The sequence below is a fragment of the Hyaena hyaena genome, unplaced genomic scaffold (genome assembly GCF_003009895.1).
Source record: "Hyaena hyaena isolate Hyena2069 unplaced genomic scaffold, ASM300989v1 scaffold_1385, whole genome shotgun sequence".
Classification (NCBI taxonomy): Eukaryota; Metazoa; Chordata; class Mammalia; order Carnivora; family Hyaenidae; genus Hyaena; species Hyaena hyaena.
The window spans coordinates 305,808-356,568 of NW_024082011.1; the positions used below are offsets into that span (position 1 = coordinate 305,808).

The 50,761-nt window shown below is 40.4% G+C and overlaps 1 protein-coding gene across 1 annotated transcript; it reads left to right on the plus strand.

Moving 5' to 3' along the window:
- The first annotated feature begins 7,784 nt into the window (after positions 1-7,784).
- LOC120225369 (nuclear envelope pore membrane protein POM 121C-like) lies at positions 7,785-31,884 on the plus strand. The gene is made up of 3 exons (XM_039223582.1): positions 7,785-7,813; positions 8,166-9,505; positions 31,725-31,884. The coding sequence occupies exons 2-3, from the start codon at positions 8,289-8,291 to the stop codon at positions 31,726-31,728; spliced, it is 1,221 nt and encodes a 406-aa protein (XP_039079513.1). The 5' UTR covers positions 7,785-7,813; positions 8,166-8,288; the 3' UTR covers positions 31,729-31,884.
- The last annotated feature ends 18,877 nt before the right edge of the window (positions 31,885-50,761 follow it).

Consider the following 50,761-nt stretch of genomic DNA (forward strand, 5'->3'; position numbering starts at 1 on the left):
ACTGAGTGTTATGTGGAAACTAATTTGACAATAAACTATTTGTAAAATAAATAAATAAATAAATATATATATTGAAAAAAAAATAAAGGAACTATTTTTCACAAAAAAAAAAATCACTGGCACGTATAGGCGGATTAGGAGGAACTTAACTGAGGACCATGGGGGAGAAGAAGAGGGGAAATGGTGGGGGAAAGGGAGAGAGGCAAACCATGAGAGACTCTTGAATGCTGAGAAACAAACTGAGGACTGATGGATGTGAGGGTGAGGGGGGAGATGGGCATGGAGGAGGGCACTTGTGGGGATGAGCACTGGGTGTTATATGGAAACCAATTTGACAGCAAACTATTTGTAAAAAAAAAATAAAAGTAAAAAATAAAATAAAATCACATTTTCAAAATGGAAAAAAAATCACTGGATCTTGAGAAATTTAACAGAAGAGCATGGGGGAAGGGGAGAAGGAAAAAATTACAAACAGAGAGGGAGGAAGGCAAACCATAAGAGACTCTTAAATACAGAGAACAAACTGAGAGTGGATGGGATGGTAGGGGAGAGGGTAAAATGGGTGATGGGCATGGAGGAGGGCACTTGTTGGGATGAGCACTGGGTGTTATGTAAGCGATGAACCATGGGAATCTACCCCAAAAACCAAGAGCACAGTGTACACACTGTATGTTAGCCAATTGGACAATAAATTATAATAAAATAAATACATAAATATTAAAAATGAAAAAAATCACTGCCGTTTGCAATGATGTGCATGGAACTAGAGAGTATTATACTAAGTGAAATAAGTCAATCAGAGAAAGACAAATACCGTGTATGATTTCAACTCATGTGTGGAATTTAAGGAGTGCAGTTATGACGAGCACAGGGTAATGTATGGAAGTGTTGAATCACTACATTGTACTCCTGAAACTAACATTACACTGTATGATAGTTCAGAATCATAAAAAAAAAATCCAGAAACATAAGAAAAAATCACTGGCCCAATAATTTTTTTTTTAATTTAGAAAGATCGTATTATTTTCAAAAACTGTGCACAAAGAGAAGCCTTACGAAGAATGATTTTAGCATTCAATTTCAAATTCACATAATTCATAGCGTACCTATGGAGAGATGAGCTGCACTACTTTGAGGAAGAGCTGTGTAGACAATGTGAGTCAAGAGGGTCCATCTTTCTCCTTTCCACCCATGCCTGGGTGCTTGTGTCCAGAGAAGAAAACCCCTCTTTAAGGTAAATGACTGATCCAGTTATATTTACTGTGTGCTGACTGGCTAGCCCCCATGCTAAGTACTCCATGCATTGATTTATTTGTTTATTCATTCAATAGTGTCACCTTGCACTCTTACCATGTGACAGGAATTCAGGATATAGGGGTGAATGAGTAGGAGTTCCTTGCTCCTTTACACTCTATTGGCCTCACCAGAACTCTGTGAGGTAGGTACTATATTCATCTTCACTTTTCCTGCTGGAAACTGACTTGCCCCATAGCATTACTCTGTCACTAGTTTGGACCTGCCCCTGCCATCTATGGTCCCAAGCAGAGGCCATCTCTTGGGGGATGCATCATGCAGTCAGGAAGGACCACAGAGGTGAGGAGCACTGCCTGGCAGGCCAGATCTCCACACACCTCCACTATCTGTGTATTTTCTACTTACTTGCTCACATGACAGCGACCCATTAGTCCTGTATAAGGAGCTCTTGGAGACACATGTATGGATGACCTATCAGGGCTACTGAGTGGGAACTTTTAAGTTAGAAGGGCCTTGAGAGGTGATAGCTTGTCCTCAGACCTTGCCCAGCACCCTCTGCACGGGGCCTCTACTTTGGCTTGCTTCCTTTCAGTGATAGGGGCCCAGCCCTTGTAAAGCAGCTGGTGAAACAAGCCAAGCTTCTCTTTATATTTGAAGAAAAACACAGAAGACCCATGAAGAAATGAATCTTCCACTCATGAAATTAAGACTTACTTATTTCTTTGAGAAAAATGCAAAATACTTAAAAATACAGAAGTTGAGTAACGTCCTCAGGCCCTTAGAACTGTCCAGCTCTGTCACCTAGGACCTCTTTTCTTTTCTTTTTTTTTTCAAATAGTTTATTGTCAAGTTAGTTTCCATATAACTACCCAGTGCTCATCCCCACAAGTGCCCTCCACCATGCCCATCATTCCCCTCTCCCCCCTCCCATCAGTCCTCAGTTTGTTCTCAGCATTCAAAAGTCTCTCATGGTTTGCCTCTCTCCCTCTCCCCCACTATTTCTCCCCTTCTTTTCCCCCACGGGTCCTCCGTTAAGTTCCTCCTAATCCTCCTATACATGCAAACATATGGTATCTGTCCTTCTCTGCCTGACTTATTTCACTCAGCATGACACCCTCAAGTTCCATCCATGTTGCTACACATGGCCAGATTTCATTCTTTCTCATTGCCATGTAGTATTCCATCGTATAGATACACCACATCTTCTTGACCTAGGACCTCTTTGAAAGTTGCATGTGAGCTAGGTCTGTTTCTGGGCTCTCTCTTCTCTCTCTATTCTATTGGCCTATTCATCTATCTCTGTGCCAAACCATCCTCACCGTTACGGCATAATCAGGAATAATCAGGAATAAATCCTGATGTCTAGTATAGCAAATCACATCCCTTTAGTTTTTTTTTGAAGGTGCCTTGGTGATTCCAAATAATTTTTTTAAGTATAGATTGTATTATTATATAGGTCTGGTTAGGCCAACAGATGATGAAGTTTTTGCCATTGAAAAGATCACAGGAGGAGGGAACACCCTGACACACTAAGGGACCACACAGGGAAGCACAGGGTCAGCAGATTTAGGATTGGCTAGTTTGAATAACTTCAGTGGGCTCTGGGCTTGGGGGCTGCCCCTTAACCGACTGAGCCACCCAGGTGCCCCTTAGGGGCTGCCCCCAGGGGCTTTCCCTTAGATATCTCATACCTGGCTCTGGGTGAGATTAGGGCAGGTGGCAGAGTGTGAAAACCAAGGAGGTGGTTAGGGGTGTGGTCTGGATTATGTGGTTTGCGTATGAAGGATGCCCTCTCTCTCCTAGGAGTTATTTACTGTCTCTAGGAATTGGCTGACCCTGGGAGGGGGAGTCCCCCTGGAGTCCACAAGGCTCCAGGCCTCAAAATATCAGAACCCAGAAAATAAAAGACACCATTAACACTGTATCCATTTAAAGCTTTATTCTCAAATTTAGTTACAATACAATTTTGCAATATGCAGTTTTATAAATGTCATCTAGTGGGTAGATGGGTGTATCAACTACCCTAATCATGATACACAATTTCATCATTTGCCCAAATTCCTTTATGCTGTCCCACAGCCCTAACCCCTGGCAACCACTAATGTAGTTTGCCTTTTTCAGAATATTGTACAATGCAATCATGCAAGAAGTAGGTAGGACTTTGAAGTGGCTTCTTTTACTTAGCATAAGGCTTTGAGATTCATCTAAGTTACTGTGAGATACACAAAGAAACAGGAACACGTGACCTATAATAGGAAAAAAGGTAGGTGATAGAAACTGCCTTTACAGGGCCCAGATGTTCAAATTAGTAAACAGATTTCAAAACAGTTAGTATAAATATGTCTAAAGAACTAATGAAAACCATATTTAAACAATTAAAGAAAAATTATGACAATAATTCATCAGTTGGAGACTATCATTAAAGAGGTAAGGATTATTGAAAAACAAATGAAAATTCTGGAGTGAAAAAATAAAATGACTGATGTGAAAACTTTCTAGAGGTACTCAACAGAAGATTTGAGCTGACAGGAAGAAGAATCAATACTCTTAAAGACAGAGGAATAGAAATTATACAATCTGAAGAACAAAAATTAAAATGGTGAAGAAAAAGAAACAGAGCCTCAGGGTCTTGTGGGACACAGCTAAGCATAATGAGAGTACCAGAAGGAGAAAAAGATTGAAGGACAGAAAACAAAACAAAACTAAACTAAACTAAACAAAAAAGCCCTCAAGTAATATTGGCCAAAATGTCCCAAATTTGATGAAAAATAACCCATACACTCAAGAAGCTCAATGAACTCCATGTTGGATATAGTCAGTCATCTACACTGTCCCCATCATAGTCAAATTGTTGAAAGCTAAAGATGGTTGGAAAGTTTTCTAAGCAACAAGATAAAGGTAACCTATCACAAACAACAGAGGACACAATATGTGATAATATATTCAATGTGATGAAACCTCTCAACTTAAGAATCTTATACTGAGCAAAAATATTTTTCAAAAATGAAGATGAAATAAAGGCATTCCCAGATAAACAAAAATGAAGAAAATTAACTGTTAGCAGACCTGCATTACCAGAAATACTTCAGCAAGTTTTTTTTCCAGTGTGAAAATAAGCAACACCAGACAGTAAATGAAGAAGGAACAAATATCAATAAAAGCAATTACATAGGTAATTATAATACAGCATAATGATATTTTCCCTTTCTTATGTTATTTAAAAATAAGTGCATAAGACAATGATTATAAAATTGTATTGTTTTTTAGCATATAAAAGAACATGTATATTATATATATATCAATAATAGTACAAAGGGGGAGGTAGAGATGAAGCTATAGATTTTTTTTCTTTTCAAATTTTTATTTAAATTCATTAGTTAGCATACAGTGCAATATTGGCTTCATGAGTAGAATTCAGTGATCCATCACTTACATATAATACTCAGTGCTCATCAAAACAGGTACCCTCTTTTTTTTTTTTTAATGATTATTTACTTTTGAGAGAGAGAGACAGACAGAGTGTGAGCAGGGGAGGGGCAGAGAAGGGAGACACAATCCAAAGCAGGCTCCGGGCTCCACGCTGTTAGCACAGAGCCCGACACAGGGCTCCGACCACAAACTGTGAGATAAGAGCCAAAGTCAGACGCTTAACCGACTGAGCCACCCGTCACCCCAAAAAGTTCCCTTTTAACTACCCATCACCTGGGGCATCTGGGTGGCTTAGTCAGTTAAATGTCCAACTCATGATCTCACAGTTCATGAGTTTGAGCCCTGAATTGGGCTCCGCACTCCTGCCTGGGATTTTCTCTCTCTGCCACCCCCCACTCCCAGGGTGTGCTTGCACTCTCTCTCTCAAAAATAAATAAACTGAAAAAAGTACCTATCCCCCATCTAGCCCAACCCCCACCTCCCTCCATCAACCCTCAGTTTGCTCTATCTTTAAGTCTCTTACGGCTTGCTTCCCTCTTTTTTCTTCCTCCACTCCCATATGTTCATCTGTTTTGTTTCTTTTTTTTTTTTTTAATGTTTTATTTATTTCTGAGAGAGAGAGAGACAATGTGAGCAGGGGAGGATCAGAGAGAGAGGGAGGCACAGAATCCGAAACAGGCTCCAGGATCTGAGCTAGCTGTCAGCACAGAGCCCGACGCGGGGCTCGAACCCACAAACTGTGAGATCATGACCTGAGCCGAAGTCGGACGCCTAACCAACTGAGCTACCCAGGTGCCCCTCATCTGTTTTGTTTCTTAAATCCCATATATGAGTGAAATCATATGGTATTTGTCTTTATTTTATTGACTTATTTTGTTTAGCATAGTACTCTCTAGCTCTATCCATGTTGTTGCAAATGGCAAGGTTTCATTCTTTCTGATGACTGAATAATGTTCCAATGTGTGTGTGTGTGTGTGTGTGTGTGTGTGTGTGAGTGTGTGTGTGTCATGACTACTTTGAAAAACTACGTGGTCTAATAAAAGGACTTGGGTCATTCACTAAGTGATAAGAATAGAAATGCAGGCAAAAAAAATTTAAAGAACAACAACCACAAAGAAGCGGGGGTAATTATTAGAACATCAAAACCTTTGAAGTAGTCTAAATATTTTGAAGTGTTCACCATCATATTAACTTCAGTCAGAATGTTTGTAAGGGAGCTGACTTCTGAGTTCCACCTTGCATTGCCAGGCTATCTCTCTTATCCCACAGGCACAGACCTACTGGAAAAGAAAGACACAAGGGCCTATATGATCTGTTAAGATGCAGAAAACAGAGATTAGGGTGATGGCAAAGCATGACCTTGAAAACAGGGATCAAATTTTAGTCCCGGGATGATACTGCTCCTGGGTGTCCAAAATGATATCAAGTTGCTACCTCTAAGTTCTGATTTTTTTAATCTTCTTTAAAAGTTTTTTAATGGTTTACTTATTTCTGAGAGAGAGAGAGAAAGACAGCGTGAGCAGGGGAGGGTCAGAGAGAGAGGGAGACACAGAATCTGAAGCAGGCTCCAGGAGCTCAGAGCCTGACCATGAGGCTTGAACCCATGGATCACAAGATCATGTCCTGATCTGAAGTTGGACGCTTAACTGATGAGCCACCCAGGCACCCCTAGATTTTATTATTTTTTATGACTGAAAAATATTTCATTATGTATCGATATCTGTTTTTCTTATCCAGTCATCCATTGGTGAAGACTTATGTTGTTTCCATATCTTGGCTATTGAAAATAATTCTTTGGAGGACATGGGGGTCTATATATCTTTTCAAATTAGTGTTCTTGTCCAAGAATTGGAATTGCTGGATCCTATGGCAGTTCTATTTTTAATTTTTGGAGGAACCTCCCTACTGTTTTCCACAGTGAATGCACCAATTTATGTTTCCAGGAACAGTTTCCCTTTTCTCCACATCCTCACTAACACTTAGTGTTTCTTGTCTTTTTGATTCTAACCATTCTAACAAGTGTGAGGTGCTATCTCATTGTACTTCTGATTTGCATTTCCCTGATGTTGAGTGACCTTAAATATGTTTTTATGTACCTGTTGGCTATCTGTATGTCTTTGGAAAAATGTCTATTCAGATCTTCTGCTCATTTTTTAATTGGATTTTTTTTTGGCTATTGAGCTGTATGAGTTCTTTAAATATTTCAGATATTAACTATCAGGTAGATGGTTTGCAAATATTTCCTCCCATTCAGTTTGTTGCCTTTTCTTTTTGTTGATGTTTTCTTTGCTGTGCAAAAACCTTTTAGTTTGATATAGTCCCATCTATTTGCTTTTGCTGTCAAATCCAAAAAAAATCATTGCCAAGACCAATGTCAAGGAGCTTACCACCTATGCTTTCTCCTAGGAGTTTTAAGGGTTAAGGTTTTCAACCCATTTTTGAGATAATTTTTGTGGTCCAGTTTCATTCTTTTGCATGCCTATACAGCTTTCTCAACACCATTTACTGAAGAGACTGCCCTTTGCTCATTGTATATTCTTGACTCCTTTGTCATAAATTAATTGACCATATATGCATGGGATTATTTATGGGCTCTCTATTCTGTTCTTTGATTTGTCTGTTTTTATGCCAATATCATACTGTTTTGATTACTATATCCTTGTAATAATATAGCTTGAAATCAGGGAGTATGATGCCTCCAGTTTTGTTCTTTCTCAGGATTGCTTTGGCCATTTGGGTTTTGTAAGTTCTGATTTTTAAAACAATTATTTTAATGTTTATTTATTCTTGAGAGACAAAGCATGAGTGGGGGAAGGGCAGAGAGAGAGAAAGGGAGACGATACAAAGCGAGCTTCGGGCTCTGAGCTGTCAGCACAGAGCCCAACACTGTGCTCAAACCCAGGAACTGTGAGATCATGACCTGAGCCACTCAGGTGCCCCTTCAAGTTCTGATCTTATAAAATGTTTCTAGAATCTTTACTTTCCAGGAAAGAGGAGGGAGACACAAGGAGTACCAAGAAAGTCAGGTCCCAGGGAAAGGGAAGCAGTAGGTTAGGGTCTCCACTCTGGCATCCCACACCTACCTAGTTCCCTCCTGGGATCTTCCTGCCTCCTGAACATTCAGGTGATGGTACGTACCATCCCTCAGGATCTAGGAACGACGGATTCTGAGTGGTTTGACCCCTGGGTATGCAGGGGCAAGAGGAACCACAGGTGGACCCCGGTGTTGTCTCTGAGTCTCCCGACTGGAGTGGGCATTCCTGAGCCTGGAGCCATTCTTGGGTTCTGGGAACCATGGTGTTGCACCTTCCGCACAAAGGAGCTGGGACCTGGCTGGGTGAAGGGTGCTGCGCCCGCAATGAGCTGGTCTACCTCGTGCCAGCACCTTCGATGGGAAGCAGGGGCTGGGAAGTGCCCTAAGTGCGTGCGTCCTTCCCTCGTGCAGTGCTCACGTGCCCCTTTCTTTGCTCACACGTTCCAAGGTCACGTCATAGGCGGCACATCCAACAGTGCACGCTTTGCCCGGGGCCCCTTTGGCAGCTAACGGAAACTTCTCTGAGCTACTGACTCTATTTGAAGCACCCGACCTTGCAGAACTGCTCCTCATGGGCAGTTACCTGAGCTGGCCCCGCCCTCGGCCGCTGGCCCCTTCTCTGCGGGGTGAGGACCCGCCAGAGACACTTGAGAGCCTGAGGCCCGCGCACCCGGTCGGTCGGGTTATCCCAACCTGCCGTGTTCACTCAGCGGCCCCGACTCTGGACGTAACTCGCAGGCTGTCATGCGAGAATCTTGTGGTTTCATCCCGTCGTCGTCGGTACCGTCTGCGGTTTGCCATAGTCCATCGGCGGCAATATCCAATCCATCAGGCCCGGTTTTTATTTCTGGGGGTCTTTTCCTCAGTACCCCACACCCGCTGTCCGAAGCCGGTGGTGTCTCCTTGCAGGCCCAAGATGTTCTGCACTTCAGTGATCCTGAAGATGGCATCTGCTAAGGGCAAACTGACGCTCTGTTTGGCTCTGAAGGAGACAGTCCTCTGTATGTGGTCTTCGCTGTCTGGTCACTTCCCAAATCCTTGTGAAAGGGAGATCTGGATGAGGGCCCTCAAAGAGAATGGTCAAGCAAAAGCCAAAGAAGAGAAGGACCTGACCTCCCTGATTGAGAAGGAGAAAGAGCTGGCAAAACCAGAGAAACGGCACCCAGTCCCCAAGGGGCAGGATGACCTGAGACAGGTTCCCGAGTGCAGTGGGAGACTGCAGTCAGCATTTAGGCGCCTGATGGTCAACGGAGTCCTCTCTTCCTTTGTGCCCAGGCCTGGGCCTCTGAAGAGAGACTTCCGTTCTATGAGCTTAGCAGACAGCCTGATTAAGAAATCCCACATGTGCTTTTTGAGCTCATGCAGCAAACGCAATGCCATCACCAGTTCTTACAGCTCCACTCGAGGGTTCCCACCAATGCCGAGGAGCTTCCCAGGCACAGCCGGGATCCAGGCCCCAGCCTCATATGAGCCCCAAGTGCTCGCCAAGAAGGCCAGTGAGGAGAGCTATCATTCTAGCTCTTCAGCCTCAGTAGAACCACAAAGGATGATCAAGTATGAAAATGTTGCAGATGCACCTTCTGGGCAGAAGCAAAGTTTGAGGGATCGCTCACCTCCACCCGACAGTACCAGGCCCCAGAAGCGAAAGATTCCTCTGCTGCTGTCCTCCAGGCGACATGAGCCAGTGATACTGCCCCCACTGCCCCAGCTGGGTTATCAAGTCACTGCTGAAGACCTTGACTTAGAGAAGAGAGCTGCGATCCAGTGGATCAACAAGGCCTTGGAAAGGTAAGACTGAGGCCATCTCCACCTGCAGTGCCCCTCAGCCTCCCTGTGTCCACACCTGCCTGTGGCAGGCACTCCCTCCTGCAGCCCCCAGTGCTGATTCACAACAGAAGACCTGGCAGATGCAGAACTCTCCAGGCCCAGTGGCCTTCCCATAGTTGGATGGAGGGGCACCTCCATGGGCTCTTTTTCTTGCGGTTCTCTCTAAACCTTTGCCCTGCTTGGTTTGGTTGTAAAAAGCGGGTCCCCTTTAACTGGCCCACTAGGATATATTCCCCAGTGCTTTGTGCTGGGCCTCACTGGTTTTTTGGATGAGCATTGTAGAAAACCATCAAAGTCCAGCTATGCCCAGGGCACTGTGCCTGTGGACCCACTCCACCCATCAAGTGGGTTAGCTCTCTCCATAGAGACAGAGTTTGATTCCCTTTGTCTTTCTGCCTGATGTGCCCCTAGAGATTGGGTGGTTGGAGCTTGTTAGGCCTGCCCACACAGTGGTCAGGATCCCTGCAACTGAAGAACAAGATTTGGAGACCAGTTTTGCTCCAGACAGGAGCAGGCAAGACCACCTTCTCCACTTGCTTAATTGGACCCTTGTCAGTCTTTCTCTTTCTACATACGAACACTTTGTACCACAAAGTGTTCAAAGTTTAATGAACATTCAGTAAATGAACAAAGTTATATATATCACACACACAGTCATATATAGTTATATGTCATATATATTTTATATAGTCATATATAATATATGTGTGTTATATGTATTATCTGTATTGTTAGCTGTATTATATATATTACATAATTTACTATCTGTAATGTACATAATATATACCATATATGTAATGCATGCATATAATACATGTGTATACATATGTATATACAGATGTATAATGTATTCAATATAACTCTTATATATAATAATAGAACATACCATTAACATAAAATACATGTTTACACGTGTAGTATATATGTATAATAATATATACATATATGTATATATAATGTATATAATATGTATAGAGTATACAAAATATATACTATGTATTACATATAATAATATATATTGAATCTATGTATGTGATTTTTTGTTATGCCAAATGTTCCATGTCTTTGCTCTTGAACATAGTGGAGGGAAAATTGACTTGTACACGTAGCTAGCCTTTACTGTGTCAGGTTTTCTGTGGTTTGGCTGATGGGAAAGCAGCACCACTTTATGCCTCTAGACACTGACTCCTGATTTTTGTATTTGAGACCGTGGGATGACCACTCACACACCAGCCTTTTCCCTCCTCTGTGTTTCACCTGCCCATCCGACATCACTGTGGGCTTGATCGTGCCTAGTGTATATTATTAAATGGCTGTGCCAACTTAGTCTTTTTTTCATTAAAAAATTTTTTTTAAATGTTTTATTTATTTCAGAGAGAGAGCGTGAGCAAGGGAGAGTCAGAGAGAGAGGGAGACACAGAATCTGAAACAGGCTCCAGGCTCTGAGCTGGCTGTCAGCACAGAGCCCGACGCAGAGCTTGAACCCACAAACCATGAGATCATGACCTGAACCGAAGTCAGAGGCTTAACCAACTTAGCCACCCAGGCGCCCCTCATTTTTAAATTGGATGCAATTTTAGACTTACAGGATAGTTACGGTTACAAAGAATCCCCACCTAGCCTTCATTGAGCTTCTCCTAATGTTAATGTCTTACAGAACAATTGTCAAAAACAGGAAACTGACACTATGATGCTATTAGCTAAACTTCTGACTTTATTGGATTTTCCTAGTGTTTCTAGTAAAGTTTTCTTTCTGTCACAGTATCGGTCCAGAATCTCAAATTGCATTTAGTTGTCATGTTTTCTGAGTCTCCTCCCAACTGACCATTTCTCTGTCTTAATACCTGTGTAAGCTTGATATGTCTGAAGAGTACTGGTTAGGTATTTTGCAGAATTTCCTTCAATTCGGATTTCTCTTTCCTCATAATAACATTGACGTTATAGATTTCTAAGAAAAGCCTTAGGTGATGTACATTTCTCAGCACATCATCTAAGGGTACATAATATGCATATGTCTTATTATGGGAAATATTAGCCTTGATCACCTGGTTAAGATGATGTATGCCAGAGTTCTCCATTGTATAATTATTTTTCCTGTGTAATAAATATTTGAGGGGAGAATCCTTCTTTGATGCTACCAAAAAATCCTTTTTATCCTTGAACTTTGCATCATCAATGGACCTTGCCAACGCGATTATTATTGACTGTTTTTTTTTAAATTAATTTTTTTATTATTTATTCTTGAGAGAGAGACAGAATGCAAGTGGGGAAGGGGCAGAGAGAGAGGGAAACACAAAATCTAAAGCAGGCTCCAGGCTCTGAGCTGTCAGCACAGAGCCTAATGAGGGGCTTAAACTTGTGAACTATGAGACCATGGCTTGAGCTGAAATCAGACCCTTAACCAACTGAGCCACCCAGGTGACCCCAAAACACTGCTTTTAAGAGTCACTTCGTTCAGCTCCTTTCAGCTTCCTTTTAGTGAGGGTATGTGATTCATTTGTACCACACTTAGATTCACTTCTCACAATCTGCATTCCATTTTGGGTCCCCCTAACAATCTAACAATCTATTTTATTTTAATTTGCAAACAGTAAAACTCACTCTTTTTGGTGTACAATTTGTTTATATTTTGTTGAATGTTCCTGTGTCTGAGTATTCTGTGTTTGAGTATTCATGAGAGATATTGGTCTGAAATTTTGTTTCCTTGTGCTCTTTTTGTCTGGCTTTAGTATCAGTAATATTGCCTACAAAGAATGAGCTGGAAGTCTTCCTTCCTATATATCTGGAAGAATTCGTAGAAGGATTGATATAATTTCTTCTTCAAATGTTTGGGAGGATTTACTAATGAAGCCATCTGGGCCTGAGTTTCTATGGGAAGATTCAAAATTACTAATTCAATATCTTTTTGTTGTTGTAAGCCTACTAAGGTTTTCTAGTTCTTCTTAAATCAGTTTCAGTAACTGGTGTCTTTCTGGGAATCTGCCCATTTCATCTAACTTGTCTAATGTGTTGGCGTAAAATCATTAATTGTATTTCCTTATAATCTTAATATCTGTAAGGTAGAAAATGATACCCTCTCTTCAATTTCTAATTTTGTTACTGACTTTCCTCTGTATTTCCATCTAAATGTCTCCCATTCTCATTCTTGCTTTCTTTTTGATCAGTGTGTCTAAAGGTTGATTACTTGTATTGGTTTATTTGTGGTTTTATTTTCCCTATTGGTTTGCTGTTTTCTATTTTTGTTAACATAGGTTCTAGTCTTTATTATTTAATTCTTTCTGCTTCCTTCGGGTTTAGTTTGCTCTTCTCTTAGAAGTTTCTTAAGGTAGAGGATTAGGTATTTGAGACCGTTTGCTTTTCTAATTTAGGTATTTTAAGCTATAAATTCCGTTCTTTAATGGTATTAGAATAATGTTGAAACTATGTTTGGATGACATTCAGTTCAATATATATTCTAATTTCTGTTATGATTTTTTTCTTTGACCCTAAGTTTGGAAGTATGTTCTTTAAAAAAAAAAGAAAGAAAGAAAGAGAGAGAGAGAGAGAGAGAGAGAGAGAGAGAGAGAAAGAAAGAAAGAAAGAAAGAAAGAAAGAAAGAAAGAAAGAAAGAAAGAAAGGAAGAAAGAAAGAAAGGAAGAAAGAAAGAAAGGAAGAAAGAAAAGAAAAGAAGTCATTCTGGAATATCTTAGGGAAATCTTCTCTGATAAGGGAAGCTCCACCAAAACATGTGGACCAGAAACCCTCATAAATGACCCAGCCCGGGTTCCAGGACTGCAAGGACTCCCCAAGCTTCGGAATTCCCTCCTGGTGCCCCTATCTGTTTTCACATATTGCACTGTAACTCTGAAACCGAAGGGAGCCACTGAAGTGTTTTTGAAGACAATAAAAAAAAACATGACTCACTGTGGAAAAAAAAAAAGAAGTATGTTCTTTAATTTCTAAATATTTGGAGATTTTTGCACATTTCTTTCTGGTTTTGATTTATAATTCTATCCCTGTGGCCTTAAAACTACATTTAATTATTTCAATCCTTTTAAAGTTATTGGGACATTTTTATGGCCAACCATATGCCCTATTTGGAAAACGTCCCATAGGTTCTTAAAAAAGGTATAATCTATTGTTTGGGGGCAGAGTGTTCAATCTATGTCAAGTCAAGTTGTGGGATAGTGTTGTTTAAGTCTTTTTATTCTTACTGATTTCCTGTCTAATTTTTCTACCAGCTATTAAAAATGGAGTCTTAAAATATTCAACTATAATTGTCTTATTGTCTATTTTATATTTCAATTCTGTCAGTTTTGGCTGTGTGGATGTTGGAGGTCTGTTGTTAGCTGCACATAGGTTTTAAATTGTGATATCTTCCTGATTATCCATCATTTTATCACTATGAAATGTCCCTCTTTCTCCCTTGAAATATTTGTAGACTTAAATCCATGTTTGCCAAATATCGTTACAGTTATTCCAGCTTTTTTATGGATACTATTGATAATTAATATCTTTTCCATTCTTTTAATTTGAATTTATTTGTATATTTGAATCTAAGCTGTATCTTTTATAGCCAGAATATAATGGGTTTTGCTATTTAAAATCTAGTCTCTGTTCTTTTATTTGCACTTTTTAATCTATTCATATTTATTGTAATTATTGCTATGGTTGGATTTACTTTTTCCATTTTGCTACTTATTTGTCTCATGTATGTTTTTTGTTTTGTTTTTGTTTCTTGCTTCTCTGTTGCTCCTTTACTACCTTTGTTTGTGTTAAATAGACTTTTTTAGAGTATCATTTTAATCTCCCCTCTTCCCCCTTTATTTTTTACTAATTTTTGAGTTATTTTCATAGTGGTTTCTCTAAGAATTACAATATCTTAAATTTTCAAATATCTACCTCCTGACATGCATATGGCAAATAAATACATGAAAAGATATTTAACATCATTAGATAGTAGGGAAATCCAAATTAAAACCACAGTGAGCTATCACTTCATGCCTATGAGAAGGCCTAAAATAAGTAGTGATAATGTCAAATGCTGGTGAAGATACAGAGAAACTAGGTCATTCATACATTGATAGTCAAAAAGCAAAATATACAGCCACTCTGGAAAGCAGTTTGGCAGTTCCTTTGAAAACCAAAAGTGAACTTACCATTTGACTGAACAATTGCACTCATGGACATTTATCACAAAGAAATGAAAACTTATTTCGATGAAGAAACATGTTCACCAATGTTTATAGCAGCTTTATTCCTGATATCTCAAAACTGGAAACTACCCAAAAGTCCTTCAATGGGTGAATGGTTAAACAACTATGTACATCCATTCTATGAAATACCATTTAGCAATAAAAAGAAATGAGGGACACCTGGGTGTCTCAGTCAGTTAAGTGTCTCCCCTTTCTCTCTGCCCCTCCCCATTCACTCTCTCTGTCTCTCAAAAATAAACATTAAAAAAATTAACTATTGATATACACTGTTTAGGTGGACTGCAAGAGAATTATGATGAGTTAATAAAGTCAATTGCCAAAGGTCAATAGCACATGATCCCATTTATGTAACATTCTTAAAATAACAAAAGTATAGAAATAGAGAATAGATTAGTAGTTGACAAGGGTTAGGCATGGGGTAGATATATGTGGCTATGAAGAGATGTCAAAAGGGAGGCTTTTGGTGATAGATTAGTTCTGTATATTGATTGTGGTGATCACACAAATCTATATAGACATTGCAATTGAATTGCATAGAAATACACACACATAAATACATGTAAAATAATCAAATATGAATAAACTTTGTAGATTGTATCAATGTAATTTTCCTTGTTTTTATATTGTTCTATAGTTATACAGGATACTGGGATTGTGTGAAACTGACTAAAGGGCATATGGGAACTCCCTGTACCTTCCCCCCAAATTTGTTGGCAAATATAAAATTATATCAAAATGAAATTTAAAGGAAATATATCTTAGATTAATATGAATCAATTGATTAATATTAATTTATTTCCAGTAAATAACATAAACTTTGCTCCAACATAGATATATTATCTTTCCTCTCTGAGACACTATTGCATCTTTATATGTTATAAGCTCAGGTTGATAATTATTACTTGACAATATTATGCCTTTTAAATCACAGGAAGAAAAGAAAAAATTTAATTAACATTTTATATTACCTACATATTTGTCTTTTCCAGTGCTCTTTCTTTGTTCATAGGAATTCAAATTAGTACCCTTCCTGAAAGACTTGTCTAGTATTGCTTGTCAGCAGGGTTGCTAGCAGTATATTCAGTCTATGTTTTTCTGAGTCTGTCTTTATTTCACCTTCATGGTTGAAAGATAGTTTCTGGATATAGATTTTTAGTTGGCTTCCCCACCCCCACCCCCCGCCTTTATCACTTTGATTATGTCATCCATTGTATTCTGGCTCTATAGTTTCTGATGTGAAGTTATCTCTTAATTGTGCTGTGATTCCTCTGTGAGTGATGAGTCATTTTCTCTTTCTGCTTTCAAGATTTTCTTTGTCTTTAAATAGTTTGGTTCTTAAATGTCTAGATGTGGACATTTTTGTATTTGTTCTACTTGAAATTCATTGAGCTTCATGGATATGTAAATTAATGTGTTTTATTAAATTTGAGAACTCTTTGGCCATTATATTTTAAAATATTTTTTCTGCCTCTTTCTTATCCTTCTAAGACTATCATTATACCTATGTGTTGTTTTCCATAGGATTCTGCAGCTCTGTTCACTTTTTATTATTTTTCTTTTTGCTCATATGATGGGATAATTTCTATTGATGAATTCTCAAGTTCACTGATTTATTCTTCTCCTATCTGAGACTGAAATCTGCTATTTTTTTCATTTCCATTATATTTTTTAACTCCAGAATTTCCATTTCACTCTTTAAAATTTTTTCTTTTGATTGAGATCTGATAAGTCATTGTCATACTTTCCTTTAATTCTTTAAATGCATTTTCTTTTAATGTTTTGAATATATTTATAATAGTTGCTTTGAAGTTTGTCTGCTATGTCTGACAAATGGGCTCCTTCAGAAAGACCGGGGGTCACAATTCCCTGTTGCTTGGAATTAGACGAAAAAAAATTTTTGTTGAAAAGTAGACATTTTAGATAATATATGTAACAGCTTTGGATTCTGACTCTCTCCTACTCTGATGGTTGTTTTGTTGCTTTTGTTTATTTGTTTTAGTGACATTCCTGGATAAATGCTGTGGAGTCTACCTCCTCTGTGATTAGCCAACACTGACATCTATGGTCAGGTCCCTCCCCTCCACCTCTTTGTTTTGATACTTAAGTCTGGCTTCCTAAAGGTTGCTTGTGTGTCAGCATATCTTTGTATTAGCCAACAATTAGTCCAAAGTTGCACTGAAATATCTTGAGCCAGTAGGGTTTCCATCCTTTGCTGACAGATCTTTGTGTGGATTGGGAAACACAGAACTCAGGCAGTTATACATCTACTGCCAACTTTTAACTTTCACAAAGTCTTCTGTGTATCCTCTGTGCTTACATAAAACCTCACCTTCAGATGGTGAGTTGCACATAGCTAGAGCATGTTCCAGTCTCTTCTGAGCTTATACACAGCATTGCCCATGTGCACAACCTTCCTGATTTCAAGGGGTATATGGCAGTTTATCAAGACCTACTATGCCCATCTTCTTATCCAGATGGCACTACTAAACTTCTGACTGACTATTCTTCTAGTCTGTTGCTTGTTCTAACCAAGGAATCCAATCTCAGGCTTGCTGTGATGTTGGCCATTCCATTTTGTTTTCCACCAAGATTGCTACTGTTTTCAACAACACACTCATTTGTGGTCATTCTGTTCTCTGCTCCAAATCAAGTCAGCCACCTCCAGTGAAAAACATCTGGTTTTAACAACTAGCCCTTTCCAGGTAGGAATACTGTTCTGATCGAGCTAGGAGTGGGCAGATGGGGAGTATTCAGGCTAAATGCAACAGATTCCTATGTTCTGCCCTGGGATTCAGTAGTTTTTGTTGATACTTCTCAATTTGTTGTATGCCTTTGGTGGATTACTAGAGTCCTGAAACTGTTATTTATGACAAGTTCTAGTTTTCTCATTGCTTTAAAGTTTTTAATTTTTAACTAATTATATATCACAGGAGATGTATAGGAAGGTCCTGTGAACTTTTCACCGAGTGTTAATATTTTGTTAATATTTCCACAAAGCTTATTATTTCATCAATTATACATGAATTTATTTTGTGTGTATACATACAGCTCTATGCAGTTTTATCACTTGAACTTTATGTAAATATCGCTACATCTTATATACAAACTGTACCATTATCACCAGACTGTCATGCTACACATTTATAGTCACCTTACCTCATCCCTAACCCTTATAAATTACTAATCTATTCTCCATTTTTATAATCATGTTATTTCACAAATGCTAGATAAATGGAGTCATGCACTATGTCTTTCTGATGTGTGTTTTCCAACACCACAAAGCTATTAACTCAATTCTGACACCAGCTACCTGGAGATAGGATCAGATTCCACAGGTAAAGAGCTCAGTACCACAATACTGTCTCCACTTGAGAATCCATTCACAAATCCAAATTGTTACTGACCCTTTTTGACTTCCTCCTCATATTCAATTAATTTGCCAGGGTGGCTCACAGAACTCAGGGAAACATTTACCTTTCTTTCTTTCTTTCTTTCTTTCTTTCTTTCTTTCTTTCTTTCTTTCTTTCTTTCTTTCTTTCTTTCTTCTTTCCTATAAAGGATATTATAAAGAATACAGATGAACATCTAGACAAGGAATATGTAGGGTGGAGTCCAGAAAGGTCCTGATAGCAGTAGCTTCTGCCCCCATGGAACTGGCACACACTACCTTTCAAGCATGTGGATGTGTTAACCAAACCCCAAATTCTCCAAATCCTGTCCTCTTGAGTTTTTAATGGACTCTTCATTACATAGGCACCATTGATTAAATCATTAGCTGCTAGTGATTGAACTCAATCCCTAGCGCGTCTCCCTTTCCCAGGGGTCAGGGGAGGGGGAAGAAGGTTCCAGTGTCTTGGCAGCCAGCCCCTATCCTTAGATTTCCTAAAAGCTTTCTAAAAGTCACTCCCTTAACAAACTCAGGTGTGGTGGGAAGGGACTTGTTATGATATGTTATATGATATATGTTATCATGTTATTATATATGATAACAAAACACTTTTTTTCACTTTTATTTCTCTGAAGCTATTTCAGGAACTTAGGACAAAACATAAAATATAACAAAAGATGCTCCCATTTCTGTTATCATTTAGAAAATGTCAAAGTTTTTAGGAGTACTGTGTCAGAAATAAGACAAAGACCAAATATATATTTCTTATTATAAGTCACAACATCACAGTATCATTGAGACTGGCTTTATTCACTTAGTGTAATTTCTTTGAGGTTCATTCAAATTGTGTATGTCAATAGTCATTCCTTTTTTGGGGCTCCTGGGTGGCTTAGTTGGTTAAGCGTCCGACTTCCACTTAGGTCATGATCTCGCGGTTCATGGGTTCAAGCCCCGCATTGGGCTCTGTGCTGACTGCCAGCTCAGAGCCTGGAGCCTATTTCAGAGTCTGTGTCTCCCTCTCTCTCTGACCCTCCCCTGCTCACGCTCTCTCTCTCTCTCTCTCTCTCTCTCTCCTAGAAATAAATTAAAAAAATATTTAAAAATGAATCATATTCCATTTTATGGATGTATCACAGTTTGTTAACCATTCACCTACTGAAAAACTTTTAGGTAGTTTCCAGTTTGAAGTTATAAGGAATAAAGCTGCTATAAACATTTATAAACAAATTTCTTCATGATAAGAGCTAAGATGGTGGAATAGTAAGAGGATCCTATTTGCCTTGTCCCTCAAGCACAGTTAAATGAATATCAAATCATTCTGAACAACCAACAAATAGATCTGAGGACTGAGAGAACAAACTGAATAACTAGAAGGAGAAAAGAGACTACATCATGGAAGATAGGAGGTGCAGAGATAGAAACACCTAATGGTAATCATGAATCAAAAATTAGTAGTAGATATGCAAAGAATGAAGAGAAAGGCATCCATGTATGTCACTAAAGACAGCAAACTTATGGTAAGAGAAGATAGCATGGGAAGAAAGGAACAGAGAGGATGCATAAAAAGAAACAAAAAACAAATAACAAGATGACAATAAGTACATACCTATCATAATTGCTTTTAATGTCAATGTACTAAATGCTCCAATCAAGGGACATTAGGTGACAGAATGGATAAAAAAATGAGTCATCTGTATGTTGCCTACAAGAGACTCACATAAGACCCTAACAGCCGTGTATATTGAAAGTGATGCAGGGGTGCCTGGGTGGCTCAGTCAGTTGAGCATCTGACTTCAGCTCAGGTGAAGGTCTTGCAGGTCTTGCAGTTCATGGGTTCGAGCCCCACATCAAGCTTTGTGCCAACACACAGCTCAGAGCCTGGAGCCTGCTTTGGATTCTGTGTCTCCCACTTTCCCCCTCCCCTGCTCATACTTTCCCTCTCTCTGTCTCTAAAAAATAAATAAATTTTTTAAAATTAAAAAAAAAAGAAAGTGAAGGGATGCAGAACATTTATCATGCAAATGGATGTGAAAAGAAAAGCTGGGGTAGCAATACTTATGAGACAAAATTGACTTTAAAACAAAGTCAGTAAAGAAGATAAAGAAGGACACTATATAATCATTAAGGGGACAATCCAAAGAGAAGACATAACGATTGTAAATATTTATGCACCCAATATGTCAGCACTCAACACATAAAATGGTTAATGACAAATACAAGGGATCTGATAGTAATACAATAATAGTGGTGTACTTTAACACCCCACTTACATTGGTGGACAGATCATTCAAAGAAAATCAACAAAGAAATGGCTGCTTTGAAAGACACAGTAGAGCATATGGATTTTATAGATACATTCAGAGCAGTTCATCCTATAGCAACAACACCACAGAAATACAAAGGATTTTAAGAAAATTTTATGAAAAATTATATGCCAACAAACTAGACAACCTAGAAGAAATGGATAAATTTGTATAAACATATAAATTACCAGAACTGAATCAGGAATAAATAGAAAATTTGATTAGACAGATTACCAGCAAGATAATCTTTTTTAAAAAATTGACAAGGAAAGATCACTTCCAAATTCATTCTATGAGCCAGGATTACCCTGATTCCAAAATCAGATACATATACCACACAAAAAGAGAACCACAGGCCAAGATCTCTAATGAATATAGATGCAAAAATCCTCAAAATTTTATTAAACTGAACCCAACAATATATTTTTAAAAATTCACCATGATCATGTGGGATTTGTTTCTGGGATGCTAATGTGTTTTAATATTTGCAAATCAATCAATGTGATATACCACATTAATAAGAGAAGGGATAGAAACCATATGATCACTTCTATAACTGCAGAGAAAGCATTTTAAAAAGTACAACATATACTCATGACAAAACCCTCAACGAAGTATTTAGAGGAAATATACCTCAACATAAATAAGGGTCTTATATGAAACACCCACAGCTAACATCATAGTCAAAAGTGAAAAACCGAGAGCTTTTCCTCTAAGGTCAGGAACAAGACAGGGGTGTCCACTCTCACCAGTTATTCATCATAGTACTAAAAGTCCTAACCACAGCGATCAGACAAGAGAAAGGAATAAAATGCATCCAAATTGGTAAGGAAGAAGTAAAACTTTCACTACTTGTAGATCATATGATACTATATATACAGAAAACTCTAAAGATTCCACCGAAATCTACTAGAACTGATAAATGGATTCAGTAAGGTCACAGGATACAATATCAATATACAGAAATCCATTGCATTTCTATATGAGAATAATGGAGAAACAGAAAGAGAAATTAAGAAAGCAATCCCATTTACAATAGCACTAAAAATAATAATTACCTAGGAATAAATTTAACCAAAGAAATGAAATTGAAATTGAAGATGATACAAAGAAATGAAAAGTCATTCCATGCTCATGAATTGGAAGAACCAATATTATTAAAATGTCTATGCACTCAAAGAAATCTACACATTTAATACAACTCCTATCAAAAAACCAATGGAATTTTTCACAGAACTAGAACAAACAATCCTAAAACTTGTATGGAACCACAAATGACCCCAAACACCAAAGCAATCTTTGAAAAAGAAAAAGAAAACTGGAAGTATCATAATTCCATACTTCAAGTTATATTACAAAGCTATAGTAAACAAAACAGTATGGTGCTGGCACAAAAATAGAAAATAGATCAAGGGAACAGAATAGTAAGCCCAGAAATAAATCTGTAATTATATGATCAATTAATCTTCAACAAATAGACAAGACTGTTCAATGGGAAAAAGACATTCTCTTTAACAAAAGGTGTTTGGAAAACTGGACAGGTACAAAAGATTGAAACTGGACCACTTCTTTACATCATACACAAAAATAAACTCAGAATAGATTAAGAATTTAATTGTGAGACCTGAAACCATAAAGATCCTAGATGAGATCACAGGCAGTAATTTCCCTGCATCAGTCATAGTGACATCTTTCTAGATAAGTCTCTTGAAGCAAAGGAAATAAAAGCGAAAATAAACCACTGGGACTACACAAAATAAAAAAGATTATGTACAGAAAAGAAAACAACCAACAAAACTAAAAGACAACTGTCAGAATGGGAGAAGATATTTGCAATAAAAGAGAGATTCATTGAAAAGGAAAATATAAAATGCCATTTCCAACTGGCATGATGGTCTGTACAGAAAACCCCAGGCAAATCTACAAAATAACTCCTCCTAAAGCAAATTATTGAGTTTGACCTGGTCTCAGGATACAAGATCAATAAACAAAAATGAATTCATTTTTATATACTAACAGTGAATAGGTAGAAACCAAAATCAAAGCCACGACAACAGACTTAAAATTTTTTCAGAGAAAATGAAATACTGAGGTATAAATCAAGCAAGATATGCACAGGATCTGTGAGATAAAAATAAAAAATGCAAATGAAAGAAATCAAAGATGATCTAAATTCTTGGAGAGACATACCACATGCAAGGACCAAAAATCCCAACATAATAAAGATGTCAATTCTCTCTGAATTCATTTATAGGTTTGTTTGCTTGCTTATTTGTTTGTTTGTTGGGTTTTTAAATGTTTTAAAATTTTAATTCCACTGTAGTTAACATACAGTGTTATATTTGTTTTAGGTGTACAATATAGCGATTCAACAATTCCATATACTACTCAGTGCTCATCAAGATGTATACTCTTAATTCCCTTACCTATTTCACCCATCTCCCCACCCACTTCCCCTCTACTAACTATCTGTTTGTTCTCTATAGTTTGTTGATTTTGTTTCAGAAAAGTGGGGTTTTACTTTAATTAATTTTCTCTATCTTCCTGTTTCAATTTCATTTGCTGCTGCTTTTCTCTTTAGTAATTCTTTCCTTCTGCTTTCTTGGTATTTATTTTTATTCTGTTTCTAATTTCTGGAGGTAGGAACTTAGATTATTGAGTGCTATTGAGTTCTGTTTTCTTTTCTTGTGTGTGTGTGTGTGTGTGTGTGTGTGTGTGTGTGTTAATGTTTATTTATCTTTGAGAGAGAGACACAGTGTGAGCAGGGGAGGGTCAGAGAGAGAGGGAGACACAGAATCCAAAGCCATTTCCAGGCTGTGAGCTGTCAGCACAGAGCCAGATGAGGGGCTCAAACCCATGAACTGTGAGATTATGACCTGAGCCAAAGTCAGACGCCCAACCGACTAAGCCACCAAGGTGCTTCGTGAGTTCTGTTTTCTAATGTAAGCATTTATTGCTTTAAGTACCTCTCTCAGCACTGCTTTAGCTGCATCTCACACATTTTGATAAGTTGTGCTTTCATTTACATTCAAGCCTCTGTATATAACCAACTGAGTCACCCAGGTGCCCTCAAATTTGATTTCTTGATAGCATTGCTGAATTCTTTTATTTTGATGAGTTTCTTTGTTAATTTTATCAATTGATAAATGAGGACTGAAGCCCCCAACTATGCTTGTGAATTTGTCTATTCTTTTGGTTCTTTCAGTGTTTTGCTTCATGTATTTTGAAGCTTTGTTGTTTGGTACATACAGAATTGCTATATCTTCTTGGTGGATAGATCCTTTTGTTGTTATGTAATGTCCCTCTGTCCCTACTTACTTTCTTTGCACCGAAGTCTACTTTATCTGATGTTAATATATGCCTTTCTGATTAAAAAAAATAATGCTTGCATGCTTGCATTGTCCTTTTCCTTTCCAGCAGAGGTATGTCATTATGTTTGAAGTGAGTTTTTGCAGACAACAAATGCTTACATCTGCCAAGCTCTGTCTTTCAATTTGTATATTCAGACCATAGACATTTAAAGTAATTATTGGTATATTAGGACATGCTTCTGTCATTTTATTATTTGTTGTCTGTTTCCTATATTTCTCATTTTTCCATTTCTTTTTCCTTCCATCCTGTGAGTTACTTGAACATTTTTAGAGTTCCTGGTTTATTTATAGTGTTCTCCAGCATATTACATTTTGTGTAGTTTTCTTAGTAGTTGCTCTAGTTATAATCATACATATATGTAACCATAGTCTACTGGTGTTGATGTTTGATCACTTCAAGTGAAATGTGGAAACTTTACCTACCTTTACTCTTCCCACTTATAAAAATATAATTATTTACACCATATACTTTGAGTACTATATCAGATGGTGTTATAACTTTTGCTTCAACCATAAAATATGATTAAAGAAAATCATGAGCTGAAGGATTATATATTATATTTACTTCTATTTTTATCCATTCTATTGTTTCTTTTCTGAAGACCTCAACCTTCCTCTTTTACTATTTTCTTTCTATTTGGAGATCTTCCTTTAACCAGCATTTAAGAGTAGGTCTGTTAGCAATAAATTTTATTAGTTTTCCTTTGTCTTAGGACATCATTATTTCTCATTCATTCTTGAAGGAAGGACATGGGATTCAAAATTGACAGTTCTCTGCTTTCAACATCTGAAAAATGTGCCTTTTCTTTTTGGCCTCCATTGTTTTAGATGAGAAAATTGTTGTCATTCAAATTGGCACTCTCTTCTATGCAATATCTTGCTTCTTTCTTGCTGTTTTAAAGTTGTTTCCTTATTGGGGCACCTGGAGGGCTCAGCCAGTTTAGCATCCAACTAGATTTCAGCTCGGATCATGATCTCAAAGTAGTGAAATCAAGCTCTGCATAAAGCCCCAAGTTGTGAGCATGGAGCCTGCTTAGGATTCTTTCTCTCTCTCTCTCTCCTCTCTCTCTGCCCCTACCTTGTTCATGCTCTCTTCTTAAAATAAATAAACATTGAAAGAATAAGTCACTTTGTTTTCTTGTTGTCAAAAGTTTAATTTTGCTGTGTATTGGCATGGATTTTTATTTTCTTATTGTCCTTTTTGGGATTTGCTCAGCTTCTTGAATCTGTAGATTTATGCCTTTTGCCAAATTTGGAACTTTTCAGCCATTATTTCTTCCACTAGATGTTTATTTCTATACGTTGTCCTCTCCCTCTGGGACTCTGATAATATAAATTCTATGAATGCTACATTTCCTTTTGCTTCAGTCACTTAAGTTCCTGAGGATCTTTCACATACACTCACACACACACACCATCCTTTTTTTGGTCTACTGTGTTCTCTTTATTCAGATTGGGTAAATTCTACTGATTTGTTTTCAAGTTCATTGATTTTGTCCTCTGTCATCTTTGCTTACTATTGAGTCTATCTAGCAAGTTTTTAAATGTTAGTTATTTTATTTCAACCTGGGGTTTTGGAGGAGTTAAGATATTTGGCATAATAGTGGGGATATGTTGAGCTTGTCTCATCCTTCTAACATGCTAGCTCATCATCAAATCATTTGGAACAACCAGGAAATCAGTCTGAGGATTAAGAAAACACTCTGTACAATTGGAGTGGGAGAATGTGGCAGATGTGAGGTTCAGAGCTGTGAATTGGGGGAGAGGAAAGCCTCAGTACCACAGAGGGAAGGGAACCCTTTTCATGGAGAGTGGTCAGGAAGAGAGGGAGAGAGTGGTAGGATGAGTGACCTGTAGGATTCACATAAGTCCCCATTGTGTGTGCATCCCCTGGGTCGCACTAGGAGAGACTGCTCCCCATCTGGTGTATATTTGGAAGAGGAGGGTTTTGTTTGTTTGTTTGTTTGTTTTGCTTTTGCCTCTTCAAAGACAATAGTCCTCCTGGGAGTCATTGAATGGCCATTCAATAGCAGGGAACAGAGCCTCCTGCAGATGGCAGACATCCTGGTCTCAGCTTTTCGCTGTGCACCACGGTAGACTCTGGCCCCTGTGCTTGCCTTGTGTGACTGCTTTTCTGGGACAGAGGCATGCAGAGACTGCAAATAACCTGGTCACAGCTTTTCACTGTGTGTCACAATAGATTCTAGCACCGTGAGTGTGCCATGCGACTACTTTTCTGGGGCAGGATGGTGAAGGGCAGAGGATGGGAGCAGGGTCTACTTTAAGATTTGGAGTTTTGAATCACACCCACCAGCCAGAGATAAAACACAGGAGAACTGTGGCTCTGGGTGTGCCAACTGCCAGGCACAGACAGGTTAAGGACAGGGATCTGACAAAAGCTTAAGACACTTTTCTGTAAGGGCTTCCTGAACAGAAGTGAGCACCCCTCCCTGGGGACTACAGGGTGAAGTGATGCCATCTTCCATCTACTCCCCGCTCCAGCACCATCAGGCTTCAGAAGGAAACACAGCGCCATCTAGTGGAGGCTGGAGTTATTTACACCAGGCCCCACCCACTGCATCCTGAAGGTGTTTCCACTGACACAAGTCAGCCTGAGAGTCAGCAGAGCAGGCCCCTTCTGCAGAAGATCAGCACAAACAACTCCTTTGCACCAAGTCTACAGATCATAGTGTTGCAAAATTTCAGCTCTAGGGAAAATAGGATCTAACTTCAGTTTTACCTTTATTCTTTATTTTTTGTTATTTTTCATTTTTTCTCGTTTTTTCAATTTCTTTTTACTATTATTTTTATCTTTATTTATACATTTTATATATACATATTCTTTTAATTTTATTGTTTCTTATTTTTTATCATATTTTATTTTACATATTTAAAGTTTATTTATTTATGTTGAGAGAGAGACAGAGTGTGAACAGGGGAGGGCAGAGAAAGAGGGAGAGTGAGAATCCCAAGCAGGCCCCACACTGTCAGCATGGAGCTCGATGCAGGGCTTGAACTAAAAACTGTGAGATCGTGACCTGAGCCAAAACCAAGAGTAGAATGCTTAACCTACTGAACCACCCAGGCACCTATATTATGTTATATTATATTATATTATATTATATTATATTATATTATATTATATTATATTATATTTTTGGATCTAGATTTTTTTAACAAGTAGACCAAAACACAGACAGGATCCTAGGATTTGTTTGTTTGTTTGTTTCTTTTTCTTTCTTTCTTATTTTTCTTCTTTTCTTCTTTTGTGGACAAAGTGACAAGATGGAGAAATTTATCCTGAAAGAAAGAATAGGCAGCAGAACTTACAGCCAGGGATTTAATCAATACAGATATAAGTAAGATGTCTGAACTAGAATTTAAAACCATGATTACAAGCATACTAGCTGGGCTTGAAAAAAAAAAGCATAGAAGACACTAGAAAATCCCTTTCTGCAGAGAGAAAATAATCAAAATCTAGTCATGCTGAAACTAAATATGCTGTAACTGAGATGCAATCTCCAATGGATGCCATGATGGAGAGGATGGATGAAGCTGAGTAATGAATCAGTGATATAGAGGATAAAATTATGGAAAATAATGAAGCTGAAAAGAATGGGAAACAAGGCAAAAGACCCACAAGACATAGAGAAAACCCAGTGACTTATTAAAGAATAACAATTATATCATAGGAGTCCCAGAAGATGAAGAGACACAAAAAGGGGAAGAAGGTGTATGTGAGAAAATTATAGCTGAAAATATTCCTAATCTGGGGAAGACACAGACATCAAAATCCAAGAAGCACAGCTAACTCCCACTAAATTTAACAAAAGCTGCTGATTATTAAGGCATATCATAGTCAACTTCACAAATAACAGAGAAGGAAATAATCATGAAAACAAGGGGGGAGAAACTTTACCTACAAGGGAAGACAGATCAGGTTCACAGCAGATCTGTCCACAGAAATTTAGGAGGCCAGAAAGAGTGGCAGGATATATTCAACATACTGGATGGGAAAAACATGTGGCCAAGAATTCTTTATCTAGTGGGGCTGTCATTCAGAACAGAAGGAGAGCTAAAGAGTTTCCCAGACAAACAAAACTAAAGGGGTTCCTGATCACTAATACAGCCCTGCAAGAAATTTTAAGTGGGACTCTTTCAGTGGAGAAAAAACAAAAGACCAAAAGAAACAGTGACTAGAAAGGACCATAGAACATCACCAGAAACACCAATTCTACAGACAACACAAATGTTCATATTTTTCAATAATCACTCTGAACGTAAATGGACTAAATGTTCCAATCAAAAGATATCAGAATGGATAAAAAAAAATGGATAAGGTATCAGAATGGATAAAAAAAAAAAACAAGATCCATTTGTATGCTATCTACAAGAGAATCATTTTAGACCTAAAGACACCTGCAGATGGAAAGTGAGGGGATGAAAAACCATCTATCATGCTAATGGACGTAAAAGGAAAGCTGGAGTAGCCATATTTATAGCAGATAAATTAGATTTTAAAACAAAGACTGTATCAAGAGATAAAGAAGATTATATCATAATTAAGGAGTCTACATTCAAGATTTAACAATTATAAATATTTATGCCTTAACTCAAAACACTCAAATACATAAATCATTAATGGCAAACACAAAGAAACTCATTGACAATAATACAATAATGGTAGTGAACGTTAACATCCAAGTTACAGCAATGGACAGATCATCTAAGAAGAAAATCACCAAGGAAACAATGGCTTTGGATGACACACTGGACCAGATGGACTTAACAAATATATTCAGAACATTTCATCCTAAAACAGCAGGATACACATTCTTCTTAAGTGCAAATGGAACATTCTCCAGAATAGATCATTTACTGGATCACAAATCAACTCTAAACAAGTACAAAAAGATCAAGATCATCCATGCATATTTTCAGGTCACAACACCATGAAACTTGAAAGCAACCACAAGAAAAATTTTGGAAAGCCCTCAAACACATGGAGGTTAAGGAACATCTTACTAAAGAATGAATGGGTTAACCATAACATTAAGGAAGAAATAAATACATGGAAGCACATGAAAATGAAAACACAACAGTCCAAATCCTTTGGGATACAGCAAAGACAGTCCTAAGAGGAAAGTATATTGCAATTCAGGCCTATCTCAAGAAGCAAGAAAAGTCCTAAATATACAACCTAACCTTACACATAAAGGAGCTAGAAAAAGAAACCCAAATAAAGCCTAAAGTCAGCAGAAGAAGGGAAATAATGAAGATTAGAGCAGAAATAAATGGTATACAAACAGACAAACAAATCAATGAAACTAAGAGCTGGTTCTTTGAAAGAATAGATAAAAGTAATAAACTCCTAACCAGACATATAAAAGAGAAAAGCAGAAGGACCCACATACATAAAACAATGAATGAAAGGACAGATCACAACCCACACCATAGAAATACAAACAATTATAAGAGAATACTATGAAACATTATATACTAAAAAATTGGGCAATCTGGAAGAATTGCACAAATTCCCAGACACTCACAAACTACCAAAACTGAAGAAACAGGAAGGAATAGGAGGAAACAGAAAATTTGAACAGACCCATAAACAGTAAAGGAATTAAATCAGTAATCAAAAATCTCCCAACAAACAAAAATCCTGGGCTAGATGGCTTCCCAGAAGCATTCTACCAGACATTTAAAGAAGAGTTAGTACCTATGATTCTCAAACTGTTCCAAAAGAAAGGAATGGAAGCAAAACTTCCAAACTCATTCTATGAAGCCAGCATTACCTTGATTCCAAAACCAGACAAAGATGCCACTAAAGTGGAGAGTTGCAGGCTAATATCCCTAATGAACATGGATGTAAAATTCTCACAAAATACCAGCCAATCAATTTCAACAGTACCTTAAAAGAATTATCCACCACGGCCAAGTGGGCTACAGGACTGCTTCAATATTTGTTTACCAATCATGATACACCACATTAATAAAAGAAAGGATAAGAACCCTATGGTCCTGACAATAGATACGGAAAAAGCATTTGACGAAATACAGCATCCATTCTTGATAAAAACCCTCAAGAAAGTATGGATAGATGGAACATACCTCAACATCATAAAGGCCATATATGAAAGATCCACATCTAATATAATCTTCAATGGGGAAAAACTGACAGTCTTTCCCCCTATACTCAGGAATGAGACAAAGATATCCACTTTCACCGTTACTATTAGCCTCAGTAATGAGAAAACAAAAAGAAATAAAGGGCATCCAAATTAGCAGGGAATAAGTAAAACTTTCACTATTTGCAGGCAACATGTACTCTACATGGAAAACCTCCTGAAAGACTCCATCAAAAAATTTTTAGTACTAATACACGGATTCATAAAAATTGGAGGATATAAAATACATGTACAGAAATACATTTATGTATACCAATAATGAAGCAACAGAAAGAGAAATCAAGGTATTGATCCCATTTACAATTGCACCCCAAACCTTAAGATACCTAGGAAAAACCTAACCAAAGAGGTAAAAGATCTCTACCCTGACAACTAGGACTTCTGCTTAATTCCTGCTGGTGCTCTGTGGGGATAGTGAGTGTTCAGTGGGTTGCCTGGTGTCCCTGGGCCACCTTCGGTTGGAGACAGGGCGTCAGTGGCCATTTCTTTGAGATCTCCTTATGCCACTGTTAAAGGGCAAGGAGACCAAGGGCTTTGCTACTGCTGCTGCCACGAACAGTTTGGGTTGTTTCCTGATGACTCAGTTGTAAAGTGAGGGTTGAATCTCCTCACGCAGTCTCTTTGGAGAGAGCAGGACAAGAACTCTCTTTCTCCGTTCTTGTCCTTTGGCCAGAGAGAGCAGGATTTTATTGTTGTTGTTGCTTTGTATATGCGCATTGGTGGCTCTAGGTTCCAGATCTCCCTGGCACCAAGTCCTGGACATATGAGGAATTAACACACACACACACACACACACACACACACACACGGAATTCATCACATGTCATTCCTCAAGTTCCAGTTAGTCCACTTTCATTTTGCCAGTCTTCAGAGTATTTTTATTGCTGTCTGCATAATTTCTGGGGTGTTTTGTTGCATTAGAGGGGAGACACAGGGAACAGTAGTAAGTTTATACCATCTTGTTAAGGTTCTGGTGTCTCTAACATTGCTTTTGAGGCGAGGCTTTGCTGACCACCTCACTCTGCCACTGTGGAAGTCCCATACCCGAATTAGTTTAACTGTAAATTTTCTGACAAGAGTCTCATTTATTCCATATTTGTATCCTCCTCTTAAGGATCCTAACACAGTCCCAATTCCCATCAACTATTCCCATGAATTTTAATTGTTATTTATACATCTGTGTTTTAAATGGGTAAATATACTAATTATATTACACAATTATACATTTCTGGGATGCTTTTTCCTGTATCCTTGGTCTGTTCTCACCTTTGTTCTTGCTGATATTATTATTCAATAGTTCCTTTAAGTGAGGTTGTATGAGAGTAAGTTCTCTTAATTATTTTACATTTACTATGACTTTTTCAGCCCTTACTTTTGAAAGAGAATATACATAGGTATAAAGTTTTTAGATTGATACACAAATCCCCTTATCACCTTGATATTAGGGCATGGTTACCTGAAGACACTATAAGTTTTGAGTCTGTCGGCAAAGTACATTCCTATGGATAAGATTTTGTGTTCTCATGTCAGGGTCAATCATTCAAATGTGGACCCTTATGTGTATTGGGTAAGTTACTAATCTTCTGTTTACATACGGATAAAATAGGGATCATAATAAGTGAGAGTTACAGAGGGCTTATATAAGTCCTCCATGATGTCAAGTGCTTTGCCTCAACTACCCTTTTTTATTCCTCATGTAGTCACTATTGGTTTTTTTTTTTGTCTTTTACAGATGATGGAGCTAATATCCAGAGTAAACTTGAGGACAGTGGCATCATGACTCATCTGCATATGAGTTGACCCTCAAATCTGAGCTTGTAGCGCAATATTACATTCCATGTAGGGTCATTTTGATACTTAAATAAGATAATCATCTAGAGTGCTAACTGTCATATCTGACTTATCCTTGTGTTCGGTACATTTTATCCCTTATTATTTCTTTCCTCCCCTTCTGCTGGCCACATCTGTAGGTCCACATCCCTCTAGAGAATCCTCCCATTTCCCCTTGGCTGTCATGGGAATGCTCATGTGTTGGCTGAGGTGATGGCTCAGATACTTCTCAACTCCTCATTCCTCAGGGTTCCAACAGTGGTGCTGGCTTCCATGTAGAGCCTGGAGAAAACTCCACTTCTTCCTCCCATATCTACTCTCTGTGTCATGCAATGGAATCATCTGCATTTATGTCCAGAGCATCATAAAACCTCTCTTCAGTAACACCATAAGCTTCTCCATAGGTTCTCAGATCAGTATGTGGGACCAGGTTTTGGACAGATGCCAGTCTGCTGTCCTCCACATATCCTTTCCTTCTCTTTTGCCTCTATCTCTCCCCACCACCACCAGCAAATTTCCCTTGTCTTCCCATCCCACTGTACCACTGCCAGCCACTCATCTTCTCCATTTTAGCTTTATTGAATTCAATTTAGTTTCCTGCTCTAGGATAGTGAGAGCCACAGGGAAGAGCTTCAACAGTTCAAGATAAAAGAGAACAAGGTGCTTGAGACCTGAATCAGAGATAAGTCCTAAAAGAGGATAGGAAGGCTAAGGCAAGATGTGCCACCAACATCAGAGCAGAGGGCTCTGTGAGGCCAGTGCCAGAGGAGGGCTAGATTCTTCTAGCTTGAGACAGAGACAGATCTGCTGAGGTGGGAGCCTAGTGTTATGTAGAGAAAAAAAGAAAAGATCCCTCAGGTGCCTTTCAAGGGTGCTAAGGAAGAGGAGGCCCTATAGCAGCATATCTTGGGCTAGTCTCATTCACTGTGGAATGACAGGCATGAGACGCCTGTCATGAGACAATATGACCCTTGCTGTTTAGTGTTGGAACCTGGCATTCGTTGACTACCGCTGATGCCGAGCATCAGGGAACAGCAGCACCAGGGCACTGGGAAAATTGGCTATAGACAGAACTCTTGGTCCTTCCCCCAGCAGTGATCAAATAGATACACAACAAGCTGGCCCTCAGCTCAGGGCATCAAGATGTAATGGACCATTCAGAGGACATGACAAATTCCACATGGCTTACCTGTAAGGGGACTGTCTAGCACAACTTGAGAGACCCTGGGCTCCTGGAGGAGGCAAGGTCTGGCTGAGAAAGGGGTCCCCACTGCTCCCTCCTCTGAATGGTCTCCTGAAAAAACACAACTTCTGCAAGTGAGACCCTCTCCCAGTAGCCTTAGGTTTATTATTATCTGAGATACTGCATTTTGTGTTGTGTTCTATTTTGTTTGTGGTGGCCACGAGAGGCAGGGCCTGGATCTTTCCTGAAGGATGTGGATATCATTTGTATTCCACATCTTGTAAATCAAGGTGTCCACAGACAAGTGACTGGATGTGGAAATGTGGACAGGAGCCAAGGCAGAAGAGGGAAGCTGGGGAACAGTGGTTATTTCCCTGTTAAGTCAGTGGAGTTAAAAGACACCCATTCTCTTATACTGCAGCTTTTAAAAGTCTTCTTTTTCCCCCTTCCCCCGTGCATTTATCCAATGTTAACAATATTCTTATATGAATGTATACACATAAATGGCACACAGAAAAAGTTGGTCACCATTTGTTTTACAAAAGTGGGGTTATAATATATGCATTCTCTGCCTCTTCTGAACACATCTGAGAGATCTGCATGAATCAGTTAATAGAGATCTAGCACATTCCTTTTAAGACCCTAATCCTGGGGCACCTGGGTCGCTCAGTCCCTTAAACTTCCGAATTCCTCTCAGGTCATGATCTCATGGTTTATGGGTTCAAGCTCCGCATCTGGCTCTGTGCTGACAGCTGGAGCCTGGAGCCTGCTTTGGATTCTGCATCTCCTTCTTTTTCTGCCCTTTCCCTGCTCATGATCTCTCTCTCTCTCTCGCTCTCGCTCTCAAAAATAAATAAGCTTCAAAAAATTTTTAAGACCTAATTCAGAGAGTCATCTTAACCCTAAAGTACCAACCTAAACCCTAATTCTAAAATCTTAACGTTAGGGTGATCACCAGAACCCCAATTCCCCAAGCCCTAATCCTACAAACCCTAAGAGTGACTCTGAGATTCTCATCCCTGATGCAGATAAACTGCAATGTACCTCCTCATTATTGAAGAGCACAGGAAATTTTTTGCTTGATAACATCTTTGAATGTGATCTTTACTTAGTGATTATTTCCTCAGAATAGATACCCAGGAATGAGATTCTAGTGCCTAAGGTAGATGTATTCTAATGTTATGGGACATTGCCAAATTGTTTTCCAAAACGGACTGAAAGATGTTTCCTCCTATGACGTGTGAGAGGACCCATCTTCTTCCCCATCACCAACCAGATACAGGATTTATCACCTGGAACTTCTCTCCATTTGAAGTAGCCATTGACCAGGGGAGGTGGGTGGGAGAACAGGTCACCGCCTCATTCATTTCTAAACCTAAAAGTGTTCACGGGCCCCCAGGAACTCCTCTTGAGGTCCGTATCCGCAGAGAAGGAGACTCCAAAACCATGCTAAAGTTCTCAGAGGATCCCTGTGTGCTGCCCTCCTGTAAATGAATGAGGCTCTAGAAGAACGTCAGACAAGAAGAGGCTGTGGGCTCATCACAGAATAAGGGAGAGGGATGGTTTCCTGGTGCCACTCAGACCAGGGCGCTCACCCTTAGCGCTCACTGACATGCACCCCATTATCTCCGATGTCCGACCTCTGGCGTCCCTAAATGAGCCGGACCTGATCAGGTCAGGGGGCGCTGCGGATAGCGGCTGCTTCTCTGAGTGAGCTTTCCTGAACCTTAAACATGGGGGCATATCTGTTTCATTATCGGTAGAAACCCAACACTGGAGAATCTGGCAAATTAAGAACCGGAGCCAGAACCGGCAGAGGCAAAGGGAGGAAGGAAGGGGACTCAGAGAAGGCAAAAGGGGGACACAGGAGAGAGGAAAGAGAGACGCAGAAGGAAGCAAGGGAGCTGGCTAGGCGCCCCTCTCCCGGGCCTGGAAGGGAGCGGAAGGTTGGGGGGTGGGGCCACGTCTTCGTGCGTCCCCAGCCTCACCAGGGAGCAAGCTGGCTGCCAGGCGGAAGGAGTCTCTGGGCAGGACGCAGAGAGGGACCAATCAGGCGAGCGGGTTTGAGATCATTTGCATACGTCCCGGCCCCTCGGGGCACTGCCTCGGGCGCCACCTCTCTGTTAACCTGTAGTCGAGGAATTTCTGTGCTTGGGCAAAAGCTGAGTTCCCAACCTGGGGCGCCCTCCCAGAAAGACCCAAAGAGGTACCAGAGTCGTCTGAAAATAGCAACGCTCCTTCCATTAAGGCATGGAGCAGACTCGTTTATCTTACTGTTTTTTTATTTTTGAGAGAGTGACAGAGTGCCAGTAGGGGAGGGGCAGAGAAAGAGGGAGACTCAGAATCCAAAGCAGGCTTCAGGCTCTAAGCTGTCAGCACGAACTCACAAACCATGAGATCCTGACCTGAGCAGAAGTCTGATGCTTAACTGGCTGAGCCACCCACCCACCACAGAACAGACTCATTTAAAAAGTATAGTGAAAGTGGAGAAAAGTGGAGAATTTCTAGGGAAGAAAATGGTGAGAACAGGATGAAAGAACAATGGGGAGAACAGGCTAAAAGGAGGGTGGGAGCAGGAGAGGGCAGGAGAAAGAATAAAGGCGGGGCCACCTGTCTCCACTCAAGTGCACGCACGACAGGTGCCTCTTTGCGGTAATGGTGGGGACGGGTCGGTGGGTGGAGGCTTGGCGGTCTCAGTGACCAGCCTCCTTCGTTTGGAATCCTGCTGTCTAGGGAGAAGGGAAGCCAAGAACAGGGAGGGGTTGGGGTTTAGGGGAAAGATGGCCATTTAGTGCCCGCAGCATCCAGAAGGAAGCAGCACTGGGGTTTCTAGAAGGTTTGGCTCAGCTCTAAGGGCAGAAGAGAGCGTGGAAAACAGCAGTGGGAGCTCCAGCGGACCTGAGGGGGACTCCTGTCCAGCTCTGCTTGTCCAGCATGAAAACATTCAACCCTGGAGGGGGATCCTGGAGAAGAGGACTCAGATCTTCGGGAACACTCCCCCACTCTGTCCCTGGTCTTCCATTTCAGCCTTACTTTCCTCTGGAAGGCCAAATACTTCTACTGTATTGACTTTCCTGTGCTGTGGGACAGAGATTCCCTCCTGCTTTCTAGGGGGAAATTCCAAGGTGTTACTGTCTTACTCATCTTTAAACAAAGACTTTAATCAGGGGATCGTGGTTTCAGGGCAGCTTGAATTCATCTCTGATCCCCTCCACCATCTCAAGTTCAGCAGGGGTTCCCCCTGGCAAGGCAGCTGCTGACCAGCAGGCAGGGCCTGGCCAACTTGCCAAGGCCTGCAGCTCTGCTGGGTCTGGGTGGAGAGAGGAGAGCTCCCCAGGCCAAAAGGGAGCCTGGCTGACAGCAACAGGGAGACTTAGGACAGATCAGAGGCCCCTGCCTCCAGGCACCTTGAGAGGAAGAATACAGCAGTCTGCCTACTGTTCCCTGGGGGTTGGTGTGGGGAATGGGTGAGTTTCCTGTTGCCACTGGAACAAAGTGCTGCAAGCTTGGTGGCTTAAAACAACACTCATTATTCTCTCACGGTTCTGGAGGTTAGTTTTACTGGGTTAAAGTCAACGCATTGCAGGGCTGCTTCCTTCTGGAGGGTCTGAGGCAAGAATCCACTTCCTGGCGTTTCCAGCCTCTAGCAGTTGTCTGTATTCTATTTGCCTTGTGGCCCTTTTCTCCATCTCCAAATCACACCTCTCCAGTCTCTGCTTCCATCATCACACTGCCTTAATTCTGATGGATTCCTCCTGCCTCCCACTTACCAGGGCATGCAGCCTTCCCCAATAATCCAGGACAATCTCCTCATCTCCAAAATCTTTAACTTGATCACTTCTTCAAAGCCCTTTTGCAATTTAAGTTAATATATTCCCAGGTTCTGGGATTCAGAATGTGGACATATTTGTGGGCCCATCATGTAGCCTACCACAGAAGGCTCGCTGGGCTTCCCCATTCCAGGAAACTGAAGATCCAGAGCTGCTGCTGGCTCGCAAAGGACCGAGTTCTCTGTAACCCAAGGCCTGTGGGAGACAGCCTTTGTTACCAAGAGACTAAGCAGAGATGTCTCACAGAAGCCCATATGCTGTTGACAGTCCCCTGGCCAGAGCTGGACTCATGACTTTTTTTTCTTGGTTGGAGGGAATTTAGCTGGGGCTCATGTATACAACCCTACCCACAGGCTGTGTGTTCCTACCTCTAGCTTGAGTGAGGGCAGGAACAAAGCTCCTGCCCCTCCCCTTCATTCCCTCCTTTCCTGTCTACAACTCTTCTACTTACTCTTCTCTTCTTCTTCCACTTCCCCTCCTAGACTTTCCCACCTGGACCATCTGGTCTCTTCCATCCCCCGAGGCCCTGATTCTACTCCTGGTCCTGCATCTCCTTAAGGCCCCTACCTAGTTATCTTACCAGGAGAGAAAACAGGGACATACAAGCCCTAGGAGGCCGACTGATGGCTCTGGGGCTCAAGGTCTCCAGGACTTCTGAAGGAGCTGTCACTGCCCTTTCACCAAGCTTGACACCCTGTTTTACTTCCCTGGATGCTCCTCTCCAAGCCCCACACAGCTGCTCTTGGGCCTTGCAGCCCGGAGCCTCCATCTGGGATCTGATGTGGGGCTCAGTCAATAGCCTTCACTCAACCTACCAGCTGAAACTCCCAAGTCCCCTCCTATACCTTTACCCTCACCATTGTGCTTGCATTCAAGACATTCTCTCACTGCCTTCAGGGCATGGGCTCTGTCTCATTCATTTTTATATCCAAAGTACATTGAGGACCCCATTATGTGCATAGGGAAACTGAGGCAGCAGGTGGAGAACTCATGGCTGTTGGTAGTGCTCTGCAGGGGTTTGAATGCCAACTCAGTGGACAGCCTTTCTTGAGATGTCTGTGGATCCCTTTATCCTGGGCAGTCAAAAGACCTTCTGCTTGGGGTGGGGGAAGGAGGGAGCAAAGGCCTTGTCCAGAGATAGCACCACTTGAACATGAGCATTCTACCTGGGGAAAGGATTCAGGATCCACACTGGTGGTATGGTACTCAAGGTTATAGATACCAGACACTGTCTGGGAGACAGGAATGCCTCTCTCGAGTCTTGCTGGAGCTGTATTCAGTGGGACAGACAAGCCTGTAATGGGAGGCTCAGTTCTAGGGCTCTGACTGGGGTTTGAGCCTATTCTGGTCCCTGAAGGCTCACATATCTGAGGATCCCACTCCCCCTAGGCCTTCTATCCTCCACCTTCTCACTGAATTTAACCTCCTGGAGCAAAATAATTCAGCCAGCAGGTAACTTACAGGTGCCTCACTAAAGGGTGAGGATTAATTTTTGTTCTATGGATTCCTGCCTCGCTGATGATTCCTGCATTGCCAGAATGAGGGGAGCCACGAGGGCAAGAGGAAAGCTCAGGCTTCTGCCACAGTCTGTCCCTCCTCATCTGGAAATGGCAGCAAGGAGCTATAGCACCATTGTCCAATACATGCCCCCAGTTTCCACTGGTGGCCAACTTGCATATCTGCGGGGAGGGGAGACCAAGATCTCAGAGTCCCTAGTGATAGGGAAAAATCTGTTATAAGATGACCAACAGAACTGATAAAGAAATACCTGTCCCTGATCAAAGGCTCCCTGCTCTGGGTTCTTCTTCCCACCCTGCTTGTCACACGCATTAATGAGGAATGTGGAAGTAACAGGCTATAAATTATTCCCTCTGCTGATGCTCTGAGTTCAGACCTCTGGAGAATGATCTCCTCTGAGCCCACTGGTGTAAAATAAACCTCCCACCTTCCAAGATCTCCGAGTGCCACTTGGTTCTTCTGCCTGTGATCCAGACCAGATTCTGTAACAGTAGGGGGCCACCCATGTCAGGTAGTTTTGCACAGGGACCAGTCCCCTTGGGAGGCTAGATCATAGCAGCAGCCTCATCCTTGCCAACCTCACCCCTCCAGGGACTGGCTCCCTTAGGGAAGCTGTCCCCTTTAGATGTGACTGACTGCAGAAGCTGAGTCAGATTGAGGTTTGATTGTTTGCCAAGACAATTTTGTTTGTGGGGCTGTGGCTTCCATCTGGTGGTCTGGTGGTCTTTCTCTTTATGGTGTTGGTGATTGCTGCTCCCGTCTCAGTTTTCATATGTAAATGTGAAGTGGTGATAGTCTATTATTCTTTCTCCAATTATTTATTGGCTGAGATACTTCTATAAATCCAGCCATCCCATCATCTGGTACCTGGTTGCTTTTCTCTTTGTTTCACTCAACCTCACCTTATCTAGGAGTCCTCTTGACTCTCATTTTCTTCACCTTGAACATATAATCTAATGCAAAGTTCTGACATTTATGTCTCCTAAATATTCCTAAATTCCCTCAGGTATATCCAGATCTTACACCACTATGGATATAGATATGGATACGGATATGATTTTTAGATGAATTTCCCTATGATAATTTCCTAATTAAAATGATAATGCATGTCCTAAGATAACCTTGCATATCCTCAGTGGTACCTGTATGGCAGACTGGGAAATCTACACCATGTGAAGAGTACATGACTTGCCCAAGACATAGCTTTGGAACATAAAGTAGATCTCATTTTGACTGCCTATTCCTTCCAGTGTGTCCCTGTAGCCAAGGGTCAGTAATGGTTTTCTGTACTTGTGACTTGGAAAGGGAGATCAAGTTGTGAACTTACTTGGAATCCCTACTTTACCCTGACAACGTTTTGCTTGTTAATCTCTGATTATTATTATGTTAATGTTTGTTTATTTTTGAGAGAGAGAGACCCAGTATGAGCAGGGGACGGGCAGAGAGAGAGGGAGACACAGAATTGGAAGCAGGCTCCAGGCTCTAAGCTGTCAGCACAGAGCCGGATGCAGGGCTGCAACCTACAGACTGAGAGATCATGACCTGAGCTGAAGTTGGACATTTAACCAATTGAGCCACCCAGGTACCCTGTTACTCTTTGATAATTAATTTCTTATTAATTCTTTTTTTTCCAGAGAGCCCAATACCCCATCAATTGGACCTCACTACTTTAAAAAATAATTTTTAGATTTTTTTAATGTTTATTATTTTAGAGAGAGAGAGAACACGAGTGGGGGAAGAGCAGAGAGGGAAGGGGACAGAGGATCCAAAGCTACTCTGTGCCAATAGCAGAGAGCCCAACATGGGGATCGAATTCATGAACCATGAGATCATGACCTGAGCCAAAGTCAGACGCTTAACTGACTGAGCCACTCAGGGGCCCGTTAATTTCTGATTAATTCTTCATTATTATAAGTGCGAAATGTAAAGACAAAGTGCAAAAAGAGTGAATGAAAGAGAAAGAAACAGAGGCAGAGCCCCATTGAGAGAGAGAAAAGGGTTAGGGTGTAAAAACAAAGTAGATTTAGAGCCAAGAGTTTTCCTAGAGACAAAGAGGGACTCTTCATAATAATGAGTCAGTTCATTAGGAAGATTAGATTTAAATCAAATCATAGAGTTTTAAAATACATAAGTAAAAACCTGAAAAACTGAGGGGGAAATAGATTAATCCACAATCATAATTATATATTTTAGACAGTAAAACAAGGTAAAAAGTTTATGAAGGATATAGTAAGTCAAAGTGAAAGCACCCATTACTTTCACCATTCACATTTATTTCTACAATATCTTCCAGGGCTGCAGAATACACATTTCTTTCAAGTGTACATGTGTCATTCAGCAACATAGATCATATGGCAGGCCATAAACAAGTCTTAAGAGACTCCAAGCAACTGAAATCCTACAGAAAAAATCAAGAAAAGCGATGAACAGGGGCGCCTGGGTGGCTTAGTCGGTTAAGCGTCCGACTTTCGCTCAGGTCATGATCTCGCGGTTGGTGGGTTCGAGCCCCGCGTCGGGCTCTGTGCTGACTGCCAGCTCAGAGCCTGGAGCCTGTTTCAGAGTCAGAGACTCACTCTCTCTCTGACCCTCCCCTGCTCACGCTGTCTCTCTCTCTCTCTCCCCTAGAAATAAATAAAAATATTAAAAAAAAAAAAAAGAAAAGAAAAGCGATGAACATTTTGAAATTGCAAAACTTACTAGAAAAAAACCCATGGGTCAAGGAAGAAATCATAGCGTAAATGAGAAAATAGTTTAGACCCAATGAAAACATAACATATTGAAATTTGTGGGATGCAGTTAAAGCATAGAGGAAATTTATGGCTTAAATGTGCTTATATTGGGAAAAAAGAAATGATCAAAGCTTCCACCTTAGGATGTTAGCAAAAGAAGGCAAATTAAATGCCAAGCAAGTAAAAGAAAGGAAATTATAAAGATTAAAGTAGAAATTAAAAGAAATAGGAAAGAAATGAAGAAGAGAGAGAAAAACCAATTAAATTAAAACCCGTACTTGGAATGTATCAATAAATGAGCCAAGATGCTGTCTAGATCAAAACTAACAAGGGGGTTCCTGGGTGGATAAGTTCCTTAACTGTCCAACTTTTGAATTTGGCTCAGGTCATGATCTCAGGGCCTTGAGATAAAGCTCTGGGCTCTGATCTGGGTGTGGAACCTGCTTGAGATTCTCTCTCTCCTTCTCTCTCTGTCCCTCTTCCCTGCTCATGACTTCTCTAAAAAATTAAAAAATAAAACAAAACAAAATAAAAAACAAAAACAAAAAACCCACAAAACCGACACAAGGTGAGGGGACAACCCTCCATATAGTTCTACAATCTACTGAAGACATTACATTTATAACTACAAACATCTTCACAAAAATTCCAGTAGCTTTATTTAAAGAAGAAATTAGTATCTATCCTACCTGTATTCTCTCTCACTCCCTCCCTTGCTTTCCATTCTTTGGCCTTTTAGTGGCCAGTGTTGAAGTACATACATCCCTGTATGTACTCCTTACCTACAACTACTATGGAATAGATTTCTAGGAGTCTAGTGGCTAAGCATGTGATTTTCTATATTTTAAGTGTTAATTTCTATTTACAGATTGCTATCCCCTTTACATTTGCACCTTCAGTGTGGGAGAGTACACCTGACTGCACACAACTTGTCATATGAGTCTTTATGCTTTTTCATTTTGCATCAGTCTGATAGGCCTAGTAAGGTGATGTCTCATCATCATTTTATTCTAATTTCAACTTGCATTTCTCCCCTAGTAGGAAAGTCCTTTTCAAATGTGTACTTGTTATTTTGTTGAGTTCCCCTGTAAATAGGATACCCAGATGCTTTGACTACTTTTCTCCTTTGTTTTCAACTTGAAAGATCCGTATGCTATATATTAATTGAACTTATCCATGTACCTCACATACACATACCCATTTTCCCCAGTCTACCTTTTCTTCCCACAGTGTTTATCACATTTTTGCCGCTCATGCCTTTTATGAGTTTAAAATTTTATAGCATGGTTAATGAAAGTTTTTTGCATTTAAAATTTGGTTTGTCCTGGGTTGCCTGGGTGGCTCAGTCAGTTAAGTGACAACTCTTGATTTTGGCTCAGGTCATAACGTCACCGTTGGTGGGTTTGAGCCCCGCATCCAGCTCTGTGCTGACAGTGCAGAGCCTGCTTGGGATTCTCTGTCTCCCTCTCTCTCTGCCCCTCCCCTGCTTGCACACACACACTCTCTCAAAAATAAACATATAAAGAGTCCCCAGAGGTAAGAGAGGGAGGCAGGAGAGTGAGGTCAGAGTCAGAGAAAGAGTTGTGATGACAATGGAAGCAGAGGTTGAGGTGATGCAGGTGTTGGGCTTCGAAGGTGCAAGGAGCCATGAGTGGAGGAAGGCAGACAGCCTCTTGAAGCTGGAAAAGGCAAGGGAATGGGTTTTCCTTTAGATATTTCAGAAGGAACACAGCCCTGCTGACACCTGATTTTTGTTCTGTAAGACAAGTGTAAGACTCCTGACCTCCAGACTGTGTGATAACAAATTTGTGGGGTTTTTTTAAGGTTATTTATTTTGAGAGAGACAGAGAGAACATGAGTGTGGGAAGAGTAGGGAGAGGGAGAGAGAGAGAGAACCCTAAGCAGAGTTCATGGTCAGTGTGCAGAGCCTGACCTGGGGTTTGAACTCAAAATAGTCAGATGCTCAACCGACTGAACCACTCAGGCGCCCCTTGTGTTGTTTTAAATCACTGTTTGTGGAAATTTGTTGCAGTAGTGATAGGAAACTGATGTGGTCTCTCAAATATTCTAAGGTTATTTTGTTTCCTTGTTTGATTTCCATATTTAAATATTTACTTAGTCCTTAAGTAATGTTTTATATCCTGTGAGGTTATAGTCTAGCCATATTTTCTTACAGACAATTAGGCACTGCAGCATCGTTTATTAGACACTCTATCCTTCTCTCATCAAAATAAAAATGTTATTTACAAATATTATATTCTGCAATCTTGCTCCTGGTTATAAATGTGATAATTTGGTTTGTCTGTCTTTTTTCCTCTCTTAATAACTACTTACTACAGTGGCATTGTTGTGTTTTCTTATGTCCAATAACTAAAGTTGCCATCATTATTTTTCTTATTTAAAATATGCCTGGCTTCTTATTTAAAACAGCTGGCTGGCTCAGTCACTAGAACACATGACTCTTAATCTCAGGGTCATCAGTTCAAGCCCCATGTTGGGCATGGAGACTACTTAAAATAAGTATAAAAAATAAAATAAAATAAAATAAAATATGCTGCAACTATATGTGTCTTCCATATAAATGTTAAGGTAGTTTTACTCTATCACCACAGAAGTTAGAGGGATTTCAATTGGAATTTCATTATCAGGAGGCAGCCCTGAATCTGTATTGGACCATCCTGCAAGCAGCCACAAGGTCATGGTAAAAACGTGTACTCCTGAAGGAGATAAAAAACAGGGAAGACTTCCTCATGTTGACATTTTGTAAAAAAACATTCCTCCGTGCAAATGACATGAAGATCTTCTGTATCTTCTATCCAAAGACATCTTGTGGTCGATATAGGAGAGTCTGTTGAGTTAAATAGGTGGATTTCAGGGGCCATGTATCAGTCAGTGTTCTCCAAAGAAACAGAATCAAGTGTGTGTGTGTGTGCATCTGGTATTAAAGTTAATTTATTTTTTTGAAAGAGAAAGAGAGAGAGAGGGAGTGTGCACGTGTGGGCACAAGTGGAGGAGAGGCAGAGAGGAGAGACAGAATCCCAAGCAGGCTCTGTACCATCAGCGCAGAGCCCAATATGGGGCTGAAACTCAACGATCTGTGAGATCATGACCTAAGCCAAGATCAAGAGTCCAATGCTTAGCTGACTGAGCCATGCAGGTGCCCCGTGTATCTGCTATTTATTACAAGGAACTGGCTCACTTAATTATGGAGTTTGTGGAATCCCAAGATCTGCCATCTGCAAGCTGGAGACCCGGGAAAGCTGGTGTTCGACTCTCAAGGCCTGAGAACCACAGAAGGCAATGGTGCAGATTCCAGTCTAGGTCTGAAGGTCTGTGAACCAGGAGCCTTGAGGGCAGAAGACACATGCCTTAGCTCAAGCAATGCAGTAGAAAAGGGGTGAATTCTTCCTTCCTCTGCCTTTGGTTCCAGCCAGGCCCTCAAACGATTGGATGATGCCTACCCACATGGGTGTGGGCAATCTACTTTACTGAGTCCACTGATTGGAATGTGAAGCTCATGCAGAAACACACATGCTCACAGACATATCCAGAAACCATGTTTAATCTGGGCACCCCACGGCCAGGTAAATTGACACATGATATTAACCATCACAGGCCTCTTCACCTTTTGGCAGTTGTTCTACTTGAGCCCCTGTTTTGTTTTCCTTCAGATTATTTTTCCATGGGTGTAGACAGGTGTCATTTATCTTCTGAAAACATATATATCATATATACATAGACGTACGGTGTGGTGGGTGCAGAGATGTATTACTACCTATCAAGGAGGACTTGCTGCTCACCTGGGAAGAACTTGTTCAGTGGACAGCCCCAGGCTATGGGCTTCAGCAGTTGACTTCAGCTGCAGAGAGATGCCTCCTGCGGTCAGGCCCTTCCTGAGCAGCCCCTTCCTGTGCTGGGAGAGGTATGGGTATAAAGATCTGGTCACCCAGTATTGACCTAGCCAACTCTGATGGATCATGCTTGTTCTGGAGTCCCTGTCGGCTGGCTGAGATTTTGTTGACCCTCCATGATGGTTTGACTGCTCCCTGTGCTCAAGCCCACGTATTTCATAGACATTTATTCCAAATTGTTTCACCTTACACCCATGGTCTCTCCATCATCTGCTCTGAATGACCCCGCTACAAAGTGTACATGATTTTATTGTTTTAAATCCTGTTTCCAGTTAATTTAGCAATGTTTGTAGCCATTTCAATGACAAAATACTCACAGTGCCATTCTTAAGAATTGCATAGTAGTCCATTACATGGATCTTATTTAATGTGTTTAAACAATTGCATACTTTTCTTAATTTTGCTGATAACCAATGCTTCTGTGTAATCCTTTACTACCCTGTTTCCTGCTTGTTAGAAACTTTAAGGATTAATCCCTAAAAAAAGGAATAGCTATATCAAAGTGGTTGTACTTTTAAGAAAGCCCTTTGATTCCTTGTTCCAAAAGGTTCCCAGGGAAAGTATCTCATTTTTAATCTCCCATCTGGCAGTTTATGATGGGTAACACTTACTTCCCAGTCTGGTAGGAAAAACAATGTCCCATTGTTCTAATTTGTTCCTAAGCTATTCATAAGCTCAACACTTTCTTTGATTCTCCATTTACCGAGTTTCACCATTTTGTGAGGTTTTCTCATCTTCGAAGCCACCAAACATTGACCACAAGGGAGCGCTGTTCCCCTGTCAATGTCCTGTGGTTGTACACTCCCATTTGCCTTTTTGAGCCAGGACTGAAAAGTTCCAAACAGGGTTTACAGAGAATAAATAAACAGCATTAATACCGAGAGGCGGTGACTCTGGTCTCTTAAGTCGTTTTTTCAACCCTGGTCAGTTACAGCTGAGGCAGGGACCCTGAGCCTGCAAAGGGGACATGTCCACACCTTCTGCTCACGGTCCCTAGAGGACGTAGGGCAAGTCTCAGGGAAGAATCCCAGTACCCCACCCGCCAGCTCTGGGAGGAGTCCCCAGGGATGGTGTACAAGGCAGCGCTCCAGGAGTTGCTCTCTCCAGGGCCTCAAGTGGGCCCAGTCAAGGGAGCAGATGAGGCTCTGTTATCAGGAGGTTACGAGGGGCAACCATAGGGTTGGGGATCTGCACTTGGACCTGGGTCAGTATGGGAAGAGGGCAGCAGGGTCTGAGTGGGGCGATCACGGTCCCACGCCCCTTCCCGGGACTGCCCGGCCTCGGCTCTGCTCTGCTGCGCACTGGTCCTGGGAGAAATGAAGTCTCTCCTAGGGTCCTGCCTCAGGTCTGAGCCCTAGGCTGCGAGGAGCGCGAGCTGGGAAGGGCCGAGTGGAAGGGTGCCTGCGAGCTCTGAAATGGGCAGCTGGGTGGAGATCAGGGGGGCATCAAAGAGCTGGGGTTCTGCCCATGCTGGAGGCAACACGCTTGGCACCACAAATGGTCTGACTTGCCTGCCCTCGTTCCTGCTCCAGGCTCCTCCCATTCTCACCACTGTACCCCAGGCTCCCTTCCCTACACATTTCTCTCACCACATTCTGCAGTGTTGGGTTTCCTCCCAGAGGGCGGGGGCGCAGGCCCCGCTTCGTTTCCTGGCGGGTGGATTCTCAGGATGGAGAACCGTCCGGCTGAGGAGAGACCCTAGGGACTAGCGGCCGCTCTGAGTCGACTCCGGGTGGGTGACCTCTTTAGGGTTCAGAGGCCCTTATGGCCATTATCCTGGTTTCCCCGGGAGAAGGCAAACATGGGATGCCTGTGTGGGTCGCCCTCCCAAGCGCTGAAGAGAGGACCAGTCTCCAGCTTCGGAATTGGGGAGGGTGGCGGAGGGCACCAGCATAGCCCAATTCTCAGGAAGGGTGCGTCCCGGCTCCCAGAAGCTGGGTTGAAGTGGCACTAACGGCGGCGAGTCCTTGGAAAAGAGGCTTCGCGGCCAAGAGACCCACCCAGAGGTAATCAGGAAAACGAACCCACAGCCGCGTTGGAAGAGATGCCTGCGCAGGGGCGCTGGACACATCCGCCCAAGGGCTGGGCAGACGGAAGCCACCACAAAGGCCCCTTGGGGAGTGTAGGCTTTGCGGAGAAGGGGTCAGAAGAGGCGGGGCTTCCCTGAGAGCCCACCCCCGCCGGGTTTTGAGAAAATAGCGGATGAGTCACCAGTGGCTGGGGTTCAGAAGGCGTGGCATTGTTCTTTCAGTGGCGCCAGCAGCGATCTCTGCGCTCAAAAGATTATGGGGACTGTAGTCTTGGTGCCGCTGTGAGCAGGGCAGTGGTGGGAGTAAGTCTGGGGGGAGGGGAAGACAGTTGGGACTGGCTAGGTTCACAAATTGTGCTAGAACACCTGGACACTTACTTAAAAAATGAACAGTATGTATGTACCTCACACCTAGCATAAAAATAACTCAATTAATCAGGCTGAATTATATACAATGACATGCACAGTTATATTTACATAAAATTATAAAACTGCTAGAGGAAAATGTAAGAAAATTTGCATGACCTTGGCTTTAGGTATGAGTTTTTAGGTACAGTAAAAACAACAACAAAAAAGCACAATCCATGGAAGAAAAAAAATAAATTGAACTTCATCAAAATTTAATCTTAAAGGGAAAAAAATAATCAAATGCCAGCGTGTGATCTCTCACACTCCACCCCACCTGCAGCCACCCAACCTCAGTGGTGAGCAAAGTCAGACTGAGGGGCAGAAGAGGGATGCTGGTGAAGGCCCGAAGGTTAAATCTTAATGTCCAAGCTATAAAACATCCAAGAAATAAAAAGAATTTTTAAAATATTCCAATACTATATAAATTAATAACAGAAAATTAAGTCTACCCAGAACTACTTCAGAAAACCAGGAGATAAGATTCCACACATATGAACTGAACATTCCTCTAGCTTCTGAGAAACTCTGTTACAAATGTGTAACATAGCCACACTGGAGAGGATCTGGAATAAAAAAACACAGGATTATGGTTTGGAAATACTGTAATGACTTCAGTTGTGTTCTAGGGTTGAATAAATAGAGTGAGTATGTGTGCATGGATTCATAGATATACATTTCCTAGCTGCCTGCTGAGAGGGCCTAAGACCAACTCCAAGAGCAGTGAGCACATGTACTGACCAGATCTTGGTTTCTACATTGCACTCCCTAGTAAAAGAAAATGGAGTTTGTTGGACAAGTGGTTGATTCCAGGGCTGGGGCAGGTGACATACAAAATGATAAAATATCCTGCAGTGCCAGAAAATAAGTGCTTGAAAAAGGCTGGTGATTTTCAAAGAAGCTGAAACTAAAGGTTAATGGCTTCTAATTACCTATGAAAGAATCTGAATAACAAAATAAGAAATGATAATATGGTATTATAACTCACAGAATAAAATAAACATCACTGAGTCCATGCTGATATAAATAATTGAATAAATAAATGGGGGAGAGGAGAAGTTTTCCTTAAAGGCAAATTAAATAATAAATGTTGGGGTGCCTGGGTAGTTCAGTCAGTTAAGTGTCCGACTCTGGCCCAGGTCATGAACTCACAGTTCGTGAGTTCAAGCCCCACATCAGGCTCTGTGGTGACAGCTCAAACCCTGGAGCCTGCTTTGGCTTCTGTGTCTCCCCCTCTCTCTACCCTTCCCTTGCTCATACTCACACACACACGCACACACTCAATCTCTCTCTCACTCACTTGCTCAAAAATAAATTAACATTAAAAAAAATTTTTTTAAATAAAATAAATAAATGTTGAAGAAATGAAAGGCCTACAAAATCATCACTAGACAAACGCTACAAGAATAATTGTTTCAGGCAAGATCTGGTGATGGATGATGAAACCAGTGAGCAAATGTTTTAGAAAACAGGTATTTTCATACTATCAAAGATACCCCATAATTACAAAGGAGAAACTAACTTTAGTGAAGAAAGCCAGCAGAGGCCACCATAGCCAAGTGAAGGATATCACCTATAAAGGACATATCATGTACCCCCAGGTATGAGATGCTGAGAATACATCACTTCTTTGTACTCTTTTCAAAAAAATGCATAATCCTGGGGAGCCTGGGTGGCTCAGTTGCTTAAGTGTCGGACCCTTGATTTTGGCCCTGGTCATGATCTCGTGGTTCATGAGATCAAGGCTCAAGTAGGGGTCTGTGTTGACAGTGTGGAGCCTGCTTGGGTTTTACTCTTTCCCTCTCTCTGGTGTGTGCATGCTCTCTCTTTCAAAATAAATATATGAACTAAAAAAAAAATTTAAAAATGCATAACCTTAGGAGAAAACAGCTAATAAATTATAATTAAGAGGCACTCCACAAATAGCCAATCAAGAGGCACTCCACAAACAGCCAATCAATCACTACTCATCAAAAACTTCAAGATCATGAAAGACAAGAAAATAGTTAGGAACTGCCATAGACTGAGGGCATAAAGAAACCATAATAATTAAATTCAATGTAGAATACTGGATTGGGTCCTGAAACAGAAAAAGAACATTAGGAGGGAAAACTGGTGAAATTTGAATAAGATTTGTGGCAGTAGTAACATACCAATATTAATGTCCTGGTTTGATAATTTTACTATGGTTAAATAAATTTTAACATTAGAGGAAGCTGAATGGACATACATGAACTCTGCACTATCTCTACAACTTTTCTCTAGGATTGTTGCTAAATAAAAAGTTGAACAGCTGTTAAAAAAAAAACCTTATAAGGTACAGTTAAAAGCATAAAAGACAAGCCACAGACTGGGAGAAGAATATGACAACTATATTTAGTGAAAGACTTCTGGAATACTAAAATAACTGAAGTCGTGTTTTAATTTAAATTTTAGTTGGCTAATATACACTGCAATATTGGTTCCAGGAGTAGAATTCTGTGATTCATTACTTACATACAAATAACTGAAGTCTTAATAATAAAATCTAATCTAAAAATGGCCAAAAGATCTGAACATTTACTACCAAAGTAGATCTATGAATGACAAGTAAGAATATAAGAATATGCTCAGTATCATTTGTTATTTTGGAAAATTCAAATTAAAACAACAGTAAGATACCACTATCTACCTATTAGAATGACTGAAATGCAAAAAATGCTGGTGAGGGTGTGGAATAATAGGGACTTTCATCCATTACACTCAGAAGGTGGGAAATGCAGAATGGCATAATCACTTTGGAAAACAGTTTGACAGTTTCCTATGAAGTTAAAAATAGGTTTTTTACATGACCTGGCAATCATGATCCTCGTATTTTTTCCCTTAATATATTTTATTTAGTTACCTTTTGTTTGATAAATATGACACATTACTTTTTATAAATTTAAGGTATACAGTGTATTTGATATATTTATATATTTAGTATGATTGCCATTGAAGCAATATTTATCACATTATGTTCTTATAGTACAGTATTATGTCTATAATACTTATGCATTAGATCTCTATGACTTATTTACTACTTGTTATAAATTTGTAACCTTAAATACCATTAGTCTTATGCTCCCACCTCCCATTTCCTGGTAGCCACCATTTTACTCTGTTTTTTTATTTTTTAAGGTTTCACTTTTTTAGATTCCATATATAAGTGATATCATACACTACTCTTTGTCTGAATTTTCTTGCCTAGCATAGATGCTCAAGGTCCACCCACGTTTTCACAAATGACAGGATATCCTTTTTCTCATAGTTGAGTAATATTCCATTGTGTATGTACACCACATCTTTTTTTTTT

Coding starts and splice junctions, on each gene's coding strand:
- LOC120225369 (XM_039223582.1), top strand. CDS start 8,289: ATGGGCAGTTACCTGAGCTGGCCCCGCCCTCGGCCGCTGGCCCCTTCT.